General features: G+C 37.6%; 2 protein-coding genes and 1 long non-coding RNA gene across 3 annotated transcripts in view; 1 reads left to right on the top strand and 2 right to left on the bottom strand.

The window, feature by feature from the left end:
- Positions 1-441: 441 nt before the first annotated feature.
- LOC139966232 (uncharacterized) lies at positions 442-33709 on the bottom strand. The gene is made up of 5 exons (XM_071969056.1): positions 33467-33709; positions 19940-21895; positions 12265-12353; positions 7238-7399; positions 442-6706 (listed from the first exon to the last, which is right to left on the bottom strand). Exons 2-5 carry the CDS (start codon positions 21630-21632, stop codon positions 6482-6484), a joined length of 2169 nt encoding a protein of 722 aa, XP_071825157.1. The 5' UTR covers positions 21633-21895; positions 33467-33709; the 3' UTR covers positions 442-6481.
- Positions 33710-35642: 1933 nt separating this feature from the next.
- LOC139966231 (uncharacterized) lies at positions 35643-40234 on the top strand. The gene is made up of 2 exons (XR_011792510.1): positions 35643-36065; positions 36874-40234. It is a non-coding gene; the product is annotated as an uncharacterized lncRNA (long non-coding RNA).
- Positions 40235-44595: 4361 nt separating this feature from the next.
- Positions 44596-60948, bottom strand: part of LOC139966230 (uncharacterized) — a 67344-nt gene continuing 50991 nt past the window's right edge. Inside the window, exons 6-11 of the mRNA XM_071969054.1 lie at positions 59373-59579; positions 58618-58906; positions 56441-56603; positions 46720-46933; positions 46114-46297; positions 44596-45793 (exon numbers count right to left, since the gene is read on the bottom strand). Of these exons, the coding sequence (XP_071825155.1) occupies positions 45391-45793; positions 46114-46297; positions 46720-46933; positions 56441-56603; positions 58618-58906; positions 59373-59579 (1460 nt within the window). The 3' untranslated portion in view covers positions 44596-45390. The remainder of the gene's footprint in view (positions 45794-46113; positions 46298-46719; positions 46934-56440; positions 56604-58617; positions 58907-59372; positions 59580-60948) is intronic.

The raw sequence follows: 60948 nt of genomic DNA, 5'->3' as shown, positions 1-60948 counted from the left end.
CCCAATGCTTCCATTTGCATAAAACTATACATCCCAATGCTTCCATTTGCATAAAACTATACACCCAAATGCTTCCATTGACATAAAACTATACACCCCAATGCTTCTATATACATAAAACTATACACCCCAATGCTTCTATATACATAAAACTATACACCCTAATACTTCCATTCACATGAAACTATACACCCCAATGCTTCCGGCATTCACATAAAACTATACACCCCAACCAATGCTTCCATTTCCACCCCAATGCTTCCATTTACATAAAACTATACATCCCAATGCTTCCATTTGCATAAAACTATACACCCCAATGCTTCCATTCACATAAAACTAAACACCCCAATGCTTCAATTTACATAAAACTATACACCCTAATACTTTCATGTAAATAAACATATAGTCAAACTGAAAACAAATAAAAGAAACAATGTATTGTTTAATGCAGCCCATGCAAATTAATAGTTTATTTTGTTTTTCAAAATATATATACTGTGATTAATGTTACTCTTCTGGCAAAGATATTACATCTTGAGTTGTGAACATTACATAGATAAAGACGAGAACAATATCAAAAACATGAGTATTTGATGTTACAATCAGTAATTAACTCTCAGAGGAAACTCACAGTATTAGGCAACCTGTCAATATCATCTACATTATAGAGTAATATTTCAACCATTGACTAAGGTCATAGAGTAAACTTTAACCTTTGACATCTGTTAAAACAGTATAAACCTTCCTAACTAGTCTAACCCATTATTGTATCTCCTATTGGAAACATACTCTGCAAGCAACTGGTATAATAATAATAACAAATTATTAATTTATTAATAATTAATTAAAAAGTAATTAATTTATAATAAATTATTCTCAATGCTATATAAAAAGCAAATATTATTATAATACCACACATACCTGTACCATCAAACCATCATGTGTCTCAAAATAATATTCACTTTTATCATAAATTATTTAATGATTCCTCTTATGGCTTGCATCTTCAAACCAGCATAGATATACATAGGAGATTTTCTGAAGAGAGGAAGAGGTATGGGAGCTTGCCCATGTTTGTATTAAATTCTATTTTAATACTTTTTTCATGGACTTAAATCCTCTTCTCAATAAATAATAAAATGTCTACCATCATTTTTCACACCAGGTGTTCAAATTTCGTTTCTCTATCTGTTCATGCACACTCGAGGACAAACTTGTGCTGGCCATTCCCAGAGTCACACAATACCTAACCTAATGCTAGACAGGCTACAGTATGTGCAGTCCTTAGGAGGGCCATCTTGTCATATAATAACCATATCATGAATCATGGCATCAGCGTGAATTAATGGTGGGTTATTTTCTGTTGTACACTTATTGATAATGCATATATTAAGTATGGAATGTATGTACATAAGCCTGAACACCTCTGTGACTCTGCACATGTCTCTATATATCAGGGATAAGCCTGGGGTAAAAAAAAAATCACGGCACTTTGCAAAAATTGCGGTATAGGCTCCAGTTTGCGTATGCTACAGTGTGTTAGGATAATAGTTTTTGACCCCGAGGTAGAAAAGAAATCACGGATATTCCGTGAATTCGCTGAAAAGGCTCATGCCTGATATAGTGGTACAGCTCCCATGTACCATAGCTATGCCAGATGGAGTGTAAACTAACATTAGTGATACCATACAGCTCAAATAATATTCCCTCTTCATTTAACAGAAGTGGATGTTTCCAGAAACTTCTTCATCAAGTGTCTTTAATATCCAATGATATAAAAAGAATAGAAAAACATCAGCACGCAACTATGTTTACTTGTACCATATGTTCATCTTGCTTTGACATTAAAAGTTTGACAGCAAAGCACTTAATGATCAGCAATCAAACATTACAACTATGCATATTAAGCATACACAGAAAATGTCTGTAGGTAAATGTGATAATCAAAAATTGAAATCAACCATTTGAAGCTGTTAATTTGCCATTTTGGTGAGAGGTTTCAACGTTTAAAGGATTTTCTGTAGACAAAACATTGTAAACCTTCATATTGAAGAGAAAAAACTTCCACCCTACTAGTTTCAACTCCCCCCCCCCTCCATCTTCCCAGTTACTTGAGAGACAAGTGGTAATCATAAAACATCTGGTACATATCAAACACCCACGATATTATTCTGAGCTTTCACTAACGGGTGAATTTTCATCAAATCTTAAAACTTGAAATGAAACCTTTCCTATATCTTTTTTTCCCAAGCTTAGTAAATAAAGATTTATTTCCACTTTTTTTTCATCACCAAAAAGCTGACCACATGGGACCTATCCTTTTGACGGTTTTTGGACCAAACCTTCCGGTTTCGTCTCTGTGTTTCCGAAGCAATACTTAAAATCAGCTTTACAACCATCCACAGACTTTCTCAGCAGACCTCTGGAAAGTTCATGGCTGTCAGAGCAATTGTTAACGGCATGAATCTTGCTTTAGCTTGCTGTCTTTTTTTTCAATCTTTTTTTTTACATTATTTTTTGCTTGTTTTGTCTTACTAATTAGTCTTTATTTATTACTTTATACAAGTGCAATTCTCTAACCCTACAATGCAATATAAAAAGCAATGTGATCCTTTTGTTTTTACAGTCATCTTTTTACAAGAAAAAGAGGAAAAAAGGGAAAAAAAAAAAGAAGAAAAATAGAGAAAACATGAAGTGACAATATATTACAAGCACACACTAACAGCTGTTAACATGCGACACATGTGGGAGACCCTTCAGCTGTGTATATATTTACATTGTCTAGCCAAAATGGCGTAAAAAACCCTAATTTAATGCTTTATGGGCAAGCAAAGAGACAGCGCCCCCATAATGATGACGACGTATTAATGACAAATACAAAAGAGTGATATGAGTTAAAGAAGCACATTACATAAAAAGAGTGATATTAGTTAAAGGAGCACATTACATACTTAAACAAACATACTCTCTAAAAGGCATCCAAGCTTTTAGTTTCAGTATGTACACAATAGGAAATATATTAAGACATGAAAGTGAGGGACAATAATTCGGCTGTTTGCTTGTCGTCACCAAACTTTACTTAACTTATTATTTTTAATATCAAATCTATCAACCTTTGTGTTAATAATTACAAAGGGTTAGGCACCCAGCTTTTGTTTTACTCATTTTTTTGTTGTCTTCCTTCATTAGGTAAACTATTTACTGATTTCTAATAAACAGTCTTAGTAAATGTGGTTTCTATTACCCACTGAGAAGATGAAAAATATATGTAATTGAGAAATTTAAAATCTGTTACTTTCAAATACTGTCAGACAACTACCAGATAAAAGCACCGATGCCATTGGATTCTAAACATCCCTGAACTTGACGAACAATTTACAGTTGCTTGAATGCCTTTCCCAAATATCAGGCAAAGCTACTTTTGTTAACGGTAGAAATTAAGGTGTTGAAAATAGAGGGGTACCTCTGATTCACACTAGAGTCTTTTTGAAGCCATTTTAAAAGTACTTTTGGAAATCATTAACTTTGGTCAGAGAGTAATTAGGATGGCACTATCAGCGTCAAAATTCCTACATGAGATATAAACTGATTTGTTTCAAGCTGGCTGAAAATTACCTTCTTCTTTTCACCCATCCAAATATAAATGGTACCAGAGGACTATATAGCGATAAAGGGAACGAAATAAGCAAACCTTTAAAGTTTGCAAGAAGGAATGATATGCTTATGATTTGGTGGTTTGAAGTCGGATGGGTTGAATCATGTGGTTGTACTGGAAGGGTTGACATTGTCCTCTTAACTACAATACTGTAGCTCTATGCACCCTTCCCACCCTACTCCACCCCACACCCACCTTATAATACAGTATATGTTGTACCTTGTAAAAACCATTTCACACAATATGGTGTAAGTAATATCAATATGAAGCCTCTTATTTTATTACCACTACCCTTAAATTGAAACTTTACAATTCACTTTTATTAAATACACTTCTGATTCTTTTCTGACTTACACACACAGCATGAATGTCTAATAACTGACGATTAGAAAATCTCTTTCCTGAAATACTGTAATACCATTTTATTTAAAATACCTAATACAAAAAAGAAAAGAAAAAAAAGAGGAACATTTAAAGAGTTGCCTGCATTGTCATAGGAAATATGAAATGAAGTACTGTTGTCCATGGGCAAGTTATCTTTGGCCGATAATATAAACGGGGACAGAAATAGTTACTCTTGCCATCATTTGAGGTCAAGTCTATACTAAAACATCAAAATAGCAATTAAACGGTCACACCACTTCAAATTCTAGCTATCATCATGAATGTTCCGTACCCTTTAATTGGCAGGCAGCAAATTATTTTGTTCATTAGGAAAATGAATATCTATGGCTTTGAACAGTTTTAATCCAAAAACATATTTTCAAAGTGGAATCCACCCTCTCCGTTTCCATGCCCCTCCCTCCCCCTCCCTTCCCTGAAAGATTTCTGACTGTGACTTCCATTCATGTCCCCTCTTTCTTTCTTTTTTCCTGTTCTTCTTCTGCTTTCTACATTTTGATTCTGGTCATTTCAGTTTATCAAAACACACCCATGGTCCTTTAACATGCACCTATCTGGTCTCCTACTTTGAGAAAGCTACTATATCCACACGATTGCCAGAGGGGTATTCCTGCCTGCTATTAAATCATCTCTCTAATGGTCTTGAACAGTAAAGGGAATGAGCTGAATGATGAGTGAGGGGTGGCGGTCAATAAAAAGGGGTTCAAGTTTGACAATAGGAGAGACAAAGCTTTGTTCTTTGAGGATGTCCATGTACATACCTGATTTCTTTTAAACTAGTCGCACAACTTCACATCTAATATTAGATTTATGAAAATCATATTCAGTCATAAACTAATAACCAATCTATCTATGTTAAGGAGGCCACCTTAGAAATTACAGAAACAAAGCCTTGCTGATTGTCTCCTAAAAAATGCACAGAAACTCATTTCAAAGATTATAGATAAGAAAGACTGTTTTTTTTTTAAGTTTGTATATGAAGAGAACAGTAAGTGAAAGTTTTTCTTTGAGTCTCCATTAAACAGAGGATAACCTTGTCACGTTCATACCCAGGGACTGTCCCTGGGAAGCAAATTTCGAAAGAGGAGTTTGAACCACAACGAAAATGAAAGATGAGATTTACGGTCCACGGTGCTTTGATGATTCAGGACTTTTGAGGCTAGCTAATGTGTAACTCTATATCAAAGCATTTATATTTTAAAGTTCAATTACTGTGTACAGGAACCCCTCAAAAAGTTAGCTCTCTCAATATATCAAAATCTGGCAAATGATACTGAGACACACATCAATGTAAAAGTTATTAATAACTTTCTTTTTGTCGGTGCTTGTAGTCCATTAGCATTGAAACCACAGAATTTTGGCTTACCCCAGACGTCTCTGTTAAATGTAACTTATACTCAAATGTTTACGGCCACTACCTAGATAAATGATTGCAGAACCAGTAACTGACAGGGTAAAAAAACCAAGATCACAGTTTACACTTTTCAGGTGCTATTAGAGTTGACTTTTAATAATGACTAAGTCGGCACAAGCCACCCATTTGGTATTAAAATTGTTAAATTTTCTAGTAATTTGGTGTGCAGCTATGCAATAAATGTGATAATAAAAATTCACTGTACCTAAAGATACTTTAGTTACAATGACCTGAGGAAATGTCCTGGAGGACAGAATCCTATCCCTAACCTCAATGAGGCCGTTTACGCACTAATCGTTACGTTTTTTACTGCTTCATAATAAAAAAGTTAACAGATTCTTCACATGCCACTTATCTACTGTAAACTGGAACAAAACTTCACAGTAAGGGACACAAATTTGAAGAATTTATTCTCCTGATACTACCCAAGCACATAAATTTGGGTAAATTTCTTATGTGGACTTTTTCTCCCATTAGATATGCGTCACTACCAGTATTTTTAAATCTGATCATCTACTTTACAGGAATGACATCAAATGACATGACAAAGTGTGAGTTTTTACCCGCCCGGTTCTCACTCTCTCCTTTACCCCAGAGGTAAATATGACTGATATGATATTTAACTGACATTTGATATTTAACTTAATTTTTGACATTAACAAGTGTCTTAAACACGGTGGGTGTATCGACCGACAGTAAGGCTTGTTAAGTTATCACTCTTTCTCGTGGCATCCAAAGCTGGACCTCTTCAGGTTTGTTCTGAGCATGAACTGTCCTGAACTTCTTGGCGGGAGTGCCATTGGATTCCAACATCTAGTCATGTGCTATTTGAAATGTCAGAACACCCAAAATACATTAAAAACCAATTGTGATAAAGCCGACAGTCGAGCTTTATACTCACATACAATTACTTCTAGAAAACGCGACTGACATGGGACGACAAACAGGGTATCCAAATCGCTTTTACTTGCATTAACACCTAACGAAGACCTATTAGAAGCGAACCATTAACAATATATCTCCACACCGACCTCGTCGCTGAGACTATCGCTGAGTGTGCGTCTCCGCATGGCCTTCTTCGCAGCGAGGAGCCGACGTCTTGCCTCCTCCCTCTGCTGTTTAGCTTTGGCCGCTCTCTCCACGTCTTTCAGCGAGTTCTTTGTATTTGGGGTGGTTGCCTTGGGTCTAGTCTTTGTTCTCATCTTTCGACTTGGGGTACGCACCTCTGGTGGCTGCAAATAGGTACATGTGAAATATGATAGTGTGTTTCAGGTTGAAGTTTTAGAACATGACATAAGACCACCCACAATATCTTTATAGATTCTGCATGTCTTTGTGCCAAATGAGGCATAAAAATATGATTTGAAATCACATCCAAATAGGAGGGTATTAAAATAACGTTTCAAACTGTCCATGTTTTCCATTGAGTACTTTACTTGATCTGGTCAACCACATTGCAATTCAGAGTATAACTTGGAACATCAATAGAATACAAATGGGGAAAAGATAAAAAAACAAGTCGTTCACTTCTCAGGGTTTTAGACAGACATTGGGAAGTCAAAGTTGCAGAGTGGGTGTCAAGGTCATACCGCCAAATATCCCCATTTGAAAACAATCTGTAGGTGAACTACATAGATGTGAAACTGCAACTCTGGGTGTTAAGTGACTTATGCATAATTCAATCCTGCAGGGCTTTAGTCGATTAATTGCTAAATGTTCCAGAATTTAAATAGATAGTGTTTTTTTTATTATTTTAATGGTACCTTTACTTGCGATGGCCTCTTAGGAGACTGCCAGTCGTTCTTCCTCATTGTGTCAATCTCCTCAAACATGGCCTTGACGTCATCCACCTGTATCATCACCATGTCCCAAAACCCTGCCAGGTCCTCAGAGGTAGGTACCTTGCTGCCCTCCATGTGTTGGTTCTAAATAGGATTTGGAAAGAGAAAGAGACAATTTTTACTAAGGATGAAAGACCTGGTGAAAATACCTTCAGGAGCAAGAATGAACAGACATTCCAGAAAGTGAGGGCCAAACTACAGTATATATTATGCACCTCATATAATCACACTAGTGTGAAGAGAAGAAAGGATGAACGAAGTCTGAACAGACCCATTTCTGTGCCGCCGATATTTAATGTGTACATGCGCAGAGGTAACTGCCTGGTTTTTGTTAAGTGTATTATAGAAAGTTTGTGAGGCTATCCTGTAGAACGTGTCTGATCGGCAAAAGGTAACTGTCCAACAAAACCTTGTGCATCATGAAATGACATAGAGATAGACAAGAATCCCTATGGTTTCAACAAGTTATGTACACTACTGTCAAAATGCTATGTAGGAGATTACTATCTCTATACAGGCACCTCCCTAATACAATCAACCATATCATGTAGTACTGTTATCAGTGTTATAGATCAAAATAAAATAAAACTGTTAGCAAACTGCTTATCCACTAAAGAGCCTGTGTAATAGAATGTGTAAAAGTAAGTTGGCATACTGTATAGTAGGTAAGCAAAGCTTGTAGGAGATTAGTATCTCTCTAAAGGCACCTCCCTAATACAATCAACCATATCATGAAGTACTTTTATCAGTGTTAATGGATAGCGTACTGTATATTATGCAAGCAAAGTCCACAGCAGATAATTAACATTAGTTTTTGATTTAATAAACAAAATAAAACAGAATGTAGAAAAAAATCAGCGACTGTATGCCTTTCTCTAGCAATAAACACATGCATACTGTACTGTACTGCACTGGTAGGGACCAATACTGTCTCTCCTGTACAGTGTAGATTCATGTGTGCCATAAAGGACACAAGTTTTCACCCAGTAATGTTCAAAGTAAATAATGCTCTTGCGTAGTGGCCTTCAAAAGTGATACTTTGTACACGTACAACCACTGTCCTTGCATGATCAGTATCCGGCTTGTCACGTTCTGCAAACCATACTCTAACTTCTACAGAAGTGCTGTTTTTCTGTAATTCTCATTAAAGATAACATGGTAAGTGTTAGGCACGTTGGGTTGTGTTTTGTGATGAATATCAGGTTTCACTACTCACATCATATTCATTTTGAGAATAACAAACAAGTTGTCACCCCTTGGGGGTCAATCAATCTCCCGCCTCCGTAACTTAAACGTTCATGAATAGATAAAACTATGTTGCCACTTTGACATCCATATTGATAACACCTGCAAATTCATTAATAATGTTAAGGACTTAGATGATTCAAAAGAGATATATGCGGAGGTTAATTTCAAACACAAACTACTTGATATCAAAACCAGCCTGAAATTTGTAGTCTTCTTCCAATATTTTGTTTTTTTCTAATTTTTCCTTCTTTGTTTATTAAGGGGTGCACAAATGTTTTAAACAGACTTTAAATCTGATTGACAGTTATTGTAGGCGATTTAAGGGAAGTCATTGGTTGTATGGAAATTATTCAAACCAACTGTATTGTTACAATCAAGTTTGTTTTAATGCAGTACACAGGTCCTGTTGTACTTCATGGAGTGCAAACATGTGCACATGCTGCACAAAAGCCGACATTGCTCGACATATTTTTTCTTTTTTGGGGGGTTATCATTGTAAACCTTCCATCTCACCCAATACTGTAGCCCCATAAGAATAGGTAGTTGGTTATTTTATTCATCGGCACAGAGTGAAATGTCAAATTCTGCTACATAATTTCTTGCTTCTTGCTTGTTCTTTAGTTCCTTCTCTGCAGTAAATTGGTTGCAGGCAACTGAATGTTCCAATGACCACTGTATGTGGTGGTCACGGGGAGGCACAAACTGTAGTACAACATATATGCCGTCCGTGACTCTGGTTAATTAATGGTGTGTCGATCTGTTACATGCAGTTATATTCAATAGGTCTGAACTGGAAATGAATGCTAAGATCAGTGGACTGTGATGTTTTAATTATAACATTGGTCAGTCTATGCAGGCAGCTGTAGTACTGGAATCTTGACATTTGAGTATTAATGCTGACCAATCAACAGCACTACTATTGATGTCATCTGTCATCCTTAACATCACAACCCTATTAAAAGTACATGTTTAATGATGGGAATGCAAAAAATGGTGCTCTGCCTGGCTTAACAATCTCTACCGCCAGTAAAACTGAAACAAGTCAACGATATTTGATAAAAAAAATACACACAAACAAATTCAAGGATGCAATTTGAACAATGAAACAACTGAGGGCATTGTTAAGTTTCCACAAGGGAACTGTTAAGATTAACAGTTCCCTGGATTCACACCTTGGTTCAATGCACACAGCCAGTCATAATGGCCAGATTCTAACATGTTTAGGTTCCACAGTTTACAAGCTCATGGTGTCCTATTTATATCATGTACTGTACAGTATTCAATGTCAGGAAGGAAAACAACACAAACACCCACAAGCAGCAATCAACTCTCGGTGTATATTATAAAACTTACTGGTTTATATATTTACGAGTGACCCACTTACCTGTCTCCCCACAACCTATGCACCGCATTCTACCGTGTCTAGAATGCCCTGGTAATCTTTTAACACTGTACACCCTCACTGGCCCTAATGGCCTTCCTTCATTTTTCTACCCACAAAGTGTCTCACTGTGTTTTTCGGAGTTAGAAAAATTTTCGCGAAATTCGCCCGGATTACCTTGGATTTATACTCTAGACACGGTAGAATGCGGTGCATAGGTTGTGGGGAGACAGGTACAGTAAGTGGGGAACGAAGTAAATATGGATATGGTGTATGGATTGCTTGTTGATGACATTGCCATGTACTACTGCATGTCTTATTGAATTCTTCCAGAAAACATGGATTATATGAAATGGTTAATAATGCAGAACTGTACTGCTGTTAACAACTGTGTACAATATGTACTGTACTGTACACAGAAGGGAGAGCTGTATGTGGCTACTGTCCACTTCCAATTTCCCACTTGAGTCATGTGCACATGCATGCCCTACACAATGGTATAGTCATGTCTCCCTTACTTTTTCCTGTGTCTTATTTCTAATAATAATCTTACACTGTACTTTCATTGCTCATGATAGTACCAGCACTGCTCTTTGTAAAACACAACCATGTTTTGCTTCAACTTTTGCCTCTTTTGTTTGTACAAAGTTCATTTGTCACTTTTTAAACTGAGATGAAATAAACATTATCCTTTTGCATAAATTGCAGATTTTCAGTCCTCGCAATACAATTTGTAATGTATTTATTTTGTGTGAAGATTCAGGCAAGGGGAAGATAAAAAAAAATCACTAGCGTACAACAACATGAAGACTTTGCTTTGTCTTCACATTACAGAAAACAAGAACAGTATTTTGTTTCATTGTTTAAGGTTCCAAACAATTTCAATGAAATGTGACTATGTCCAGCAAACCATGTGGATTTCAGTAATTAGTAACTAAAAGCTACAGTACTTGGTAAATTCTCAGGCACAATACTCACAATGGACAACCCATACTACAGTATATAGGTTGGATTTTTACCTTACAAACTTAAGACCGCTCTGGGAGTCATACAGATACCAAACCATTTTGATGAGGTATCTACCATGCTTTATATCTCAAGATTTTAAATATTCATGACTGCCGAAGAGATACTGTGCCACATGTCAACATTGCAACAAAAATTATGGACATTCTTAGCACGCTGTAAGATGCTGTTTCCGTACTCTTCGGCGCCCGGCATTCCGAATGGGTTGCAGCGACAAGAAACGTCAAGACTTTGTCAACAGCGTCGCATGTTGCAACACACACCGGGGAAAACCAATTAGGTCTACCTGTTTACGTATTGCTACAGAATGTGCTGGACTCACGTTGCAGTCGTAGAGCCGGTATGACTCACGTGGCTCGACTCTAAGATATGTGGCAAGCACTATACTATAACAGTATCCTCAGCTCTCTGATATTTCTACATCCTTTAGCTTTTATGATTGGCGTGTATGGTGTAGGTATTAGAAGATAGATACAGTACCCTAGTATCTATTACTTGATAATTTCTATTCCATGATTCTTGTCAACAGACCTGATAGGCAGGAAATTTTGGGGAAGAAAAAGATGTTGTTTCTTGAGCAACCTGGAAGTTTTCGAAGTTGTTGTCTGAACAGGAAGAAATGGTTAGCCGATAATCTTGGTGTGCTGTATGCATGGTCTGTCTGAGAGCTCCTACTAGCAAATCAACTAGTTGCACTTCCACAGGATATTAACTGTAGTCATGTTGGACCATCAGAAAATCATTAAAAAATTAGGCCAGTTAAGAACTCTAATTGTGAGAGAGAATTCCCAGAAACTTGACAGGTTGGACAATACTTACAGTATATACCGGGCTGCATTCAAATTTTTTTGAGTTAACTAGTGTACAGTATGTTGAAGTGCATATATATGCTCAATGTCGGAGTGTTTATCTGAGAGGAATTCATGAAGTTAGAAAGAAAGGTTGCCTGGATCACTGGAAACTATAGTAGAAATTCAGCAGGAGAGACCCACCTACATCTATTGATGAGAATTCTCTGCAAACAGGACAACCCTACTTCACAACAGAGTAGTGGTTAAACTTAAATGAAGAAAGCTCATCTCCAATATAACATACCCCAGGTGTGGAATTGTTGAACGGGAAATTTATGTAATTTATGCATCAATTTACAAACGAGAACAAAGGATGACATATATGTTCCTTCCTCCTGTCAAAGATTGTAACCACAAGAACATACTCTGACATGCAAGGGTCCAGGGTCCATACGGACATACTATGAAATGCAAGGGTCCAGGGTTCATACGGACATACTCACATGCTCATCACAGAGTCCTCTGAACTGCTTGAACTTCTTGGTGGTTAAGAGGTTGGTCTTCCCAATCGCTGCTCGTAACCGTCCACTCGCTGAAATAGATGACAAACGTGAAAAGTAAGGTGTCAGTAACAGCAGAATTTTTCTCAAAACAGTAACATTTCTCTGACCAATCTCTTTATTAAATACTATGTGATCGATAGTGACATTAGTATCAAACACTACTATTATTTAACTATCATATACAGTACAGTATGATGACAACAGCTGTTTTAGTCTAGATACAAGCAATTGAAGGTCTGACGATAGCAATGTCAAAATGTTACTCTACGGAAAGTTGCAAAACATTTCAAGTAAGTGCAAGATCTAATAAAACTGGGACTTACAGACTTAACTACAGATAAATGTACCTCCCATACTATACTGTATTGACAGTACTATACACATGTATATATATGCCCTCATGTGCCCAAGTTTTCCCTCCCTGAAATATACTACAGTATCGATTTCATGAGGTTCAGGGCATAATTTACAACAAACGTTACTTGGAAAGTAGCACAACACTTTCAATAAATTCTTGCGCTACACAATATTTTATTCCAGACAAGTTAAAGAATCAATTTGAATACTTTAACTACAGTACAGCCACATACTGTGGTTTTTTGTTTAACAGGAACATTAACAATCAATGATGCAATTTTAAGTTTTAGCAGGGCTACAGTATGTAGAAAGAACTACTGTAACATAGGTATACAGTATAAATACTAGAATTGCCCTACAGTGTAGCACTATACAGTTATGTTTGTTTAAAGTCTCCTTCCCTTTTATGCATACACTGATGTAGTACAATAGCTCATTTATTGACTAGACCACAAAGGAAACTGCAACAAGGGAAGCCAACTTTGTATTGTAAACATAAAGTATGTATAGGACCTCAAATAGCAGAATAACAATCACTTCCCTACTTGTTAATGCACATGACTCCATGAACTGTGAATTCTGTGATGCTGTGTGAAATAACTGCCACACAGCCATTATATACAATTTTAATTGCTATAGCATTGTAGATAGGTCTCTCTTAACAGTACTACATTAATTGGCTATGATCATATTAATTTCTGAACATTCTTTCCAGTTGTACATTAGATATTTCACCGACATTTAACCACTTATATAGAAATCTGATAGTATCTGCTCCCATTTGAAGGGACTTGCTTGTTGTAACACCATCATCATGATCACACGGTTTGGTTATATTCTCAATGTACTGTAATAAGGGGAGTTCATGAAGAACAGTTATTGTAAATTGCGAACACGGTTCTTGTACTCAATAAGGTGGATCCACACACAAATATTATGAAGTTCGTTCAAGCTGGAGACTTGGACTTCTGACATTGACCTCAAATGACCTTTGACCTCCACAGAGAAGAAATGCTCTTGTATTTAATATTTAAAGTGGATTTACATACAAGTTATGAAGTTCATCTCAGCTTTACTTTCTGTGTTGTCCTTAAACGACTTTTGACCTCCACCAATTTCAAGCCTCCACCAATTTCAAACCTCCTCCAATTTCAAACCTCCACCAATTTCAAGCCTCCTCCAATTTCAAACCTCCACCAATTTCAATCTATTTCATGCACTCAATATGGTGCAATATGAAGTTAATCGGATAATTTTGCGGAAAACTATGTGTAGTAACTTCCAGGTGGTAGATACGGAAGTAGGAATTAGTGGGCTTGGCCCAGGGAGCGAGGACACATTGCTAAAACGTTTTCCAAATGTGTAGTTCGGTAGAAAGGAAAGTGCAATTGTGGAGTGGGAGGCAAGTAAGAGAGGAGCGAAGTAAACCAACCATGTGCATTGTTAGTTGTTATGTTTACAAGCCAAGGCATCACACACACATACCCTCTAAGTACTGTACATGTATGCACACAATCTACACATACTGTACATGTAAACACACCATCAAGTGCTGTTAAAATGCTTTGGTTCTCACCTACTGTCAATAGTGAATGTGATGAATAAAAAAGAAAGGATTTCACACATTAACTTTAGTGAGAGGATTAAATGCCTATGAACACTCTTTACAGTAGTTATTGATTCTGCTAACTCACTGCATAGACAGCACTCTTAAATTGGTATTATAATGCAGTGATCCAAATAATCATTATGTCTTGTGTACTGTACATGGTATGGCAACTTGGTGTATAGTTCACCTTAAGATTGAATGCTTGATCCCTTTCACAAAGTATATTAGACCAAGAGGCTATGGTACCTATTGTTCAATGAACCAACAACCTACAATCGTTTACCATCATAAACAATGTTAACAGTAGAGTACCACAGCAAGTGTGAACTGTGAAGGTAATTGAGCTTACTAAGGTCCACAAGGATGAATATTCAGAAATCCCATCAATAGATAGAATTAAAACTACAAACAGTAGGCTACTACTGTACTATACAGTACATAACATATATATATGGCATACTTATTTCGCTAGAGTTTAACACTGAAAACCCCTCTTTTAATGTACTTAACTGCAGGTTTACAGTAAAACTTTCACCATATTAATCTAGATCTGTTGTAAGACACTGAGCTGATACTGGCATTCAACTTGAAACCAATGATAACATGGTTGTGTGCAAATCTGTTGACTGTACTAGACAGGGATTGTGGACGTTGAACATGGCACCTTCACCTAAAAATATCTGGGTAAAGGGCTTGAAATGAGGAGGTACTAGTACTACACACCCTACAGTAATTCCAACGAGTGCATGTACGATGTTTACAAGCCAGGGTTTGAGTTACGACGATGCAATGTACTAGTTATTAGGCTCTTTCTAAACCTTGGGTTTAGTTAGAATACTCTAATTACTAAGTACTGTAAGTAGAACTATACAATCAGTGTTTTACACAAGAAAGGACACCTACACAATTTCACCCTGGAGTAGAACTTTATGCGTATTTAAAGTACACAATCAACATATAGAAGTACAGTATATATATTTGATAACAAACCAACAATTTACAATGCATTGTTGAGGGAGTCCCCTAAGAGGCCTACAGGTATTTCATTGGTAAACAGTGCAAACTATAAAGTTATACACTGTAATTTTCCTACTAATTTCTGCCCTACGGTACCAGCTGGTAATTTAACATGTTCGAGTTAAAGTCTATATTCTTTGATGGCCTGCTACTTTATACTGAAGTCCATAAACTTTATGGAATATTATTTGGAAAAGTACAAAGAAAATTATGGCTACAGTAGAATGTGATTCAAACCATTGACCTCTGGGTTAGAGGCCCAGTGCTCTACCAACTGAGCTATCCAGCCCTTCATCGATGGTGATCACCCTACTGTACATATGTAGCTGGGGGTGCCAGTCTGAAGCCACAATACGTTGCAATTACCTTGTAACCCTGGATCACACCCAGTATTTCACAACCCAGAAAGCGGCAGGGGAGGGATTTCAGGAGAAGTTCAGTTTTTTTGTAATTAGAATTAAACAAACTTAAATATTATTTAAAGAGTTCAATTGTCTGTGGATTATGCATTGTCTACTGTAAACTTGTGCATAACAATACTGTACATCAGATGTTGGGCCTGTTAGACGTACAGTACTGCAGGATTGCACAATGCAACAAAACCGAATGCACTGGTTACTTGTATGGCCTACACATACATCTACTGTATGTATACATAAGGGCTGTAAGTAATAAACTCAATTAGTCGTGTATTTACAAATTCCATTGCTAAATGCTCAATACCTTCCCTAGAAAGTGATCTACAAAGACTACAATACTGAATGCTGATAAAAATGTAAAACTCTTGAGCTAGGAATTTATCATTTCCTGACAAAATTTTTCTTTTAGACACAATCACCTTTTCAGGTTAACTATCTGAGGGACATTTCCATTTTCAGACCTACTTTGTAATCATTAAAAGAGCAACAATTTTCTTGAACACCAGCTGCAAACATATTAAAACAGCTGTACTATTATATTATTGGCCAAATCTCAACAACATTGCCCAGGGTTCTTTATAGAACTAAACTTGTCATAAACTTTCCTATTCATAAGACTTTGATAAAGATAAAAAAAAAAAATTAAAAGACAATTCAAATAAGTGTGTGCGGAGCTAGATATGGACTGCGGAAATGGATTGTCTGTTTTCCAGGGGTCACTCCGGCAACAAGCATTTTTATAATAAGAATATTTCCTTTATCTCCACTTGGAGTGGAGTACACCTTCCTGTCAGCCTACAATAATTGGAACATCTCAAGCAGGTTGTTAATACCAGCCATAACACTGAAGTACTGCATGTACTATGTATTGTAAGGCAATTAAATACACTGGCCAATGCATCACAGTACAATACTGAACTGCTGTATGCAGTAGTATCATACCAGGTCTCCATTCTCAGGTTAAATTGCAGTTTACTGGTGCAAACAAACTACTTCCCTCAAAAACAGTTTAAGCCACTCTTGGATTGGATATGATTACAGTCTATTGGGGCAAAGGATCAATGGGGAGATTGTGGCTGATACTACCTTTGCTGGTAATATATGTGTGTGATTGAAAAACCACATTTTGAACTACCCAGTATCAGTCATAATTATGTCTGTCTCTCATATTAACCAAACCAACAACCAAAACATCCTTCTTCAAAGTTTGGGTTAAAAAAGTTGTAAGTCAATAACAACTCAATCTCCACATTATTTGTGGGTGGAATTTAAATATCATTTGTTACATGATGGAATCATCAAGGCCTTGTCTATGTCTACATTTGATCGCAAAGCACAAGTTGTTGAACCCCAGGCTACCTGTTTACTGTAAATGTAATGTACAGTAAACGTAATGTAAAGGTGGCTAGATCCTACCATAGACTAGAATTGAGGGAGAATCAGACCCTGTGCTTTCACCTTAAAGTTTCAATGCAAAGGCAGCTCTTGTGTTGAACCAGGATCAGACAGGACCTACAGTATAACTTCTGTTGTTGTTTGTTACTTGCCCAACTAGTAGGCATTAGTACAGTAACAGCGCTGCACATCAGATGGCTTATGGTTTTGGGTCGTTTCTTCCCGTTAAGTAACCTCGAATGAGAGCCTGTTTCGTGATCGTAACTGCTGGGTCTGATACAAGGCGCAGGGTGTAACAAATGTACAGAAAATGTGTGGGCAACTTCAAAATCACTATAATGCTGAACTGATAGATGGGGTGTGTCGAATCCCCAACGTATACAGGGCCTAAGATTGTCAACAAGTTCTATGACCACCCACAATTTATAGTTACATCTCAAACTGTCCTAGTTTCATCCACTCATTGTTAAATATAAAAAAATGTATACATGTAACACAGTTCTAATTATACAGCTAAAACATTTATTTCCTGTTATATGAACTAAACAAAGTACTGTAACGCAATGCTCAATTTGATTTACTCTTAAAGGATAACTTACATATAAAGACACTTGTATAATTGACTGGACAAAGGAAATGAAATGTTTTTGTATTGGATTCAAGTTCCTTAGTGAATATCACAAGTTTGTGTTGTGCTTATTCATGTTTACACAACAGCCATTGATCTGCCCACGCTAGAATATATATGTACAGTATCATATCAATTTCTCTGCAAGTCGTGACATGAGTTTCCGTAATGCCAAGATTGGGCATCTGCATTGGTCGTTTTATTGCTACAAACCTACTTATACTGTATCATGACTTGGACACGTACTATATATATGTAGACTTGTACAGTAGTGCTGACACAGTATCACAGTAGTGAGGAGCAAGACAAATTTCTAGTATAACACTGTTCTGATCAAAATAAGTCAAATATTAGATTCCACACAAAAATAGAAAGATGTAGGCACACAGCACTTTGGGTGGTAGAAAGAGAAGGAAGGGCATTGACCGGAAGGGTTCTAAAGTCACAGTGTTAAAGAGTTATCAGTTTATTCTAGGTAGGGCAGAAAAAGAGTGCTAAGGTTGTGGGGAGACAGGTACTGTAAGCAAGAAGCAAAGTAAATTTACAGGCTGCTTACATCTTGAAAGGGACATTTTTGGGGGTAAAATATGTGCATTCTCAGATTTTCTGCAGGTTTTCCAAATGGCAGTCTATTAGGCCCTCCACAAGAGCATACATGTTCAGTCTACTGACAGTTCTGACAGGGGAGTGCATTTCCAGTAAATAACCTGTTTGCCCTTTCACAAAACCCCGCAGAGAAGGCTTAGTTACAAACTTGACAAATGTAAGTAAGCGGCCGTGCACGATCCATCAACTTTGATTTTGTGTACTTCAATGTGATCCACATCCATGTCTCCATTGAGCTGCTTCTACAGTACAGTTTCTTTAGTTTCCATTTTGAAAATTACCAACATCAACATCAAATTCCATTTTCATAACTGTCACATGATAATAATGTCACATGATAAGCAAATAGCGACTAAATTGTAAATAGTCAATTCATGATACTGTAAATACAGAGAGAATTATGATGAGTCATCCATGTACAGTATACTACAGAGCAGGACAACAGTGTATTCATAGCAACAATGGGTGTGTCTCTATGACAGAACTGATTTAATATTTAATAAAGTGTTGACTCTCAGGTCTGTTCATAATCGTTATCAAACATTATCTTTATAAACACTTCACTGTACAGTATTATATATCCATACGGATGATCTTTGCACTGTGTGTTCACACTACAGTACAATACTGAATGTATAGTAATGTACTATACACGAGTGCTGTAACATGTAGCCGTGCAACAATTTGCATTCTGTACTTGCACGACCTCACCTGTTGAGCAACACTGTACTCAACGGCCAGGACTCCGTTATTTAAATACTGACATGTATATATGGCAACAGTACAGTTAGTACGTACAGTAGTTACTCTAGTATCAAACTAACAAATGTGACCAAGCAAAAACACAGCAAAAACAGACTTCGTCAGTTTCCCCCCCCCCCCCCCTTTTCAGCTGCCAATATATGTAACAGAAACCATGACACATGAATGCTTAAAGTTGAAGTGTTGTGAACCCAATGACTTAATTAATTTAATTGTCTTTGAATTAAATAATGTCACATGACATGACATTGCCATGATTGAAATCCTAAGCCAGCCTACCATACATCTAGTGAATGTTGAAATTAAGAATAATCTCCATAGTGTTAGCACACTAACCTATCCAACCCCATACCTATTCCAACCTACAGTCACTGAATGTCCTTATTGCCTACCACAGTATTTTAATGCCTCTGTGTATGTATTTTATTTCACTTTCTCATTCTACAGTACTGTACTTTACTCATGAGAATTGAGTTGGTACAGTTTGTAAGTAGACCACTCAGCACTTTGATACCCAATGACACTTGGTACAATGAATGATCAATGATTGTCAAGGTTGATAAATTACACTGTTCAGCCAGCAAGGAAGGTTACCCTAAATACCATATTAGGTCATATTGTTACCAGTGTACTACAGTATACCTTTACATAATGAGAACACAGTACTGGTAATTTTCCTGTGCACAAGTTTTCATCTGAGACCTACACCTTGCATCTTGCATTGTCTTTGTATCTTTATTTTGTAAAATAAATCAAATCAAAATCAACAGTGGTGGCCCGACACAACATGCTCGCCACTAGGCCTTCTAGGTTAGAGCTTACCTTCCTCCGGAAGTTCGGACTCCAAATCAACGTCTGCGCCGCGGGATAATACTTCCAGTTCATCTTGGGTCCTGTTTACAATATCGATGAAGTAATAGCCATCTTTCTCTGCTTCCTTTTCCACTAGCTGCACTCCATTTAACGTTACAACCGTCTCTCTCCTGTCGACAGTTTCAGAGTTTTCGAACACGACGTCGTCGATCTTGGGGTGGTCCACGGGGATCGTCTGTTCCTTCTTTTTGACATCCCCGCCGCCTTCGATCACAGTGTCTACGAGTTTAACCCCATTAAGGGTCGCGACCGTCTGTCGTTTGGTGACCTCGCCACCATATCTCGAAGGGAGTTCATAGTTGGACAAGTTCTTGTCCAACCTCTCCGTTAAAACCCCATTTGGAACACAACCGTTTGATTGCACAGCCTCCTGTGTTTTGGAGGAATTACTTGTGGTCCTGTGTTTGGAAGCTTTTGGCAAGACAACGTTTTGGTTTTCTTTTTCGTACTTAGCAGATCGCTTATCGGGTGACCTGTCCTTACTTGAGTGATTCGGTGAGGACGGTGTGACGCCGTTGCAGTTGGCGTACTGGTCGTACCCTGTTTTCAAAACGTCTATCCCATAATCGTCCTCAATGACACTCCCCTCCTGATGTACACTACACGTTTTACCCATGGCGGGCTGATTTCCGTTTACGACTCTCTCGTCGGTCGGAGGGCAAGAGTTCTGGACCTCTGGTTCAGGTTCCGTCGGTTCTGTGTGATGCGCTTCGGTAGGTTTCACAGGCGAACCGCGTTTGAACAAGTTCACCCGCTTTGGTTTCAACTGCGGTTTGGCTGGTTTAGATTGGGATGGAGTTCCCTTGGGTGTCCTACCGTTCAAATCTAAGAGGAGCTGTTTTTTGCTTGGTATTGTACTCTCAGCAGCCTTTGGCTCAAACAGCATAGCAGTCCTTTGTCTTATAAGTGATTTCCGGTCAGACTCTGAAGAAGGCAAATCTAATGGTAAAATTACTGTTCGCTCTGGACTCGAGTCCCTCGACTTTCGCTCCCAGACTTCACAACGTTTGGCAACGAAGTTGTCAATGGTGACACGGCTTTTGGCGTTGAAGGAGCGGCTCCGATCTACCTTTGTGGGGCTTCTCCTATCACGAGGCGGTGATAGACTTGGATCCCTTTGGTGTATATTGCCGTTGCAGTGGACGCCATAGCGCTGAGATGCACCTACACTTCTTGGTCGTGAACGCTGAAGCCATTTTGAAGAATTCTTAGAAGAAAGACCTGGAAGCTTTTCCACAATTGTTTCTTTCGTTGAGCGTATCACAGTTTTAATTCTCGTGACAGGACTGGTCTTTGTCTTTTGACTACTACTACTAGCTCCATTGGTGGCACCATCATCAGTATGGTTCATAGTCTTTTCAGATCCTCTGTTGCTGTTTTTCCATTTGCCTGAAATCAAAGACTTTGCAATATTACCGGACGATGACGACTTTTTAGCCACTGCAGGACTCGGAGCGTCTTTAACCAACTTTGGGTCACTGCTCCAGGTTTTCGAATTTGTAAATTCCCTTTCGGATGAGGTTGGGATGTCAGACTTCAAGGTTTCCAGGGACCCAGAAGTTTCCACAGTACTCTTCTCTAGGGTAATTTCTAATCTAAAACTTTTTCTAACTTTGGAATTTCTACTTAAACTACTGCTCATGTTGGAGTGTCTAGTTTGAGCACAAGGGAAATTCTTCTACTGGTCCAAAAACCAGGAAAAGGAACTCTTTTCCTATGGGTGATGTTCTATCGCAGTCTAATCTCCTTAAATTTGATGAAGGTGGTTCGTTCTCAAGATTCTCCATTTTGTAAAAATATTAATTCCTTAAATCTTACAATCTAACTTGCAGAGACTTCCTTCACTGCGGAGGAAGAGTTCGGTAGGAAAAATCTTCGAGGCCAATGAACAAGAATGTCTTCATTCTGAAAAGGAAACAAAATAAAAAGGATGGTTTCAACTACAGTATAATATAGAAAATCTGAAAGCAATTTGTAATTTTTCTTTATTTTAATAACAGATGTGAAATTTCTCCAAACAACTACACCACCATAAATGATTCTACAGTTTCAACATCTTTTACATTCCAACAATGAAAAATCCAATTCAATTTCACTTTCATTACATGTTCAATACCTTCACTTGCGGGTACAGCACAAAAACTCATTCATACTCAGTGTGTCAGTCTACAGGTAAGATAATAGCACTAGTCATAGCACAGTGCTTCCCCTCCCCCCCCCCACTCCCCTCCTCCCTCCAGACAAAGAATAAGTTATACAATTATTATTGTAAACACTTCTGTAAAAATATAATGTTCTAAGTTCATTCGAGGCGGGATGGCTAATTTACAATTGTTTAAGTCTATACTAATAGTATGCTTTATCACTATTCAATAATCATGATCCAAAAGGCTCGAAAAGGCTTCGATAAGGGAGCTCTGACTTGGTGGAAAATGAGGGAAGGATGGCCAAAATAAATAAATAAATAGAAGGAAAGGGAAGGGAGTCTCACACAGGTGTGCTAGTTACAGCGCTCAGGTTGATTAACAACATAACAGGTTTAGCACCAAGTCCTACATACCAAGCACACTGACTTTGACAATTTTCAAAACTAGAACTTTCCTAGAAAATATTTGAATTTCCTCTTGCTGACACATTTCCTTTTGATTTCTTGTATCCATCAAATCATTAGATGGACATCTTGTCAAGGAAATGAAAGGCTTCCAATCAGGAACTTGAAGAAATTGAGCTTGGCCAGAGGTATAATTATTGAAAACTTCACAGCATGGTTACAGTATACTGTAACTACTGTACGTGTATGATTTTAAAGCCAACATCAGCAACTACAAAGCTAGCCTTCTTCATCTTCATCAATGACGACTTTGAGACGGTCATTTGCACTGCTTCGGGTGTGGACGGAATGGAGACCAGTTAATGGTCACACTAAAGGAGCAGCTTGACATTATAACACACAGTAACAAATGTGCATACTGTAGCCCAGGTGAAAGCTTTCAGTTGTCACCACCACACAAAGTTATTTCCATTCTGTTTCAACATTGTACACACTACGTGGCCTTGTCGGTAAAGTTGTAACCAAAATTGATAGTAATTTAAAAAAAACGTTTACGGAACTTTACGATTCTGTGTACAAATGCTGTTCACCTACTGTACTGTAGGTATGTCTCTAGCAAGCATTAAAAGTGGGAAATTGCTGCTATACCTTTTCTCACTGTTAATAAGCCCTGCCATACTTACAGCATACTTTAGTTAATGAAACAGCCTGCATGTCCATTCAGGATGTTACTTGTTTTCATTTCTGTACAGTATTTACCGATTCAATAGAGAAATGAAATCCTTCTTCATTTCCTTATTTTGAGGCTCCTCTTGAGCTGGGTCAGAAAGTTAGCAACGATATCAAACAGTTTGATGATAATCTCCGAAAGTACCTTTATTACAGTACTTACATCATTTCTACAATGTTCTAAGATAAACACTGTGTAAGATTAACCATTTATCACTTCCTCAGAGAAGACCAAAAAACCTTGAAAAGTTGTTATCTTTTTGTCAATGATGTTTCAGCTGACCATTTTGTTGGGTCTTTTTAATGGAAACTTTCTAGTGTAAAGTTTTGTACAGTGAAAGGAAAATAATGTGGCAACTATTACTAAAGCTCCATACCATCACATTACCATGTAACTAGTACTACATACTGTACTTTGTGCAGTCAGGGAGGTAGTCTGGGGTGAGCTTTCATTGCATTACTGAATTGTAGGTAATATGATGTCTTTAAAGGGCAGTTCAGAGGAAAATTTATGTATTTTAAATCTTTATTTTGACGGAATGAAAGAGGAACAAATTCTAACTTTAGATCATGTGGTGAAGTTTGCATCCAATTCTTACATATCATTATCAGTATTTTGATAATTGAAATTGCCACAATTTGTGCCATCAGTGAACTTAAAGCACACAGATGTGATGTCATAGAACTTTGCACACTAACAGCAAAATATTGTATTCTGTTCTTTACTTTTCAATTATTGTGTTGACCTTGGATTGGTTAGCATTCCAAATTTACCCAAAAGATACTGTATGTGAAGTTAACAGTGTATGACAATGACTGAAATGTGATGTACATTACTACATTTTTGAAGTAGGAAATTGGATGTTAACTTCAAAGACAGACACAAGAAATTCGTCAGTGTGCTTCTCCGATATCACACATAATTGCTTCAAGTTCACATTGAGCATCAAAAGAGTCATCTTCAAATGCTGTTCTAGTTTGAAATCGGTACGGAAGGAATTCGATGAGCAAACTTCACCAGGATCCAGGATGCTGCCCAAGGAATTGTTCCTCTTTCATCAGTTAAGTAAAATTTCCACTAAACCATACCTTTTAAGTACAATTAATGTACAGTAAGGGCCTACATACATAGACAGTAGTACTGGCACCAACTCCAAAGTGCCATTCAAGTTCGCAGTTTATATGTCATTCTATATAACTTGACCATCGTTTTGAATGGCGATTTCTCCCCTTGACATTGATGAGAGCTACTGTATGGATACTGTACGAACATACTCAATAAACCCATACTGTAATGTACTGTATGCACTACATATGTGTGCATGCGATCCAGTATGCTGTACTGTAAACTCAGAGTAGAGACACTGTAGCTAAGCTGAAATTCATGGACACAAAATATTCTGTACTGTACTGTAAAATGAACTTACCGTGACACAGAACCTGTAAACAATAAAGCACACGCAGCGTAAATAATTTTCTCTTTCACAAAGTTAAAATATCACAATATGTGCATTCCACATGGATCACAAACCATGCATGTTAATAATATTCAACACCTGCTTTGCACAGCTATGTCAACAATTAAGTAAGTCAGAGGAAAATGTAACCATGATCATTACAGTAGTGTTACATTTTAGTCTTGCTAACACAACAGAACGCTGCACTGCATCCTTCAAAAAGTGCCGATCAATTTGTTCTTACATGGGCTGATAGACTTGTATTGTCAAGTGACAGGCTAGTACAAGCATCCACATATATATGGATCAATATCATCACCCAAACAAGTAGTCAACATCCATTCAAAAACAAATGGAAGATTTAACTTCAAAGAAACTAAGTACTGTAACAAAATAGATCAAAGGTATGCAGGGTTAGGACTTCCCATTGAAGTATTGTACACTTTGCAGTCTTACAGGAGTTTATGCTGTAAGTACAGTAGTTTAGATGTTAATAAGATCCCAGAAATGTTGTACAAGAAATGCTCATGGGGGCGTGCCATGAGCAGCAAAGGACAGAACATTTTCAGAGCAGGTTCAATTAGGTCAATTATGGTCAATTAGAGACCCAACATCAGTTCCTGTCTGACATACAGTACACTGGTGCTGTAGTGTGATCAGGATTTGCAACCACCAAGGATACCACTGTATTGCACTGCACTGTACTACACTGTACTGTATTGCACTGTACTTTAACCCACAACTTTGCAGTACTTCCTGAAGTTTAAAGGGATATTCTGTTGATAAACAATGTGAAACTTATATGGAAGAGAGAAATATTACACACTGCTAGTTGAAAACCCCATCTCAATATCATGCCAATAACTCAAGATATTTTTGATTGAATGTAACCCATTTTACTGATTAAACCTTCAACTACTCCAGGAAGTTGGATAACAGTAGGGGAGTCTGTGATGTCATCTTGGCAAATTCTCATTGGAAGCTTCACTTATATTAGGCTATTATAATCTTATTGTTGATTTATCCTTGAAAAACTTGTTGCTACTCTCTTGCATATTTTGGGAGAAACCGATGACCTTTAACTTACGTTTGAACAGCTACAAAACGACTGGTCACTTACTAAGCATTCCATGATGAAAACAATCAGCACATATGGACCTACGTATGATGTATCCATAAACAGTCATTGTCTGACAAGGTTAGCTAATATACTGTACTGTACAAGAACAATACTTTTACAATAGCTTTTAATATTAAATTATTTATATTTCTTAAGATGAAGAAAGGCATCATGCATATTTGACCAAACTGGCATGTTAGTGCATCAATAGCTGTACTGTATGTCTGGAAAAGTTAACGCCAAAGCCACTATAGACATCTGTCTATGTACAGTAGACTGTGGTCATCTTGTGCATGTCCGCAAGTTAGTGAATCTATGGCTACTGTATACGTACATATCTGCAATGTAATGTAATGAGGCCACTATAGCAAATGGTCTTTACAGTAGAATATGATAATCTTGTACATCGAGGCATTTAAACTCACCCAAAGCTCTATCAATATTCAGTACTTAGTTTTATACCTAATGTTACTACCAGACTCATTACTACTGTAAGTCCAGTATCGAAAATCAATGCAGCACAGTTCATACTGTACAGCACGAACATACTGTCGGAACATATTAATACCTTGTTACAGAAACGAACAAACATTGAAAAACTTTTAATCTTCCGCTGATAACCGTTCACTATGTACATCAATATTTTCAACAGCCAGATAACAACCTGCTGCTGCAGTTGATACAGTACATCAATATTATCTGACAAAACTTCCTCTAAAGATCCTCTTTCCATCCCAAGGACACCCTGAATACCCCCCCCCCCGCCCCCCCAAGACTAGACAATATTAACAGACATTTATTGAACATTCCCACTTCGTGCATAAACTATTAAACAGGTACTGTGGTGTCAGTCTTCCTGTGTGTTCACAGTGCTGCTTGAATGCATACTGTACATGTAGTATTGTACAGTACTCACTCAGGACGTACAGTACAGCACAGTAAGAAAAAATGTCTGCAGAGACAGCATACATGTGGCACTTACCTAGAGCTGCAAAACTGACACAGAGTATCGATGAAATCATGAAAGTATTGGGCAGTGACCAAGAGAGGTGTTTAAACCGATAACTTCTGAGAAACGTTTGTCAATTGACATACAGTATAGCCTACATGTACTGTAAGTTGACTGCAATAACCATATCAACCAAAATAATTACATATTAAATATTATTTCTAAACAGAAATCTGCTGACTCAATGAAAACTGCCGGCTGTTTAGCTTAGTGTCATTAAATATCATTTTCTTACTTTCAAATTGATTACTGAGTTGATAAAATGGTGGCATCGGTGAATGTCCAAAGGTGGACACATGGACGAATGTGAAACTGAAATCTGAGAAACAATCATTACGGTTGGTGATTGAATGCCTAAAGTTGTTGTTGGATAGTGTGCACTGTTGTGTAAGTACTGTAAAAACGTAATGTACTTTAACTGTACCAGGATTTGAGCCTGGATAAAATAGCAACAGCAATCTGATAGCACAATCAGGAGACATTCGACAAACAGGAACACACATACTGTATGCTAAGTTTGACAGACGTATGAAAACGCTGATTGTTTAGAAACTACAGTACAGGATGCTTTAATCTCTTGTCGTTTGGAGATCACCATGGTTTCAATCGTTTCTACAGTAATCATCCAGAAAAACTTAATTTATTGAACTTTTGATGCCAGCTGCTGTCACTACAAACATACAGACACATATGAATGAAAAATACAAACTTATATGGGAAATGCTGGGAATTGGCCACAGTATCATATTTACAGACTGTACAGTACTACGTACAATCAACGTCAGCCATTAGCATGGATAATACAGACACCAAGGTGATGTAAAGTGAGCCCGGCAAGAAGTTTGTCCAAGTAATGACCTGTACATTAGAATTGAGAACGTTGTCTCTGTTTACCGACTTAATGTTCACCAATCAAAATTGATATACTTTAGCGTCCTGTGGTGCTACAGTACAGTACAGCTTCAAGTTGCACAATTTAGAATCCCACGACCTGAATCAGTATTAGGAAAGATAATCTTGGAACCATAATTTGACAAATCACCAATTACTGACAAGTGCAATCATTCAGTGTGCATTACCAATGAATATTCATACCCTGGGGTAATATTTCGTTGTAACAGGTAACCATCCAATTAAACATGACTCTGGGCGATGACAGCAAATACTGTACAGTAGATCCTACCATACATGTAATGTCCGTTTAACAGTATATGCTGTATGCATATACTATACCAGTCAGCCTTCAAGTGTTCAGGAGAGTTCTTCTGGTAACTGAGTGGCAATTGACCGTGAACCATCAAAGATTGTACAGTACTTCAGACGTACCAAACCTTCACTTTCTTGCCATTTACTGTATATGTAGGGAGACTTCCTTTCTGCAACGTACTTGTAAAAATGATCCCATCTGTTGCAGCATAATTTAACCAATTGGAAGGTAATCCATGCACAAAATTGTTCTACTGATACTGTACATTATGTTACATGTACAGTATGTATGTTCAATTGAAAGAACTGTACACTATAGTACAGTATCTAGAATTCTCTATGCAAGTGTTCATATTGAGGCAAATTTTATTAAATAGTGTCACAACCATTGACCACATACAGACTGCTGAAACAGGACATTACTGTGTAATATCGTTGGGTAACAGGCCATACAGTAATAGTAGTAGAACGTTCTATCATCTATGACCAAAGTTTTACCAGTGCTCTATAAAGGTTACTGCACAAAAATGATTTACCTGTATGAGGCTTCCTCTTCTCAACTTAGGAGAATCACCTTTCTTTCCCTTTCCTTTTTCCCTTTGCCGGCGATTCTGTCTACAATATGTTATATAAACATTCCAGACCCTGAGTCAATACTGTACATTTACAAAGTACTTAAAATCCAATTGCTCACTGTGACATCCAAGTGCCCCCAAGCTACTTAAATACTAAAGGATGTTTATAAAGCTTATTTGTTTAAATTTACACATGTATACTGTAGAACTCAGTTTGGTTGAATGACAGAATTAACCCAAATGCAATGACAATTTACAGCAATATTCAGTACTACTGTAAGTACTAAGTACGTCCCAAGGTGTTGTATACTGCAGTACTATATGAGACACTATATTGCCGAACTTGTAGCATCTGTGAAAGAAGAAAATCCTGAATCCGAGAGAAACAATTGCAATCTCATTAATGTTCCATGAATTTGTTCATATGGGCACCCAACTGAAGTCACTCAGATCAGTGAACATTTAATATAATTGCCAATAGGAAGGATGTAACCAAGCTGCCAATGTACTCAATGATACTATAAAAGGGGCATTGTGTTTTCATAACAACTCCACTATGTGCAAATAGTAGAAAGTGAAATGTATTATAAATAGAGCCGCTTGAGAAAGTGCAATGCCCAAGGTTATATTAATGCTCACCTACTGTACTGTATATTTGTGCTTGCTGTAGTCCTCAATGGGTACTATTTGCAAACCAGTTACTACTGTACATATGTAGGTTATTTAAATGTTACGATGCAATTTATGGACATCATTTTACAGGGATCTACAGTACAGGATGTACAATATGAGTATACAGTAGGTAATATTGTAAACACACAGCACTATTATGGCCACACTGTATAGATCTACGGATTGAATACTACAGTAACATACAGTAGCTCACAGACAAAGACCTAGCCATGACCTCTATGAGGACAAACCACTGCATTCCTGTGGCTGGTACTGTCAATATTTCCAGTGCAGTGGTCAATATTAAACATACAGTAGAAGACACCGGACAGCAGATGCTGCACACTGTGTGCATGTACAGCAACATGCCGGTAATCAATGCATGCACATATTTTGTAGATCTATTTTTGAATCCTGCTTAGACATGGTTTTTGTAACCATTTTATTTACTGTACATGTATACAGAATTCTTGAGAGAATATTCCAAGTCAAGTCTTTGTTTTCTGAGTTAACTCTGACACAGTGGATTGCTTTCCTGAAGAGTTAAATGCTAGAGCAAGATTCTGGCCCAAGTGAGCCGAATATTGGGCCCGGTGTATTGGAATACAGATGGCTACTGTATGTTGTAAGCTTTATCACCAAAATATTGACACTGTCACACTAGCAGCCTACCATAGATGTAACTAGTCTAACATTTCGTGGATGGAATTGACTCAATAAAAAGCTAGCAAACATAAATTAACATTCTTAAAAGCCATTGTCACAACTCAGCAACAGAATTCAACTTAGTCACTCCATGCAGTTGAGGGCCAGAGGCTAGGGATTTACAGATTACTCAGGAAACAAACAATTTAACAGTCCATACTGTATTATGACAGACAGTTTTTGCCATTCCTTTATACATGCATGCATGATGTCACATACACTGTGTACAATGCTAATTATAGATGATGTGACCACTTCAAATTTCCGTCTGACTGAATACAAATACTACGTTAATACTGCACAAATTATACTGTACCAAAACATTTACAATTCTACAATATACAGTACTTACTGCATTTACTGTATATTATAATAATGACAGTAGCATTTTTAATTGAGCAAGTTTGCTTTATGTTTACAAAGACCAGGCCAAGACACAGTTGTGTACCATAAAAGTCTACAGTACAGTCTCGGTGAGTATTGTACTGTGGAATAATATGTACTGAACACATGTATACTGTCCACTATTTAAATGCAATCATACTTAACAAAGCACTCATCAGTTCCTTGATTGATCTATGAGTGTTAGTCAAGTTAATAATAGATCCATAAAGACATAATTCCAATTCGATGCAAAGGTTATTAAATATTTTATTACTCATTTATGGAATAACGCATTCCACAACAAGCCAAGGCCTAAGCATCACTTTGTTTACATACTGTACGTGTATATAGTCATGGACTGAACTATACAGTACATGTCAGCCAATATCAGATCACCACATAAAGCATTTAACTCTGAGTCAGTAGCTATTTACTATAGCTTTTAAAGTAATTATACATACCTGTATGACCACAAAATTGGTGTTTTAATCAAACTGTCTCTGATTTACAGACCAATATTAGAAAGGATAATTCACTCTTCCCTTCAGTATTATAAGCAAAGAAAATGACAGTCAAATTGACATGGAATTTCTAACTTTTATTTTCAAAGGTCCGTATAGGCCATGGATGCTCAAGGTGTTTAGTACAGGATACCAACAGTTTATTTGTGAGCATTGTAAAACCATTCTTAGATAGCTCATCTGATCCAATGTCCATAAATGAACTAGAATAAAGAAAAGACTTGTAAAGTGGTCAATCTTTGATGGATTTTGATGGGGGTTGCAGGCTGCAGCTATATTCATGATTTCTAATGCCAATTAGAGTTATTAGGACAATGTTGTTCTTAGGTGTCCATAGAACTTTAACATTCCTAATGCTAAAAGGGTAACCAAAGAAAAATTTTACGTGAAAAGTTGCAGTCAGTTATGGCTGAAGAGTACATTAATGATCTGTTCACATCCTACTCACAAGGGCAATGTCAATGGCTTCTTTTGCACACTACAAGGTATACATGTCACACGGACAGCCATGGCCCAGCTCGGGAAGATTTTAGTAAAAGCCTTGTGCCAAATGTTTTGAGCAATTGTTGCATTCCATATTTATATCTACCCAGATGCAACCCTCTTTACGTAAATGTTCGGTTCCACCTCTTGATCCCGCCATTGTCCTTATGCGGTCCCCTGGACCCCACGCCAAATGCCTTGCACGCTTGGCATGCTCGGAGTTGTTCACTGCCCAAACACCGGTGTTTGAAAGTGTGCAAGTCTACATCATTTTCAATCCTAACAATGCAATGCCCAATTGAACAAATTTCTCCTGAAATTGTGGTTTGTGTGATTGAAGAACTCCTTAAAGCATCTGAGTATATTTGAATAAAATTGTTCAAAGTGAGCAATGGGAGACAGTTTAAAGTATAATTTGCACACCAAAAACCTTGTTTACTAGAAAGTTACTGCACTTGTATGGCACTGTGTTATTATACTTGTAATAATAATCGATAATTAGGAAGTAATTTTTACAACGCCGAAGCAGCCTTGAATGTGGGAAAAGCCTTCAAGGGGCTGATGGATTACAACTTTTGCGAAGAAGGTAAACAAATTTCAGCATTGTTACTAACGCAGGATTCTGTGTCCAGGACGCAATGTTTTGGCCAGGGACGTAAACTCTTCAAATTGCTTGCATCCCGCGGACGCAAACTTTTTTTGAGAAACAAACCCCAAGTATACACACTCACAACTAGGTCAACAGAAAACAAAACACATTTTTGAATGAACATCTTTCATTATTTCTTTTAAAAAACCCACAACTTCTTACAATAACCAAAAGTTCTCCTACTCCTACAGATCATTGAATTTGTTTGAAAATAAATACATTACTGTACATACAATACATTTCAAAGCAGCTATATAGTCTGTTCCACAATCTTTAGGTTTCTCTTTTTGTTTGTTCTTCTTTCCTTCTCTGTTGTTATTATTTGCTTATTATTTTTCTTTGAATCTTTTCTTTTTCCAAAGAGACCAGACTAGAAAAGCTTATGCTTATTCTGGTTCCTCTACCAATCAATTTTTCTGTAGTCTGGAATTTGTACTGTATTTAGAGACAAATTCACTTGCTACTCTGTTAAAGACTAGTAAGCTTATTAAATGTATATATCCTTTATGTATAGTAATGAAATCCTTATGAAAATGATTTTCTGTATTACATGATGTTAGAAATCAACTTTGACACTGGAAAAAGACAGCAACATACAGTATCTTCAGTGCCTATATTCAAAGCCTCATGACACGAAGCTGCAATATTTACAAGTGGTAAGGGACTTTCTTGTGTGGATAGCCCGACCCTGGCTATATGGTTGTACAGTGTGCAACAAGGAAGATTGCATCGATGTGAAGCTAGGGTCTAGCATAACTACTGTAGAACTACTACTTTACATTATTCATTTCTAAGTCAGCATGTCAAGCACAAATGCACAAACAATTTTGCTGTGCTGACTGTGTTTAATGTTAGATTCCCACATCCACATTCAGAATCAGTGATCGAAATGAATAGCAGCTAAAGTTACAACTGCATGTACTTGGGCCTAGGCCTACTGAATATCAACCTCTATAGGCCTACTAGTGCTTTCTTCATGACTGACTTAGCTCCAACATAGGCTAACCATCACAAAGATCCCTTAACTTAGACCCTAACAAAAAACAAAAACAAAATAACACTAGTCATTAAGCCTAACGTTAGTCATGTTAACTGAATACCAATTTGTATTGCAACATAACAACTAGACAGCCAGCATGGAACAATGAAATGCATTTGCATAATGATAAAGTTCCTACAGTAGCAAGGAGGATTATCTGGAAACTATAATTATGTGTAAGGAAAGCAAAAAGTTGGTCACTACTGCCTGAGTTAGGCTAGGCTTGGACTAAAAATAAAATTATACCTCATCCCATATCCTAACCTTTACTATACTACCTAGGCTAGCCTACAACGTTGATGTTGGAGAAAACGTTAATGTCAAATAAACAACACAGGGCGGAATCAAGTCACAACAACTTTGGGTGAATACTCACAAAATTCCTCTTCCATGTCTGACAACAGACTGTTCTGAAGTTACAGTAGCAGTGGTTTGCTCTGGTGAAAAGTTTTTCGATGATTGTTTGCGTAAATGTTGTAGGGTTGGGCCTATACTAATGTGAACCTGAGCAATTCAATTCACAATTATCAACACGGTACAGCCTTGCTGAATAATCCATTACCGTCACAAAATGTGTGTGATATGTTACGGCGCTTATGAAGGAACCGGTGATAGCTGCACGGAGTATAGTATGAGCGTTGTACAATGCCATTCACTGTTCTTTCAACAGATACCTTCTAGCAGAGTTTTACTTGCGTTAACAATTTTGATGAGTAATTGTTGAACATTAAATCCATTGTCGTTCTAATTTACCCTTTTATGTCTTTATGATATTTAAAAACCTTAAATAGGCAATTAATAACCTATTTAGGATTTTTCAGTCGGAGAGAGAAGTCTGAAGATGGAATAATTTTACTTTACTTTCTGCAACATTAAGAGTTCTGGTTCGTACATTGTCTGTGAGACCGGCGCGCCGTTATTTCTAGAGCGCTTCCCCGAAAACAGTGAAGCTAGGATGAGGTAAAAAGCATTACTCATGCTGGTGACGTCATTTGCATGGTCGTGGAGTAAAATTCAAACAAATCAGATAGATGGCGTTGGTTCAGATCTTAGAGAGAAGTTATTATACTTCCGTAAGGTTGTCTAGCGCACATTTCATTTCACTTCTGGATTGAAGAGTAACTACCCTCGCGCACCTTAATCGAAGAGTGTTCTTAGAGGTTGATTATATCCAGTATCTTTAGAAAACATTTTCATATGTTGCTGCTAAGGGATGGAACGAGTTGTCAAAGGAGTGTAAAATTACCAACTCCTTAAATACCTTTAAAGGTTTTATCCAGGACTTTTACTAATTTCTTATGCTCTTAATTTTCTTTCATGTAATTTTCCATGTTGTATTTTATATGGAATTGACAATTTTGCATGTTTTTTTTTTCCGTTGTCGTCTTATTGTTGCGTTTGTATTCTATATTTTTTTTATTATGATTATATTATTTTATTCTATTTCTGTTTGTAGATTTAATATTTCAGGACCTCGGGGAGATAAGATTACGCTAAGCGAGCGTATGTACCCTTTCAATGTTAAATAATAAAATAAAACAAGAGTCTGACGTTATACTTCCGATGTTCTTGGTAGGAAAGTGAACAACTTTCTGAGTTAGGGGAAAGACAAAGCCACGTATAGATAGCCCTAACTAGATATTACCCCTCAATTTGAGATCGCTACATATATAACTAGTTGTTAATGCTCGTAAGCAATTGACTAATTAATAACTTAATTAATCTAGTGCAGCAAGTTTTGTGTCCCACAAATTTAGTGTAGTAACCATCATCATCACCATCATCATCATCATCATCATCATCATCATCATCATCATCATCATCATCATCATCATCATCATCATCATCATCATCATCATCATCATCATCATCATCATCATCATCATCATCATCATCATCATCATCATCATCATCATCATCATCATCATCATCATCATCCAGGCGCAGGGTGGGGTTGAACTGACATCTGGTTCATGCATACTTACTCATATTGGCATCTTCCAAACGAATTTCATCTGCTTTTGCAGCCGAGTGTCGCTAGCAGATCCCCTTTCGGTTGCGCAATGTTTTGTTCTTAAAGGATTGGTCCAGGTGTTTGACATGTCTATTTTGTATAAAAGAGCACAAAAGGACAAAAAGAACAGTGAAGAAACTAACATGATAGCATGCTCTGTTAAGGAGATATGACACTTTGAAAATATCAAAATTTCTATGAAAACGACTGGTGTAGAAAGACTTACTGTGAGGGTGTGACGTCACATCCTCACTTCCTTAACATTTGTGAATATATTTCTTTATAAATTATTAACATTTTTTGACAGATTTGAAAATAATATAATCAAAAATTCTTCAGATGTTTAATCTCAAATACTTCCTTTGACAAATATGAGATCTCCTGACATATCTTTTGGTTGAAAGTCATGAAATCTCACAAAATATTTAGATAAAAAACAAAGGCTTTTCAGGAATGTGAGAATGTGACATCACAGCTAGTCAGATTTCAGCAGTTTCTACACAATCTGATAAAACTTTACACTTGAATATCTCTTTAACCGAAAAGATGTTTGAACAGTTTTCTCAGCATTGTGTTTCTTTACTGTCTTCTTTCATATAACATAAAACATGTATGACAACTGAACCAATCCTTTAATCCACCGCGTCGATTTTCAAAAACATAGACTGAGTGACTGCAGTAGCTGCTTTAACCGGGATGAAGACACCAGTCCAATGTGACGCGTATACCTGTCACCACAATGCAGTGTTTTCAATGGAGATCAATTTCGCGGATCTGGTACCAGTAAATTTCAGGGCTATCAACTCGGTGCAATATTCGCCGGTAAAAACTTATGCCTGTAGATAAATATCCGTTAAAACAACGAAGATGGTAGAATTCAAGGATAAAAATTCGCCAATGGAAGAGGGATTCGACAATAGAGTATTCATAATTCCAGCTATTGTCGTAGTTTGTCTAGTTGGTAAGAAATTGGTGTATAGTCGAATGGCATATGTTTGCTGACAAATTATTAAGCTCTGTTACGTGTTAGTGTTACAAAGTGTTAGAGTAGACCAATGTCGTTATAGCAAGACCTCACTGAGGATAGGTTATGTATTGCCAGGGATGTACCATGTTAACGTAGGCAACTGGCCGTTGAATAATTCCGATTTAATGTTGTGATAGCATTTGCAGTATTGAGTGTCCTTACTTACTTTTGGTGACTGATAATATGAAGCAGTCATTTAGCATGTAGCTCAATACATTCACTAAACTTTGTCATGAAGTTAGCCTAATAAATATATTAGCCTAGAGTAGGCCTATTTCTAAATCCCAAGTACTCTCCACATTAGCCTTACAATTAGCCCACAAATTTTAGCCATTCCTACAGTACCTAACCCAACCCTGCAAATCACAATCTGGATTATTAATTATTATAATATGTTATTATTATGTTAGAGGGGTTTTACTAGAAGGGAGTGTGAAGAGATTAGTAATTATAGACTCTCATTTTCCGTAGGATTCTGGAATGAAACTTTGATATCAGGTGCCAGTGGATTATAATGTTGGGAACACTACTACCTTTAATTTCCATCTTGTCAATAAAAGGTTCAACTGTGTACAACATCAAGAAAATCATCTCCTTTCTTCCGCATCGTTGTTTCCTATCCCTTGTTTTTCTTCTCCTGAAATTTGTGGCCATTTTTTTTGGTAACACTGCAACATATTACTCTACAGGTATTCACAATTAATTGTTCAAGTAATATTAAGAAATCTCATTGTCTTCTCAGCTTTTGTGGTCTACAAACTCACTGTCAGTGTGACTAGGAGAGAAAATGCAAAGAAAGAAAAGAGGCAGAAGAAACTAGAGAGGAGACGATGAAATTCTACTTACTTTTCCAGTGCAGTCCATCCAGACAAAACATGCACATCATTGCCATTCCAGATATCTCTGTGAACAAACTCGTTGCTTGTTTCAACACTTATCAGAGGGATATTTTAATTTCTGTAGTAAGTCTATATGTAAGCATGTCTCTAATTTATTTATGTGTACATACAGCTACAGACACACTGCACGTACTGTTGGACAAATGGAGATGTCCAAAGGATGAGGGATTAAGGTGAGGGTATATATTAGAATAGCATATAATTGTAGATCAGTTCATTTTATCTGAAGTTTGTAAGGTTAAATAGAAGGTTATTTTTCTTATGACTGAACTACTTCTATGTTGAATATTGAGTGTAGCTTTGAACTCTGTCCGGTAATTGATGAGACACTGTGATGCTTCGTCCACACTCTCATTGTATTGAAAGGTACAAACTCCTATTAATGAATCCAATTAATTAAAAGAAACTGAACAGCTTGAGTACTTTGGTTAATTAATGTCATTTTGGGCAGTTCGCCATCAGTAATGATGCCAAAATGGTACCAATAATAATCTTTAAAGATAAACTGTCAAATTTCAGTTGCAAAATTTGTGTTTAAGAAACATGTTAATTAAAGATGTATGCGTTTTAGTCAAAATCCAAATATTGCCATCAAATCATGTCAAACATAATGAATAGAAACAGGGTGCTGTGTTTCTGAAAATAAGTAATATGCAAAACCTGGTAAATTATAGAAAAGTCTGTTAAAACAGATTATCTGTGACACGATTTCTGCAGAAATGTGCAACCAAAAATTTCATCAACTTTTCAAAATCATATCTGTAACCTTTGATTTTTATTTAAAGTTGTTTGAGACTGAATTATGAAATTAAGCAAGACCTCAGCAGTAGCAGCATGAAACTTTATAAATTTGACAAAATCTGATTATACACCTTCAATTGTCATTTCAAATTGATAAAATAAGTAGTATTCTAATACTAATGCTATGTCAGGTCAAAATTACTCTGTACTAAAACCTTACCTAATTTTCTTAAAAAATTATCAGATACCTCAAAACATCTCTTTCTTCTAAGATACTAACATTTTAAAATTCAACAATGATGAAAATTTCTAATGTTGTGCAAAACATTTGGGAATGCTGGCTTGACCAACGAGTTCTCATCTGTGACTAACGTTAAGTAAGTAAGGTTCAATCTTACAAGAGGAGTAGGATTCGCTTTGCAAGATTCTTACTTTTTACAATTTCTTTATGCAATTAATATCTGTGTACAGCTACATCAGTTGCATAATATGTTTTAAAGTACACAAATGTCTCTTGTTGATATGTAGTATACCTTCTAGAACTTTACAGTCCAAAGAATCTCAGATTTTAACCTGCTATGAATATCTTCTTTCTAGAAAAGCTGTGAGGTGTTAACAAACTTTAAATTAAATTGCAAAGTATTCAAGAGGGTGTAATCTCACTTTTAACGTCCTTCAGGAACATGTTCTTCAACAAAAATAATGTATAATTGTGTATGGAGGGGGGGGGGAGGCGCAGGGGTATGGCTGGATGTTTTTATGTGAAACAAAGACATGATTGGCAATCAAAATCCCATGAGAGGTTTGGTTGTCTAATAAAAGAAGAAATCCAGTCCTCTCAAATCATTAGAAATCTTAAAAACGTTGCTCAACATTTAAAGATGATTTACCTAACTTTTGTTTTCTATGTCCATAATATTATGCTAGTACAGTAGTTGGTGGGCTATAAAATCCTGCTCTGAGAACCGGTTATGCCTCTAATAGTGTACATAAGAATATTTTTGGATAGAGACTGACAAATTATTGATGGCATCTTTTAATGTGATTATACTGTCTGTTATTACTGCACTCACAACAGCTATCGAAATGTTTGAGTAGCATCGACACTCTGTCTGTATATCTGGCATTACCTTTGTTAGTACTTAAAACACCGAGTGATTGATGATCCGATGTAAATGTGACGAAAGATCTTCAATATTGATGTATACAGGCAGAAATCATTAGGGTTGTGAAACGTGTTTTGATTGTGAGCAGGGAAACACTTCACGCACTGTACACAGAAAGAAGTAAAAGGTTGAGCATTATGTGCGAGACAGATCCCTTGGTTATTTAGCACTGTATGCGTAAATTTTGTCTCGGTCGGTAGACTCTAGGGCAGTTTGATTGATATGCTGTAAGGAGACTTGGCATTGGATTTTAAACATCCAAGTCCTTAAAAGGTAGCACAGGTAGTAATGTACATGTATTATTAATCTGGTGGTTAAGTGTGTTATACTGTACCAGTGGTGTACAATGGTGCTGAGAGGTGTACAATGATGCAAAGTGGTGTACTGAACAATGAAGCACAGTGGTGTGCAATGGTGTACAGTGGTGTTCATTGGTGTACAGTGGTGTACAATGGTACACAGTGGTGTACAAACATGGTGAATGGTTGTCTAATTTGATTTGACCAATCAGAGTAAGAGTGGGAAGGCTTTAAAATTAACATCACTTTGATTTGTTGGGGGTAAAAGACATAAAACACTCTCAGCAAAGAAATGGCTATATAGGGATAGCCACAGTCTTAGGGCTGGATTGCTCAGGTTGTAGACCATGGACATATAATTGTAAGGTCTCTGCTTGGAATGCCATTCTAGCTTTAGTCTTTGCAATTTGAAAATATGTTTTCTTTGTCTTGTAATGCTTTCATAGGTTCGTGCTTGATATTTTATTGCAATTTTGGTCTCCAAATAAATCCATTGACACCCTTTTGATGTGTTCAGTTTTATCCTAAACTCAATGCGTGGTAAGTAGTTTAGGAAAATGCCTTCTTTAATTTGAGGAAGTCTTCTAAGCCAAACTTTGAAGCTGTCTGATGGTGGAAAGGATTCTCATGAATTGAAATTATTTCAGAAGGCATTGGTAATATCTTTGTTGAGAGCTTTTTAATGTGGCCTTTCAGGGGTAGGAGTGGGGGGGGGGCACTGGGGGCATGTGCCTCCCACTTTTTTCCAAAATAGCAAATGTACCCTACTGGCAAATAAAATGTGCTCCTTTGATAAAGACCTGTCTTTTGGATATATTAAGCCTTTGTTAATTTTAATATTTTATTTTAATTATTCACATGCACCATAAAAGTATTGATAGCATACTAACACATCATATATATTTAAGTGATATGGCCAGTGTGTATTGGTTTATAGCATAACGAGTGGTGGTTGTGGAATGAGAAAGTTGCAGTCTGTCCATAAATTTTAAGTACGTTTTGTACAAAAAATGGTGACTTTACTTTCTCTACTGTTGCCAGATAAAGGATATCTTTGGAAAGGAAGCGTCACTCCAGAATGTGGCTTTAGTAAGGTATTGTGCTGCAAAATATCGAAATAAATTGTCCATCGATCGATCAATCTATTACAGTCAAGTCAGTCAGTCATTTCTAGGATAGATCAATATGCCTTCCTCTCCTTGCCAAGTATAAGTGTCATTAAATAATAATTGTAGTTACTTGAGGAACACCGTGAGAACTGTCTAAACGAAGATTATTAGAGTGGTATTAATATATTGTGTAGAACGTATTCGTATTTTATAGTGCTACTTTTGCTGCTGTTTAAACGCCGTTCCAATGTGTCATGTACAATATAAAGTCAGTGCATTTGTTCAAGTGATATTTAGGGCTTTTTGGAAAGTATTATTTCAAATGGTGTGTATTAAAGAGCTGGGGGATTGGGACATCTATTAAAAGATGTTCCTATCTTTGCTCCTGAACCCAACCCTACTTTTCATGCCCATTGTCTTGTCCATTACATGATGTTATAATAAGTGGATCATAGGTAGAGGGCCACAAAGGAAACTATAGTATGATGCGAGGCAGGGCACAACCCGCCCTGACCACTTCAGGTGTCATTTGTCCGTTATATTGCAATGATAACTGTAAATTGTAGAGACTGAGTTGATTTAAAGTTAATATTTAGCCTAGAACAACTTTACTTGACCATAATGTGTACGCATAATTAAATGAGCTAGTTCATGATATCTCCCTGACACGATCGCTTGTAAGTGTATATATATATATATATATATATATATATATATATATATATATATATATATATATATATATATATATATACATGATGAAGACATATTGGTTTCATGTGTATGGAAATATGTGGATTATTTTTGGTACCATTGAACACATCATACAATGTGTTTCCTTCTAGAATCGAAAATCTTAGAAAACGGTGAACACAATCCAGTCGTGCTATGTATATATTGTACTGTAAGATATAGTATTGCAATGTTGGTCTTTAACATTGCCTTGCACTGTTTGTCTTAATTACCGTATATCAGTGTACAACCATATGATTGTTCAGGAATGAATCGTGTTTTCTTCTTTACTTCTGAGTTTTACGACAAGCAATTACAAGGACTAACAGGTATGCTTTTATTTCTTGAAATGAGTATTGAGTTTCTGTCATTATTTTTAACCTCATCGTGTTCTTCTATACGGCTATAGTATCTCCGCCTTACACGGATCTCATAAAGGGTGACTTTATAAATCACAAAACTTCACTTTGATATGTTGTAGACCATAAGGAAATACTTGCGTATACACTCCAGAGTGTATTCTGAAACCAGGGAGCTGGTACTGTTAGGGTAGCAGCTCCCTGCTGAAACCACATTTAACTTTGAGTAATGACCCATTAAACATCTGAGGCTCGGCATCAATGAGAGCAGTTAAAATAGGTTGAACAATGTACACAGACATGGGCGGCCGACACGGAATTTTCTGCAACACCTTATATGCCTTATAAAACGACGTGCAATTAGTGTTTCTTTGCGACAAGGAATTGGTCTGAAATAGGCATGCCTCTGTACAGGTTCCTGGCTAACACTTTACTAGAATTCCACTGCACATGCGTAATTATGTCATTAGATAGATATTCAAATTTTTATATTTATGAACCTCCACACAGGACTGATGGGAGGGGGGAGGGGGAGTCAGACCAATGCTCAGCCGTGTTGCAGCCCACTCCCGCGCACTTTTCTTATGACTGTTACATGCGAAATAGCGAATCGGCATATTTTTGTCAAAGAGCGCCATCACTTCGTACCGCTAGTTCACGAATTGTATTTATACGCTTAGACAAAGGAAATGACACAGCAATGTTTTTTTTTTGCTTCCCAATCAGGGACGTCGCTAGAGGGGGGGTGTGGGGGGGTGTCTCACCCCCCCAATCTTGGTAAAAATGACGATAGTTGGAAAATTTGAGTGCGACAGTCGGAATTTCCGACTGTCGGAATTTCCGACTGTCGCCAGCTTCAATTCGGAATTTCCGACTGTCGCACTCTAATTTTTCTGACTGTCGCACTCTTATTTTCATATGTTCTTGTAATTTGTGAGTGGCATAAAATTTTCGATCAAAATTGACCTTTTAATCAGTCATATTTACCACGTTTTCCTCGTCACATTGAGAAATTGTTTCTCACGATCCTTATACTCCACCATACAAAACTTCGTATGATTTTGAATACTCTAAAAAAAAAATACAACGTTCGCCAGCTTCAATTCGGATAATTTATGTATTAATTTTGCTATTGGGTGGGTCGACCCTGTTCGCTAGCTTCAAGTAAGTTCAGGATATACAGGGACGTAGCCAGGGAGAGCAGGGGAGCGACTGCTCCCCCCTTTCATTGTCGAAAAATATGTTTAAAAACTGTTGTTATTACACTGCTAATACACGGCGATAACAATATTTGTTTTTACGCCACTGCACATCTAGCTGTCTTAAAATATATGAAAGTTTATATTGTCCATCAGTTAAGTTCGTCAAATGTATTTCTGGTATATTATGTAAAAGAACATGTAAAAGAATTCGAACAGGAAACAAAATCTGCTGATAATATGATATCATATGATAATGATGAAACTGGCAACAAATTGCACCAGATCGCATCTAAGGACCTTCAATTGTTCAAAAATATCTCAAAGGAGAGGGGGAGACCCTTCCCCTTAGACCCCTCCCCCATATCAATCGCAAAAGGTGCTCCCTCTTTCAAACTCCTGGCTACGTCGTTGGGGTATACATTGTCTCTACGGTATACAATTAAAACACCAATGCTAATCTACGGAAGCTTAAAAGTGCCATCAACATAAGCAAAAACTTTGCCCCATAAGGTACAAATGTATCGAAAAAAGTTCGGAACATAAGTGCAGTCGCGAGAGATGGGGTGTCTGACTGACACTGACCGTATCGTTGACGATTAGTGCGGGGGGGGGGGGGGTACAAGGCAGCAGTCGGAATTTTCTGGCTCCAAAACCCATCCAGTTGGAATTTCAGCCACTACACCCCCCCAATCATCAGGCCTTAGCTACGTCCCTGTTCCCAATAAGATATTTTCTTTACAATATTTTACAAAAATGGATATCAATGTACAAAACGAAAAATTTGATCGACGTCTGACCAAATATGAAATTCAAATAATCAATAAATACATATGGAATGAAGCGGTTTCGGAAAATATTGGCTTGCATGCTCGCTCTACAGCGTGATACATCGTATACGCACAAATGCAGTGTGCTTTGATATAAAATGGAAATTAGAGTTGAAAGCCAATGTGCTGCTAGTGTATATGTATAACCACTGCCACGCGCAAGTCCAACAATCCTGAAATATCTTCTTTTTTATATACATAATTCCATCTGCATACTCAGATATATATTACACATCTCATTATATTACAGTCAATAAATTCTCATCATATTTCCATGAATTTGAAAATAATCACAAATATTTTACAAGCAATATAGCAGTTTATAGTATATATTGTCTGCTTATAAACGAAAAGCAACTTTACCTCATATGCGGTCGTATGCGGTCATTTGAAAATGCATGTATGCCTACAGTGGAGTGTTCCAACAATAACGAGGTGTGGGGGAGGGGGCGGATGAAATGTTTGGTAGGTGGGACAGCATGGACCATATTAATATGTACGAATTTAATTTATGTTTGTATTAAACGTGTTTTCAGTGATATATGCCTATTGAGAGGGTTGGGGTGGGGGGGGGGGATTGGAGGGCCTGATATCACGTAATTTTTTTTTGGGGGGGGGGGGGGGGGTTATTTTTATCGTTGCTTTTCGTTTATGTACATACTGTATTGCTTGTTTCATCAAGGCACCTGGATATTTTATAAAACAATCGGTTGCAGCTTATATAATTTTAAAGATATTAAATATACGAAAACAAACTGAGATCAGTTCACAAGAAATGTTCACTGAATCGATAACATGATAACATTTAAAACAGTAGTTCCCAACCTCTTTGGAACTGCTACCCACAGCGCATTCTGGTTTTCCCTGGACCCTTATCCCCCAGTCCCTGTCCTATCTACTTAAAACAGTCCATAAACACAGTTGGAAAATGGTTCGCACATAATTCAAAGTGGTTGAGCCAACACTGGTTCCTCTCGTGACTATGTAACCGTGCAGTCTTTATCGGGAACATTAGAGATCGTGTATAGAGTATATCAAATATATAAATTTTTAATATATATATATATATATATATATATATATATATATATATATATATATATATATATATATATATATATATATGTATGTTTATATATATATATTCAGTAAAATTGACGTTTTGATCAAGAAAAAAAGCAAAGTGGCGACCTTTTATCTACATTATTTTCTGAAAATATGATAATTTCGCACGGAAAGTATGAGCATAATCTAGATAATTGTTGCGCGTGCATGGTGAACGTTTTACAAATGAGGGGTTGATTATCAATTGTAACTATAGTTTTGGTTGCGTAAACTAGTATATGACCACCTTTCTTTCAGAGTGTGAGGTATGTACGTCACTTTCTACCCATGTCATATGGCCTTTGGTGAAAAACCTGCTCTGTCCACAACATAAATTTCTCTTTTCGGTAGAAAATGATTTCAACATCTCTTGTTTGTTGCATATCATAACATCTATTCGTGCGTAACTATTTCAAACCATCAGCTAAAATTTGTTTGACAGAAACATTTTGCAATACACATTCCAACATTTATAACATATTCACAGCACATGTAACCTTGCGTTTAGGATGATTAACATCAACTAGTAATTATGTCCTAGGCCAAGTAGATCCTTCATATATAGGTGCCGTGTGCCATGGCATATAGGTTTCACAGCTGTTGAGGAAATCTTATGGCGCTATAGCGGATAAAACAAGGTCTGTTGGGAAGAATGGACGTGTATGTGTGTATCTGAAACAACCGTCCCTAGTATCGTGGTATAATATTCATACAAAACAGCAACAGTTTTAAAGTGATTGATATATGTACCCGTTATGGCTTCCTGATTCTTCAAACTCAATAGATATCTGATCTTGCGCAATGTATTCTCAGTTAAGATATCAAGCCTGTTCCGATATTGTTACAATAGGTTTTCTCGTCGAGCCCTCGCCCTGGCCCGCGCCCTGGGTTACACCGTTCGTTGCCTGAGGTTGCACCCTCCGAGTATCCCTACTGCTTCTAATCTGTTTCACCATATCTGAAATCTCCGTTGCTAGGGGAACAACGATGATAAATATTGCAGCTGTGAATGCCCAGACGTCAGCCAACGCAATCCACCAACGGAACAGCCCCTCTGAGAAGATCTGTACTGAGGCAAGTATTACAGGCCAAACTATAATAAAAAATAACGTTAGGCTAAGTCCAAGGATTATCGCTGTACGGAAGGTAACCTTAAATTCTTCTCTCATCTGATACAGAGACGGTCGGTTAAAGACAAGCTTTTTCTCCGTTATGGAAAATTCCCTGGAAATAAGAAATGGAACATTACATTGTTAATTCCTTTCAATATTGTCTGATAAAGCTACTATACGTGTTTAATCTACAGGCCCGTCTCTTTTGTGAAGGGGGGGGGGACATCTTGCCCAATACCTAGAACCCCTGATGGGGAAGTTATTCAGCGACTTGCCGACGAAGCGAATTCGCGAAACTATTAACAATGTCCCCTTATATATCAACTGTTTAATTTTCTTATTCACTTTCACTTTTACATCTCATTTGTAGTAATGCTTTATTTCCGTGTGTGCATTTCATATTGTTATAAATATTAATCTTGTCATACTTACTTTATGTACAGTTCTGTCCAAGGTGACAAAGGATTGTCTATATCACGCGTCTTTTCCCATATCTCCGTCTCTAACGTTTCGTCTATAGGTGGTTGAGTAATGAATGAAGCAACGACTGCAATGGCCCCACCAGATATTATGGACGTCAAGTTACCAATCAACATACTAAATTCAAAGTTTGTATCTGTGGAAGAAAAAGAAACATTTTATCGTCAAGTTAAAGATGTGTCACGAGTAGGAGGGGGGGGTGGGTGGAGGTGGGGTAATTTAGGAGGGTGGAGGTAGGGTAATTTAAGAGGGGGATGGAGGTGGGGTAGTTTAGGAGGGGTGGAGGTGGGGTAATTTATGAGGGGAATGGAGGTGGAGGTAGTTAGGAGGGGGGTGGAGGTGGGGTGATTTAGGAGGATTAAGATGTATGGGTGTTGACAATACTATACTGTTTACCGAAATCCCATTCATCTGACATTACAACGGCCATTGGACGTACACGATTCTCATGACACTTGCCACCATCTCACCGGTTTCAGGAGACAACGTTTTGATCACTGTAAATTCAAACAGGAAGATGGAAACCTTTTGAAGATTAAATGTAAACTGTAAACTTACCCGAAGTGTTTTCCAAGAACTTGGACAGATTGAATTCCCTGTGCAGTACTACTGAAGAGAGAAGCCAGGCTGAAATACCCAAGAAAAGCCCAAGGATTGCAGCTAACTCCATGGCTTTACCAGTAAGGCGAGTCCAGAACATACACAAAATAATGGGTATCACCGATGAACCAATCATTACACCCATAAAGTTATATAAAGCCTCCAAATTGACCTGTAATATGAGAAATATTGTTTCAAATATATCATACCAACAATGACAAAATGATACTTGGGTAACGAAGGTTGGGGATGGTGGGGGTGGGGTGTTGCAGACGGTGGAGTGGAGGAAAGGCATTTTGTAGAATCTGAGTCCCCAGTCCACACACACACAAAATTGTTCGATGCTTATAAAACTGAAGACAAAAAGTGTATCGGCAGTTATCACCAGATGCGTCAAGCCCCTGTGGAGCCGTTAACAATTTGTCACCTGGCGCACTTTTTTGCACTCAATACTTTTTCTTAAGTACGGTATATAGTGAAAATCAGATTACTTATTTCATAAAAAATAGCCCATGTGTTTCTTTAATTTATGCTCCGAAAAGGGTTGAAAATAGAAATATGACCTTATTACGCAAATATTGCTGTTGTGACGTTACAAGCTCCATACAAATGAAGCTTCTGCGCAATACAGTACATATGCAGACTTGTGGGTACCAAGGACAAACAGCCTACATACAGCAGGCCATAAAAGAAAAGTTATTGAAAGGATGTTGCTTAAATTTCACAAACTTGTAAATGAGACACTAAAGATGTTAAAATTCTAAATATGTTTTGCCTAAGTGGTACAACGTTTGCCCCAACAACAGTTGCGTAGCCAGCGGAAGGGGGGGAGGGAGAAGACTGCCCCTCCCCCGGGAAAAAAATAGAAAAAATAGTGAAAATAAAGTATAGAGAAGGAAGAAAGAGAGGAAGAAAAGGCAAGGAAGAGAGAAAAGGAAGGGAAAATTAAGGAAGAGAGATAAAGATCGAAGGGGTAGGGAGATGGGGTTTGTTTGCACCTGTTTGTGGGAAGAGGAGGGGGGGTGGGTATTTTGCATTATTAAGTTTTGTCTTTCTTTTTGTAAGTATAGGAAGTGTTGTACTCAGTTAAGCTCCCTAGAGTTTTTATACATTTCCTTTCACAGCCTTAATTTCTATATAGCTTTATATTTATATGGTATGTAAAAATTCATTACATGCACTTAAATAAATATCTTATCTGTGTAAATATGTTGTGAAGAACGAAATGAACGAAATGAACGGAATGAACGAAATGAACGAAACGAACGAAATGCATGAACACATGATATGCATGAAATGAATGAAAGAAAGGGAAAAGGAAAGAAATTAGAAGATTAATTAAGGATTGACGAAGGGAGGGAAGGAGAGGAAAGGAAATAGGGCTTGATAATGGAAGGAAGGACGGATGAGACCAGTACCGAGGCAGGCAGGGCTAGCGCTGTCGGGTTGAAATGACGTAAGGGTTGATGGAGGGAGGAAAGGGAGAGAGCTGGGAAGGTGAGGGGCCGGGAACGACGGATCAGGGACGAGGGTCGGAGCCGAGCAGGCCGTGGAGGGAGGAAAGGATAAGAGAGGGAGGAAAGGGGAGGGAGCCTGAGAGGGTGAGCGGCCGGGAAAGGACGGACCAGGCACGAAGGAAGGAGACAGGGAGATTTAGGGAGGGAGAAAGGACGGACAGGATGAGCGAGAGAGTGAGGAAATGCGCTACAAATAAAAAAAGGGAGGCAAACAGGTGTGACGTTATAGTCGCATACCGACATCAAACATTTTTTCTTGAATTGTTCACTTTATTCGTTTGACCTTGGATTGGGGAGGGTTCCAGATTAACTTGGGGGAATGCGATTTTAGCAATACACCAATGGCATGAGCTGTCTTCATATTGAGATCACTTTCAAATATTGAAGTAGAAAGTTTAATGTAAATTTTAAAGATATTTGTTAGTATGTTTCAATGACATCACACCTCTTCTACTTCAAGTTTATTGTGGGTGCACAAAGGGTCAAGTTTAGATGTTGTTGTCTCTTATGAACTGAATTCAAATTTCACAGGATACTCAGAAAGATGTTCATCTTTCATCGGTCACACTAATTATCGCCTCGAGTTTTCTTTTCTAGGTGTGCCACGATCTTAAGTGAAAAGAAGAAATTTGTGGGACGCAACATTTTCAACGTTGGACGAAATTTTATACAAGTGGTTAATTAGAAGCGAGGGATCTGGTTCTAACCACAGAGATGTATTTAGTCAAATTAAAGGGGTTTTCCTATCATATTGATATAGTAAACGACATTTCCCAGCAAATCAAAAATCTGCAATGGGATGAAAGATGCAAAGGCAAATCGATTCAAGAAGATTTTAAGCTAAGCGAGTATTTATTTCATGTAAATAATATGCGACAGTTAATTAATTAATTAATTAATTAATAGTTTATTTACATGTTTGATCGGAAGAAAATCATTTCTAAATAACAGAATTTTTTCACAATACACTACTGTTGCAAAGATCAAAGCTATTAACACAACTTAGCCCAAAAAACTTAAGGTTTGCATAAAAGCTAAAAAAACATGATAGCAATACAAGAAAACAAAAGGAATAAAATAGAAAAAAAACTAACTGCCACTTGCGAATAGAAGTCATTGTTTCACAAATACACGACACTCTCAGAACCAAAACCATAGGTAAAATGTTTATCTTAATTGCCCTTGACATCACACATAGCTATAATTTCACCATCGATTGAATAAAATGAATTACAACTTTGAAGAAAAAAACAAACTCGAAACAATAATCAACCTGACGGTTATTTTTTCTCCTTCATGAGTAAAAGATTATAGTTTGAAGATTCCTACTGCGGTATGGGTCTGTTGTGCTTCCCAGGGGCGGATCCAGGGGGGGCCCGGGGGGCCCGGGCCCCCCTTTTTGAAAATCCTGATTTTTTTTTTTTTTTTTTTTTACCGCGCTCGAGGGAAAGTGCCCCATGCGTGATCAGTGGCGTAGCTACGGGGGGCCTGAAATTGCAGACATGAGATCCATATTTTCAGGCTAGGTACATGCTGCTTAGAATACTCGGGAAGTGCCGTTCCGGCCATCTGGGGGGTTTGTAAAGCCAAAAATTTTCTTGTACGCTCCGCGCCAACCAATGATGGCGCTCCGCTTAGATATTCTTACGTTCAGGCGCGGCTGGACCAGTCAGACCCCCCCCCCCTGTCACAAATCCTGCATCCGCCCCTGATATGTCATTGAATATTCCACAAAACAACTTTTTATGTCCACGAAACTGTCGAAACATGATTTTCACTACTGGTAGAGATATAAAATATTGGGAATTCTGAATTTCCTGCAAACATGCGGCTGTGCCTGTTCAATACTCACTACTGTATCGCCTTAAAAAATGATGAGTGGAAATAGTTTCTCCAGGACCGTATCGTATCGTGGGTATCGAGTGCGTCTGATATACGAACGTACGTAGTACGTACGTACGTACGTCTATGATGATATGCACTGTACTGTACTGATAAAAACATAGGTGAATTTCACTCCATGGGAGTGATCACTGAGCACATTCCGGTATAAGAGTGAATTTCCACTCCATTTGAGTAAATCTTAACTCCTAATAGAGTTATATTCACTCATATTAGGAGTGAGGGTTAACTCCAATAGAGTTAAATTTTACTCTTAATTTGAAGTGCGCCGAGTGATCACTCCAATGGAATGAAATCCACTCATTTGTTTTTAGAGTGTTGCTAGATATATGAAGAAGAAATTTACATACCAATACATGTTATCGGTCATCGATTGGCACAAAAAGCCAGATTCTGATGACAGCTGCCTCAAGAAACCCAATAAATGGCCTAATAAGCACCGAGCCATCAATGTGGACCATTACCGAAACATCGATGCGTGTTAGTCTTCCACCCCCTTCCTCTAATGCTATTTAAGTCCACATGTGGGCATATCCTGCAAATCTACCGGTAGCCCACAGGGGTTTGAGTTGGGAGAAAGGCCTTGACAGCTTGAAACGACAAATGATGCCAACTTCCCTCAAGTTAAAAGTCTGGCTGAGTTGGCAAGGCCAGTCAGCATGAAAGAGAAAAAACTTTTTTTGCATTTCTGTCACCAAAGTTGCACATCTTTTTGGTTGCTATTTTGCCTCACAGGTGCCATCTCCTGCGATCTGGGGGGTGCTGAAATCTCAAATTTTCTCTGTACGCTCCGCGCCAACCAAGGTGGCGCTCCGCTTAGATAGTAAACTCCGCCCCCCCCCACAAGAAAGAACAGCCCCCCATGGCCCCCCCACTCAAAAAATCCTAGCTACGCCACTGTGCGTGAAATTTTTTGTAAAATAAATTTGCAAAAAGAGTACACCATCATTCTGATAAAGTGAAGGTGAGAGGGGCACTCTGACTGCATCAATAGTCTCCATCTGGAAGGGGGCATCCAAGATGAAATGGCCTGGAGTAGCCTGGTAAAAAGTAATTTGCATCACCACCTACTCCCCAAAGACGTAAATCCCAGCTCATTGCTCGAAATTGCCAAATTAATATATGCCCGGCAAACCATGAATACATGATTTATTGGAAATAAATTTTACTCCAAACTTTCACGAAAAGTAGCACCAGATTGCACCGAGGACCTCCATATTTTGTGAAATTTTCCCAAAGGGGAGGGGGGCACCCACTCCCCTTAGACCCCTCCCCCAGGACGACGATTAGGCATTTCCCATGTGGGCCCCCCCTTCGGCGAAATCCTGGATCCGCCACTGCTTCCGGCTGATGTCGCGAGTTGATGGTAAGCCGAAAAAACATATCGTGTTCTGTAAACATTACCTGTCAAATGGTAATAGTCCTGTATAATTTGTGTAATATCGGAGTAGATTAGCTAATCTTCAATTATTATTATTTTTTTTAGGGTGAATGGGGGGGGGGGGGTGAGTGAATTGCTTGACTTCATAACTATAATTAATATCATCAAAGATTTAAAGCACTCTCAAATAATCCGAATCACGTTCTGTCGTAATTTTTTCGAAATGTTCTGACGTATTCATGCCTCTTTGAGCCTAGAGAAGTTGTTTATGTTGATCACGGTTCATCATTTTTAGCGCATTTGCAGATTAGGACAATGATATATTTAGTTCAGATTGCAATGATGCGTAAGCCCCCGCCCCCCCCTCCCCACCCATCCCTTCCTCCGGAACAAAGTCACGAGAGACAGAATCTTCTCCCTCCTCAATGACAAACAGAAACAATATACATTAGCATGCATACGGTGCGTTAGAGCCTATAGAATCGGAATATCTTCAACTTTGTTTCAAAAGTTGCAAAATATAGCACCTTCTTGGATCGAGCTCCGTTTTACCAAATTTTTCAAAGGGAAGCGCCACCGCTTCCCTTAGACCCCCCCCCTCTTCGACGATATAACATGTTAACACATCCCCCTTCCCCCAGCTCTAGAATGGTGCAGGTAGCGCCACTGCTGATTATTAACTAGTTTGCTGACCCTTTAGGTCAGTTGCTCTGTTTCTGTATAAACCGTGTACAATACTGATTTCCAATATGAAACCTGCAGGGAAAGAGAACGTAAAGTTTCACAATTATTTCAAATGGTCCTTCTTCCTTGAAAGTCAGTTGGTTCATGGGTACATGCATTAAAAAAACATGAAAAATAAAAGAATACTTAATTAGCGGTTTGAAGTAGGCGAAACTAGCTTGATGAAATAAAATTCTTCCTGACTTCAAAAGAGTCCACTGAGAATGAAACACCAGCAGTGAAACAAAGGTCGAAAATCTTGTTATACAGGTAGATACAGGTGTAATACGAGTATATACAGGCTTCTGAATGCCTGGTCGATCCGGAAGTAGCAGGAGAGCGGCCGTATAGAGAAGGTTATTGGGGGCGCAGTGCAAGAATGTTACCAGTTCTTGGCATATGCGAGACTTGTTAGTGAGAAGTGATGTCAATGTACTATTTCATTATTCCAGGTGACAGTATCAGACAGTACAGGAAAGCGTGAGTTCCTCCAGAAATGACTATTTTCCGCCCCACTGTTTACATTTCTATTTCTATGACCTGTTCTTCGTTCTCTGTTAACGCAAATCCCCTTCCGACTCTCCTACCAGACAGGAAAGAAGCAATTGACACCATTGTCTCTCTCATCTTCCGTCTGTGGAATCTACTGAGAGAAATAACAATCCACGGAGCCAAACAAGAAAATGATGCAGACATACAATGTAATACAAGCACAGTTGTGTTTGACCTATGGCAACCGTAGTGTCCATAGCTAAAAATGGTGAGACATGCGTACTGTGGTGCCCTGGTGACGAAGAAAGCCAACCCGAGTATGACTGAGGCCCATCGATATTCAGGGTAGCTACTTGCCTCTACTGTGTCACGTGGTATCCTTGTCTCATCATTGTCAGCTGCGTCGAAAGAAGAGGAAGGTCCAAACCTTCGTTGGTGTCTTTCTCGAATTTGCAAAATGGTTCCATGAGCAAGAAATAAGATTAGAATCAATAGTGGTGCCAGGTATTCTACTATCACTGCTATATGAAGAATGCTGAAAATCACTCCACTGTCTACTACGTCTTTTACCGTACATATTACGTCCGAGCCATACTCAATAATATCAAACAGTGCAAAGTAAGGGACAACGTAGACGATAGCTCCTACCAAAATGGCTATTGTTACGGTCAACTTTCTCTGAACATCGTCGTTTCTGAGGAAGAACTTTCTGACGTTCTGGTGTGTTTGTTCCAAAATGACCAAAATAAGGAAAAATATCAGCGCAGTCTTTGAAAAATTCAAAGTAGCGCTTGCTGCTTTACAAGCCAATCTGCCAGCGTTCCAGCAAGGGTTGTGAAAGTTCTTGGCTCTTAACATTCCAGTTGTGATTACGTTAACAACGTTAGCGAGAATAAAGGAATTAAGAAAAAGGAAATACGTATCTGTGAGATGGCTGCCAAGAATCGCCATAGCAACGTAGAACACGTTTGAAATCAAACATATCGCTAAGATACAGATAGTAAGTGTAAAGAGTTTCAGCTCGGGTGCCACGTGACAGAGAGTATAACCTAGATAAATCCCGGAGTAACTGTAGTTGTAGTTGAAGTTATGATAGCTGAAACTATAGTCAAGTTCATTTCGAGGAAACAATCGCTCGCGGCCATAATCCACTGCCGACGCCGAGCTCCACATCGTAAATAGAGACATTGCTTTTACGGGAAAATTCGGCAAAATTCAAAAAACAATCACGCCGAATTAAATGCAGTCGGTTCTGTGATGACTAAACCGTTAGGATTGTTACAATATTAACCTCTATACACTTCGTTTTCCACTGGCTATAAGATTCTATACAACACCATTAAATATCAAGTGTGAGCGTCTTTCCTGTTCCCACTGTCATAATATGTTCGATATCAGACGAGTTTCAACATCTGTTGATTGCCAACTAAAACTGGGGATTGTCGGAAGGAACTGTAGCCTTTAGTTACACCCTTAGCTTACAAAGTTGGTGTTGATGTTTTCCGGTCATATAGTCATATTACACGATATAAAAGCAATGTTACAGTTTCCATTGCTTAAACTGCAGTGGGTGGACCTATATTAGCCTGTATCAGAAAATAGAAGAACAACCGCTTAGAATAATTAAAGGGGACGAACCAATTTAAAATAACAAAAAAAGGGGCAAATTCCAACTTCAGTGAGTGCTTGGTATATTTCTGACATACACAATGTTCCCACTTCTGACACCATGTTTATCTCTTGATCTTTATTGTATCTCCGGTGTACGAGCGAGTGGCGCTCTTTACGGACCACTCTATGAACACACAACTATATCAAGGTAATCACCATTAAAAAAAAAACATATACATATGTATATTCATCGGTTATCACAACATTAATATATACAATGACTGAATTATCTGGCAAAATTAGTGATCATTGACCTAAACATATGTAACATTCTTCGTGGTTTCATTTGCTGACATCGACATGACGTCACTCGTAGTAGGTTCACTGGTATGAACATTTTGACCTCAGTTGACCTCTGCTTTTTAACGCTTCTCTGTGGTACGTCGATTGTTAAACAAAAGTTTCAGATCGGTCTATTATTTGTATGGGTGCAACTTGGTCAACAATTTGGGTTAGCATAATTCAAAGTGATATCCAAAAACATTTTAGCAGAGGAATACTTTTTGTTACGTAACATTGACTAGTCCCCTACTTCCCCTACTTCGTCTTGTAAAATCTACTAAAGGCCTGTGTAAGAATAACACTTTGTTTTCTATAACTAACACATCAGTTGTGGAAAATATAGAAAAAGCCTGTGTAAGAATGACACAACAGTTGTGTCAAATTTGTTATGGCCTGTGTAATGATGATACAAAGTTATATCAAATGTATAGCATTACTTAACGTCATCTTAGGAAAACATGACCCTGCAGATGTTGAGGAAACCATGACGAAGCGGATGTATAAAATCTATGGAGTTGAATCTGCACTGAAGTGCCTAGTTATACAAAGGACATGAAGAAGAGCGTTGTCAAACCACATCACAGCTATATGTAATTCTCATAAGAAAAAAACCCCAAATACAATAAGGTTTACAATTGAGCTTTATTTCAAAGGCAATAATACAGAATACAAGCTTTAATTAACTTGACTTGAATTGATGGAACAAAACAGGGATCGCCAAGTTTCATAAATGTGCAAATGAAGGAAGATCCTCCATAGTGGGCAGTATTTTTTATTTTTTTTATGTAAGTGTTGCAGGCCTTCTCGGAATTTTTTTACTGATATTCCTCACGAGGATGCACACTGCTCTGTGTTAAAAGGTGTGGTTTATTGCCGGGTTTCTCCATATCATTGGCTGCATTTGTAGGTTTTTGAGGTTATGTGGAATATTTCCGTAGTATAGGGAATGTTCTATAAAAAACTCACAAAATTATGAAAATGTAAATATTTTGCACAATCTTGTGTTAGGTGGTTCATAATAATTACTCGAAGCATTTATAGTAAGAAAAAAGAAGAAGAAGAAGAAGAAGATGAAGGAAAAGAAAAAGGGACAAACTCAACGGACAACAAAAACTATAAACTTTTGCATTCATATTTGCTACTGATTTGCAACTATAGGTGTATGGGTTTGCAAATAAGCATTAGAATTTTTAATCGTTCTGTTGTTGTTGTTGCAATTAAGTTGATTATATCACTGTCAGAAATTCTATTTAAATTTCGGTAGAGTAGTATTTACCTGTGGCTTTGAGCAAGATATATTTCCTTTTAAAATAAGCCTTAGTCTTTCAGCGTAATCTACCGTCATCATCGGTTTTGATAAAACAAATACTTCCGAAGTATCTGGCCGTGTAAACACTTGACTGATGGTGAATTTAAACTTAACTTTCTTTGTATATGATATATAACGGTCGCCCCTTCCCCCCCCCCCCCCTTGGCTACGCGCCTGCGGACAGATGCATGCTCCGAATCTTACAATAAAAAACCTCATATGACCAGTATTAGACCTATACCCCCTCCTTGAAAATTGCTACGGTTTGATAAGGAATCACAGATTGCTTGTCCATATTTCTGCCCGCAATATATATACTCTTGCCATTTCCTTTTGTAATTTCTCCATTCAATTTTTTTTTTTAAATTTTCATATGAAAGGTAAAATTGTACTCATACTTACATTTAATCGATAGCAGAGTAAGGTAAGAGGAATAAATGAGATTGATGTGATGACTATAGCCCAGTCTCTCTTTCCGTGTAGTAAATCCAGGTACGTTCTGTAGTTACCATGAACTTTACATTTAAACCCTGGTTTAATAGCCCTTTTATTTCCTTCTCGGTTGCTGTGAAAAGAATTTGACGAGTAAAACGAGAGTAAATAAATAAATAAATTTATTTCATTAAAACAGTGATCGTAAGCAATACACTGGAGAAAACAAAACTATACAGTTATGAAATGTTTCCCCGAAAAAAAATGAGGGCGGTCTTGAAGAACTCTAGCATGCATACACTTCGAATGTGTTACCTGATGATTAAGTCACTGTGGCTTTAATTTTGAGTAGAACGGTTCTGTATATTGCCGTGTTGAAAGAATCTAACCGTAATAGCAATTACAGACTTTGTTATCCGTGTTATAGTCATAGCCGACTTTGCAATCATCGGTCCACCTCACAAACCTGCAAGGTCGTTAAAAAGTGACTCCATAGCTTTCCCCTTTCGGGAAATCAAGAAAAATCATACTTTTGTTGCAAAACACAATTCTTTTTAAATTTCTCATCAGCGACCAAACTTATCCGAAACCGGTCATTCTTTAAAGACATAAAACATAAATGGTGTCAACATCTGATTCTGATTATCATATAACGTTATTATCATTATCATTACTTTAATATTATCTTTTAATATGTAACATGTAACATAAAACATGCATAGCCATATGTAACGAGATCTCCACGTTGACGTAAATGAAAATGGTGATAATGATACATCGGGAGCCTTCAACAGATATCTGGATACTCACTGAAACCAGAGTCGACCCGCTAAATGGCATTTGCCAGTATTATATCACTATCGTTAATGAAATGCATTTGATTTTGCTCTATATACTTAAAGACGCGAAGCAGTGTTTTCGTGAACTTTCAGAATACTGACACACATATGCTCTCCGACGGATCTGGTAACTTCTTCTACCGTAAACGAATGATTGATTAACATATTCGCGAATGTAATGATGGCGGGAGGGTGGGGGGGGGGGTGGATATAAGTAATTATATCGAAAATTACCTGTTAAAAATAGTATTCATACCGATGTTTATATACATTACACAGATGCGATAGTCGTATAAGAGTTGAAGCCTTCAAGATAAATTATTGAATGAATTCTTTACAAGAAAAAAATATCATTCAATAATTCTTATTAATGTTTTGTAGTGCAAATCAGAATTAGGGCAAAAAGGGGGAAATTGCAAACAAAACACTACGCGAGATTCATCTCAAAGAGATATTGTCAGTTTGTAGGTAAAGTTATATACTTTCACATGTAAAAGAGGAAATTAATCATAAATTGAGGGTTGAGGTATTCAAGCTACTAAACGAATTCTACCCAAGAAAGTAGAAAAAAAGAAATGGATTTCTCACGGTGTGATATTTGTGATGGGATTGTGGAATTACATCAACTAATCAACCTGAAATATAGACCCACTAATTGTTTACGTTTTTCTAGCTCAACATTATTGCCCACAGTTATTATATACACTAGAAATTCAACTAAATGGTCATTTAAACTTTAACGCGCATTTTGCGGGTCTTTCAAATATATTTTTTCCTGACTGGCTGTCTAAATATTTACTTACACGGTTCCCAATGCCTCGAGACAATGCGATGGTTATGAATTTTCGGGAAAGACAATTCTCAAGAAAAAAAAAAAATCTCAGCAAATTTAGTAAACTAGCATAGGGCCTATAGTAGTCATTACTGATGAAAAATCGTCAGTATCAGTCTCAAAGTTTAGCATCAAAACTGTACTTTGCTTACTGTGCTTGAAGTTTTCAAAAGTGGGTGCTTACCCTCCAATTTAACTTCCGGGACAACCGGGATCTTCTAAAGAGATATTCAAATATCTCAGAAGAAGAAGAATGTTCAAAGGGTGGTAGTAACAAGAGTATTGAAGGTTGAGCATGGGTGACCATCTTTTTTGAATTTTATATTTGGGGTCAATGCTGTTGACCTATAAATTCTTCGTATATATGCAAACGACGCCTCTGTTTAACACATTTAAAACTTTGCATTGTGATGGAATCGAAGCGGATCATCCGATCGACACATGAGAATGGCTTTGTAGTTTAATATATGACTCACATGTCATCGGCAGTACATTGCTTGCAGCCTGTCATACTAGTGCACGAGCATTGGTCCCTTGGATTCGCCATCCTGCCTCTGCACTTGCCACATAAGATACAGCCGTTACTATCTGCTACTCGGCGATAAGGTCGTAAATGAATTTGGTAAAGATCGTACACCACAATCGAGGTTATGGCGATGACTTCGGCTGATCCGGTAGATGTCACTGACATTAAAATGATCAGTACGATCATCACGTGACCTCTGTAACCAAGAACTTCGTTAGCAACAGCGACCGGTACAAGACCTACGGAAGTGATGTTTAGTTAAGTGATAGTTAAGTTATACAGAGATAAATAACGAGCAACTAATACAATGTAAGGATTTAACCATACAGCCTGACTAAATGAATGTGATATTTATAAACAAGACATATGGAAGCTCAAAAGTGGGACGACAAGGTGAGGGGGAATAGGGGGGGGGGGTGGGGGTGTGCGAGACCTTTCTTAGATTTCTTTTTAAGTATGACTATCACTGATTTCACTATAGGTTAGTGATTAGATTTTGGTCCAACTTTAAAGTCCGATTCAAGCTGTATACATCATGATTCTGTCATTTCGTTGAACCCAGATCCGAGCACACACAGGCGTGCGCATGCGTTAAAACCTTGCCAGGTATTTTTTGTAACAATAGGAGGGAATGAATGAGAAGAATTTTGTGCTTTAAAGACAATAATTAATAATAATTAATAATTAATGGATTTTCAACTTTACCTTGACCTATTTCCTGAGGTGTGAGTAACTCTTGACCCCAATACGTACTGAGAGAGACATAAGCCAACCCCATTGTGGTAGCGAAAGCAAACGGGACAGCAAACCATACCAGACCACCGAGTAAGAAGCCCCACATTCCCTGTTTAGGTTTAGCCGCGACACTACTCTGCCAGTAGGACTGATCAACAAACACTGTGCCAAAATTACCTGATGGATAAAATAATACACAAGAAATACATTTAAACTGATGATGAATTGAAAAAATAACATTGTAAAGAAATGTATACACATAGTTAAGGTGTAATGGAGGGGGAGGGGGAGGGGGAGGGGGAGGGAGGGGAAGGGAAGGGAGGGGGGAGGCAGAATAATGGCACTGCCACTTCGGGACATAAAAGAAGATTCGGTAACAAAAATTCTGAAAAAAATCATTCTTAACCCACTACCCCCACTAGTGGAACAGAATGTGTATTTGTTTATTTTTTCTTATTTTTTTTTAATTTATATTTTATTTCACCTCCATTTCCGTATACACGCAATGCTAGGCTGCTAAAAACGCTCAATATGCTAATAAGTTTGCTAAATTTCTTTTCATGACGGTTATGTAAGTTCAGATTATATACCCAGACATTGAGGCCCGTGATGTATAATACTTTAGACAAATTTATACGTCTCACATGACTTGACTGTTACAGCAAATTAGTTATTTACATTTGAATATAATTGGTCATTGTTTCAGCATAGTGTAAATAACGTTCATTAACACAATTAACTTGGTTTTAGAATTGTCAGTAAGACATACAATCAATTTTAACATGCTGTTCGATACTTCATAACGGAATAATAAATGTACAGTTTAAAGAAGCTATTAAGTCGGGAAGATTTGTGAAAAGTCTTTCGCATTAGAGAATACTATAGTCCTGAGCCCTCAATAAGGGCTTACATAGTTAATAACTAAAGGGTTTCGGTAAAATCATGGTTGAAGAGGGAACGTTAACATAACAATAATTTTAAAAAGCTGATAGATGAAACATTTCGTTATTCTCAGCGTAGTTACTATACGAGTATAGACACGATGCATTTACATTGAGTTGGATTCAAAACAAAATGATGAAATATGCAGGTTGGTGCTTCCACTCCTGTAGTTTTTTTTTAGGAGAAGGTAACCCATTCCATCTCGGGCTCATCAATATAAGTGGCTGGATGACTTAGTCTAACACAAACACCACTGCAGGGGTCAGTTACTCAGATGTAACATAAACCTCAAATAAGAATTTTATGGCCTCAACCTAAAATTCTCTCAAGGACAATTATTGGTGTTGAATGTCGTTCAAAAGGTATTCTGTAGTTTACATGAATTATAGGCCTAACCAGGACCTGAGTTATTCAAATTTGGAGAAAAAAATGGTGATGAACATTAATGTTGAGGCCCTCACTGAGGAGCCGATTTCATCATCAAATTAGCCCTAAAAAGAAATTTTGGCTTATGTTGCAAGGGGCATATCATGAGAACCGGACTTGCCATTAGACATTACTTAGTTGCTGTTGTTTGTAGTTTGTTGCTGTAGTTTGTTGCTGT

Source organism: Apostichopus japonicus, chromosome 4, assembly GCF_037975245.1.
Source record: "Apostichopus japonicus isolate 1M-3 chromosome 4, ASM3797524v1, whole genome shotgun sequence".
Classification (NCBI taxonomy): Eukaryota; Metazoa; Echinodermata; class Holothuroidea; order Aspidochirotida; family Stichopodidae; genus Apostichopus; species Apostichopus japonicus.
This window is presented reverse-complemented; position numbering and strand designations above follow the sequence as displayed.

What these genes read in the sequence shown, in the direction of transcription:
- LOC139966232 (XM_071969056.1), bottom strand. Translation starts at nt 21,632, where the DNA reads ATGAGCAGTAGTTTAAGTAGAAATTCCAAAGTTAGAAAAAGTTTTAGA. An exon ending in GTCCGAACTTCCGGAGGAAG is followed by an intron (nt 12,354 to 19,939) that starts GTAAGCTCTAAC and finishes CATCTATTTCAG; the next exon opens with CGAGTGGACGGTTACGAGCA. An exon ending in GAGGACTCTGTGATGAGCAT is followed by an intron (nt 7,400 to 12,264) that starts GTGAGTATGTCC and finishes AATCCTATTTAG; the next exon opens with AACCAACACATGGAGGGCAG.